The 65,647-nt window shown below is 37.2% G+C and overlaps 2 protein-coding genes across 3 annotated transcripts in view; one reads left to right on the forward strand and one right to left on the reverse strand.

Annotated features, from left to right (window-relative positions):
* Positions 1–6,661, reverse strand: part of LOC110452978 (cholinesterase-like) — a 9,291-nt gene extending 2,630 nt beyond the window's left edge. The window contains exons 1-4 of the mRNA XM_021501761.1: positions 6,546–6,661; positions 3,634–4,962; positions 2,308–2,584; positions 475–653 (exon numbers count right to left, since the gene is read on the reverse strand). Of these exons, the coding sequence (XP_021357436.1) occupies positions 475–653; positions 2,308–2,584; positions 3,634–4,957 (1,780 nt within the window). The 5' untranslated portion in view covers positions 4,958–4,962; positions 6,546–6,661. The remainder of the gene's footprint in view (positions 1–474; positions 654–2,307; positions 2,585–3,633; positions 4,963–6,545) is intronic.
* A 3,140-nt stretch (positions 6,662–9,801) lies between these two features.
* Positions 9,802–60,137, forward strand: LOC110452973 (microtubule-actin cross-linking factor 1-like). Of its 2 annotated transcripts, XM_021501753.1 has the most exons (18): positions 9,802–9,866; positions 13,925–14,068; positions 14,754–14,867; positions 15,469–15,732; positions 16,238–16,390; positions 17,287–18,399; positions 19,143–19,209; positions 20,427–20,578; positions 22,162–22,428; positions 24,135–25,598; positions 40,020–44,717; positions 48,162–54,146; positions 54,494–54,640; positions 55,254–55,429; positions 55,930–56,083; positions 56,559–56,625; positions 57,003–57,057; positions 58,402–60,137. In XM_021501753.1, exons 2-18 carry the CDS (start codon positions 14,066–14,068, stop codon positions 58,532–58,534), a joined length of 15,012 nt encoding a protein of 5,003 aa, XP_021357428.1. In that variant the 5' UTR covers positions 9,802–9,866; positions 13,925–14,065; the 3' UTR covers positions 58,535–60,137. The 2 variants fall into 2 exon arrangements, with proteins under 2 accessions (XP_021357428.1, XP_021357427.1); XM_021501752.1 differs by lacking the exons at positions 9,802–9,866; positions 13,925–14,068; positions 14,754–14,867; ... (5 more) ...; positions 22,162–22,428; positions 24,135–25,598 and adding an exon at positions 25,640–37,184 and having other exon boundaries at positions 48,162–48,325; positions 48,368–54,146.
* Positions 60,138–65,647: the final 5,510 nt, after the last annotated feature.

Consider the following 65,647-nt stretch of genomic DNA (forward strand, 5'->3'; position numbering starts at 1 on the left):
ACTACCTTGTATTTTGAAAAATGAACGTAAGATCGCGCACGCGTGTGGCTGCACTTGAACCACAGAGATCTGCTAATTTGTTACAGCTATATTTAGACCTAAACTAAGATGTTTAGAGTAATTTTACACGTTTGTGGGGTTTAGATCAATTGTCGGTAAAATACCGACTTAAGTTTTAAAGCTGTAACAAATTAGCAGGTCCCTGTGTCTTTAACAGGAGGCACCTAAGCACTGGCGCGTCCTTTTCTTGCTAACATTCAATTTCAGCCTGCAATTTTATTTATTTGTCTTTTTTATTTTTGAAAAATCCAATTTCTATGAATAGACTGGTACCACCTTTAAAGCAGCTAAAATGCCAGCATTTAAAATCGCTCTCCTTTTTGAAATTGAAAAAAAAGTAAATTCGGGTTCGGAGACGGACCAGCTACCCGTTTCTCCGGATCTGTCTGTCCTACGTCATCAGCTGACTCTTACCCGCGCGCTGTAGACACGGATACAGATGGCTCCAGAACCTACACTCATGGCGCCGGAAGTGGGATCCAGTCTTGATTAGGTGACCACAGTCCAAAACAATGTACCGCTCTTCTCCAGCTCGATACTCCGGCCACTCGGACACAGCCACGCCAAGTTCGGGGTTAATCGGATTAGGGTTCCTGCACAAAATATAAAGTTTCGTTAACTTCTCTGCCTAAGGGGGTGGGATGGGGGTTGGGTTAGAGTACTTAAGTTGTAGGTTCTAGCTGGTGTTTCTCTGCTATTAGGTAGTCAAATACGTATACCCTGGCCAAGTTCAAGAGGGACATAAAAACTCCCCTCTTCACGTCTGTAAAGCTATATAAATGTTGTATATTATTATTATTATAAAATTGTTTATTTACCACTCCAAGGTACTGCCACTATATTAAACTACCAAATGATTGGATGGCATTCATGTAGACTGTAAATGTCATGACCCATGTGTTGTCGTCACTATTATTATGACGTCATACTTGCAATGTTATAAACAGCTGACCCTCTCCAAAGCTTTCTGTTCTATGTACTGAACACACACACACGACAAATTAACTAACCCGAAACACGTGCTGAGTTCATCACAGCTTTGAATGCAATTAAATTCGTACGCGCTATGAATTGTTGACTACAAAGGTGTGCCATTCATACAGACTGTGAATGTCATATCAACACAGTTAAACACTTTGATTAGAGATTTGTTTTTGTGAACAAAAACGTGTGTCTCCCCTTTAGCGGCTTAAAAATAACAGTCCGGACAAGATATTCCTGAAAACTTATTTGACTTTTGGCCTCGAGGTCAAGGTCACAGTGACCTAACGACAATGCATTGCACATCGTCTGTCGGTGATACAGATATAATGCAAGTTTTATCAGGATATCGTTAACTTAGCATTTTTTTACCTTATTATTGGAGGACCTGCCTACTGCTGAATTATAAAATAAACAAGTTCTAATTGTAATGGGAACCATTACAGAAGTCCTAAAAACTGACCCCATAATCGCAAATGATGCTTGGATAGAGTACTAAGTTTAAGCAAAATTAGACACCGTGAAGGACCTCGAGGTAAAGGCCACATTGACCTTATGACACTTCATTGCACATCATCTGTAGGTGATGCAGGTATACTGCAAGTTTCATCACAATAACCTCATAACAGTGCATTGCATATCGTCTATGGATGATGCAGGTATACTTCAAATTTCATCAGTACATCTTTAACGGTTTAAAAGTTACGGCAAAGACAAGATCACATTTGAAGAACCAGGAGAACCAGTAATACTATATAATGTCTCCCTTCATTCGAAGGGAGACATAATAACGCAAACACGATAGCCTTCCTATAGTAGAGTAATGCCTACACCCAAATAACATTGCATGTAACACCGTACCTGATCACAACTTTGATTGAGACAACAGCTAAATTTTATCTCTTATTGGGGCAAGAATTTCTAGAAACTTTTAAAAACATTTTCTTCGTTACGTAATCATACGGAAAGCTATACATGTATATGTTTTATTTTAAATTCCATAATATGATATGTATTCATAGTTATATACTGTATAGCTGATAATATTCGCGGGGGATTACATTTTGCCATATTCGTGGTAATTAACGATAGCGTGAAATTAAATACCCAGCGAATATCAATATTTTTGATAAGGCGGTGTTGTGCCAAATTAAACTCCCGTTAATTAGTTCTGATCGGAACAACAACGAAATATCAGCCCTGAGAAATTCAACGACTAATTAACCACAATTATTGTTTACGACACGTGTATATCGATTTGCCTACCCTGTTTTGGCGAATGTTGCCCAATACTCCATCATGCGTTCCGACAGTGTGATCTCGTCGGCTGTGAAGTTCCTACACTGTTTGAGTGGCACTCCGAACACATATTCAATTTCGTCTCCGTGTAGCACACCGGTCCAGAGCGGCCAGGGATTGGACGAGGTTCGGTGTTCGAATGAGTACACGTATACGCCCGGCGTAGGAGGGGGCGTGTCGGTCTCTTGGTGTGATACAGCCGCAGCTACATCCAAAGTGGGGCATTTGAAATAGAAATCTCCGGCTGAAATACGCAACAAATTAGATTCGCATGACAAAATAAAGTGATCGATGGTAATTGATTGAACGAAAGCCCGTTGGTGCAACAGTATAAAAATAGCTAAATGGCCCCCGCCACATATCATACGGTGCCATTGATGGACTTTGACCACAGGGACCTGATAATTTGTTACAGCTATATATGGACCTAAACTGAGGTGTACAGGTTTGAGGGATTTTTACAAACTTTCAGTAAAAATTCCACCCCAAATGATGGTAATGTACGGGTGTTACCATCATTGGGTGGCATTTTACGAAAACCCCTAAAACCAGTAATGTTACTCTGAAAACCTCAATTTAGGTCCAAAAAGCTGTACCAAACCCTTAGGTCTCTACGAGCTTCTCTAAAAAAGATCATTCTTGGATTTGGGATCTAACCATATTGAAAATTGCTCAAGACCACGATCAAAAGAAGCATGACGTCGAATGGTAGAACCATATCTGAATATTTACCATCGTATGCCATTGCCACTTTATAACCCTACAAAATTCAGTTGGCATTCATATAGGCTATGAATGCCATGGACCGATTGTTGACGTCATAATTGTTACGTTGGATACCACTGACCCTCCCTGGGCGATGGTTGTTTTGTTCATTGAAAAAGCATACACGATACATACATTATTTGAACTAAATACTGAATAATAATAAGTGTAATTGAATTTTCTATGAGATTAATAGATTCCAAAAATAGTAAATATAAGTATTGAACTGCTAACGCGCTTCACTGAATTTGCATTTGTCAAGTTGGCATTCATATTGACTATGAATGCCAATTGAAAGCAGTTCAATGCTTAAATTTCTTTGAAATTGTGGAACGGATTAGTACACTTTCTATTTGTTTTCTTTCTTTTCATCTCTTTATTTTGTTCGTTCGCTTGTTTTGCGTTTCCCTCAAACAAAACATCATTTTTAAATTTCTGCTTTGAAGGAAATATCAACATTTGAATATAGCCGTTGGATGATGATATCATTATCCGCAAAGGATTATTTGCGAAATGAGGTACACTTACCTGCCTCATCCAGAAGGTTTACATACGGGGTCTTTCTAGACCGGAAGTCGACGTCATACTCATGCATGATCGATTCGCGTGTCAGGTTATGAAGGCCCAAATCTATAACGCTTGGCAACATATTGACACATTGACCATGGTTGAGCGTGTCCGCGGCGTGGTGAGTGTCCCCGGCAAAGGCGTACTTAAGAAAGTATGAAAATTCGTTTTTATTTACGCCCATCAGCATTGGAACTTTGCCGATGTTCTGAGGAAGTAAAATAGATGGAGTTGCGGTCAAAAAATAGTCGTCGATTGTAGGCCTCAGCATTATGCCGACGATAGTTGAGTTGGCGGGAAGAGTGAATTGCGCCTCAATTAGTTCATCCGAACTTTTACCGCGTAAACATGTGACCATGTTTGTTACGTTACCTCCGTCACAATTCACCACTTTGGCTAACATTCGAGCCGTCGCATTCGCTTCCTCTTTCGAACTGAAAGCCCACGGTGCTAAAGCTGAACCACTTTGCATGATGGCAGATGAAAAATACCCCAAACTTTTCTGTGAAAGTGTGTGATAATGAACACTGGCGGAACCCGCACTTTCACCAAATAGGTTAATCTTGTGTCGATCCCCACCGAACCTTTCAATATTGTCGTACACCCATTTCAGCGCGAGAGTTTGATCCAGCAGTCCCACGTTGCCAGGTGCGTCATCTATCCCGAGATATAGGAATCCCAAAGGACCGAGTCTATAATTCATCGAAACGACAATAACGTTTTGTTTTGCTGCCAGGTATTTTCCATTATATACATCTAATGAGGAACTACCTGAATAAAAACTACCCCCGTAGATCCAAACCATCGTGGCTAGTTTGTCAGGCTTCGATGTTTTCGTTGAAGACGGCATCCAGACATTTAAGTATAGACAATCCTCACTGAGTTCTGTGTTCGGGTTCCACATCGCCTCCCCTGGGTTTCCTGGAAATACATTGGAAGGTATTTGTGGACAGGAAGCGGAAGGAGATTTAGCTTGAACAGTTTCCGTCCAACTTGCGACCGCCACTGGTCGTTTGAAGCGAAGAGCGCCGATAGGTGGAGCCGCGAATGGTATTCCAAGGAAGGTTTGTACTTCCGTTCCATCAATATTTTCAGTAAATCCACGAACTTTTCCGTTCAATGTTCCCACTTCCGGGGAATTATCTTGTTCCTCCGATGAACTTTCTTGTACTCCTGGTACAGCGAACTCACTGCTGCTGACTTCCTTTTCCGGTTCTACCAGTACTGATGTCGACGATAACGAGGCGAATGCAAGAAGACTACAGACCAGCACAAAAATGGCCATGGTATCTGGAAAACGAAAAATAAAGGCTGAATTTTATCATATTTTTTTTTTTTTTTTTAGATTTTATAGTGAAAATTCTTTAGATAAAATCGTTCCGATGATTTTTTGAATTCCCTTCGGTCAGTGGCCTCGCTTTCATCAGGGACGAAGTGGTCACAGACTGTACTCTGGCCAGCTACTCTAAAATTCGGACGCAACTGGACCTGTCATTACCAACAAGCTTACTGGTGAACTCGTCTCCAACTTAAAGGAATCTCGCCTGTGATAACACATACTTATCATTGAATGAATTTGGGCGGTCTCCATTGTAAACAACCTTTATAATGTGTTAACAATTTATGTTTGTGTCAAAGGAACTTCTATCGGATAAATCGACTAAGTCATGATTATGGCTTTTAAAATGAATAAAATTAAACATACTTTAGCAAGATTACATACTTATACCTAGATTTCTGCTTACACAGTAGGGCAATATTAACGCTCGAAGTTAATTTTTTGATCTCCCATTGTGTCCCAGGTATGCTAATTTTCTCTATATCGCAATAACTGATTAAGGATTAGTTTGTACACTTTGTCAAGTATCCATTAAAGTGACCTTACTTAAATGACCTGATTGGCCTCTATAAGTAAGCAGCTTATATAAGACCCTGGCATGCACTGTTTTACACTATAGTATATATGTAACCCTGGTAAATACTAGCCGCAATATCTCGCTCGGCTATAGAGAACTTCTCTTTAGCTCGATCGATTGAGCGTTAGACTAGTAAGCCAGAGGTCCCGGGTTCGATCCCATGCGGAGGTAGTGATTTATATTTAATTAATCATGCGCTCTGTTACATATATATAACAATACAGACCCGACCCTGTGACTCAACTCGTTAATTACTAATAGCACATGTACTATTGCAGTGATTATCAAACTTATGCCAAGTTTCATTACTTTAAAAAAAAAAATCAAATTATGGAGAGAAAAAACGTATTTAATTTAACATTTGAGAGCTATTATTTTATATCCAAGAACAAGGATATGTTTAAATTTTAAATTTAATATATGTGAAAATTATCCTCTGTAACAATGTTGCCATGTTGTGCTACTAAGATTTAAAATATGATAGACTTTAGTCCCCACCGCTGGAGAAGTAGGTCACTCTGATTGTAGCTGTTAATTATCTTATTATATTATGTAATTTGAAACTGACTACTAACTTGTTATTGGTAAACAAAAACATATGTCTCCACTTTGTTACATTATATTTTCTTCTGAAATTCCCTTCATGGTCTTAACCAACCCCTGATTTATTTGGGGGGTTTTTTGAAAGGGAGTAGGGGAAAGGGATTTCCAGTTTTATACAATATGATTTATATATATTATAGAATATCAATGATAAAACTGATGGTTCGATTTACTATTCTTGTGAAGTTACAAAAGTGGCAAGTGTTTCCCCCCAAATTTTTGCGTTCCCCGCAATTCAAATGTATGCCCCCNCGGTAATATAAACTAGCATCATCATTTCACGATTTTCATTACCTTATGGTTTAAATTAATAAAATATGGTTATTATAATAATGTATTATGTATCATACTCACCAATATTTTTCAGTAAAGTTGAATCCAAACTTATCCCAGCAAAGCTTCGCCTTCACTTGAAGAGGCCGTTACCGCCTATTTCAACCAACAGCTGCAATCTGACACACATCCGGGTATTGCTACGAATACCCCCTCGCGCTAGTGAGTTATCATGCATGTTTGAAGGTCACACATATATTCAATTTCTCAACTGCTGGACCTTTTTACGGATAATTTAAACCTATTTCATGCACACACAAAAATAGCACATTATGGAACCATATTCTTACTAAAGGGTGCTCTATATATAGCATTAATGTGTATCATCCCTATCTATACTTGAAAATATTAAAAGTCGATTGCAGCTATAGTGTCAATTCTAGTTTTAAGGTTAACGGTTACACCGCATTAGTTAAACACACGAAGAAGAGTTCCACTGAAGTTTTTTTTTTACATAGAGTCCTCTCCCTTCTATAACCAAAATGAGTTTTTCTGGCTTAGATAAGCTTCCCCATGTCAATTTTATATGCTTTTCGGCCTATAATTTGGACACTTATTTATTGTTTTGACTTTATATTTCCTGCATGATAACATTGATAAAGTGTTGGCTTTATTACGTGAAGGTATCGAGTGGTGTTTTTTTTGCCTATTTTCAAGCATTCAGATGTCGAAGAATTGCAATTCTGCAAAATGCAGGACAACATACGATTTTGGTGGAATATTTCTTATGAAAAGAACTGATACAAATATTACACTATACTGACAATGGTAGTAATGTAGTTAACTGTGTTGGTATAGTTTACCTTCAGTCAAAAGAGAGTAGAAAAATAAACTTCGTGAAACATAGCCATGCAATGTCAATATATATTTGTCTGGAACCCGTACGCATGGGATCAAAGCCCGTTTATTACGAACGAAAATTCTGTTCCCATTGCACGGGGTTCGGTTTAAACAGAATCTATCATTATTCCTCAATATAGAGGTTGTTCATTAAATATTTTAATGCGTGTTTTATTTTCAAAGACTGTCAAGTAATTCCTTAAGTGAAAATAAAGTGTCACAAGTCTTTTAAAAAATATTTTCGGTGGATATTCTCGAAACTAACCAGAGTAGCGGGAGACGGCACCCGCCTGTGAACGCGTCGACAGACCAGAATGTAATGGTTGATTATAGATAGTGAACACGTAATCACAGACAGATGATGAAAACAACTGTGATTTAACATGGTTTCATCAAAACATTGGAAAGTATGAAGATATACACAACGTAAGATGTACGGTATATGTATATACATTTAGCAAGATAAGAATCAAGCCCCTTCAGGTTGTGCAGAATAAATCTATATTTTTGTTGAGGTGCCAACAAAAATCTAGAATTAGAAATTTGTACATCTATCAAGGTCACATAGCACAAATATTACATATCTTTATTTCATCTTTCAACTTTGTAAACAAAAAATCAAAAACAAAAACACATATTATAAGCTATACCGTCGTAAGCAACGAGTTTCTGACCTAATATTCAAAATATGTAAAAATGGTATAAAAAAGGGTTTGCGGTTTAATTAAATCCAGACGTCGTGGTTTTGTGTACATTTTGTATTACATATTTTGATTACTCAGTCTCCGGTAATCCAGGCAGAACATTGAAAGTCTGGACTCAAGCGTTAATCGCGCTACTCCGGAGTCGGATGATCCATGAGTCAACCAAATAATCCGGACTTTGATGATCCAGGCGTGTCCCGATAATCCGGACTTTGATAATACAGGAGGGACTTCGGTATTTGTTACATTGGGAATCCAGACGAAACCTCTGTAATCTGGATTCTTCTAATTCAGGGGGAACATCTATAATACTGACTCTTCTAATTCAGGCAGAAGCTCGGTAATCCGGACTCTTCTAATTCAGACAGAACCTCGGTAATCCGGACTCTTCTCATTCAGGCAGAACCTCGGTAATCCTGACTCTTCTAATTTAGTCAGAACCTCGGTAATCCGGACTCTTCTTATTCAGGCAGAACCTCGGTAATCCGGACTCTTCTAATTCAGACAGAACCTCGGTAATCCGGACTCTTCTAATTCAGATTGAACCTCAGTAACCCGGGCTCTTCTTATTCAGACGGAACCACGGTAATCCTGACTCTTCTCATTCAGGCAGAACCTCGGTAATCCGAACTCTTCTTATTCAGACAGAACCTCGGTAATCCGGACTCTTCTAATTCAGACAGAACCTCGGTAATCCGGACTCTTCTCATTCAGATTGAACCTCAGTAACCCGGGCTCTTCATATTCAGGCGGAACCTCGGTAATCCTGACTCTTCTTATTCAGGCGGAACCTTGGTAATCCTGACTCTTCTCATTCAGATTGAACCTCAGTAACCCGGGCTCTTATTATTCAGGCGGAACCTCGGTAATCCGGACTCTTCTTATTCAGACGGAACCTCTGTAATCCTGACTCTTCTTATTCAGACGGAACCTCGGTAATCCGGACTCTTCTAATTCAGGCAGAACCTCGGTAATCCGGACTCGTCTAATTCATGCGGGACCTCGGTATTCCAGACTCTGAAAACACCGCTGTAAGAAGGACTACATATTATACAGAAATAGTGCAGTCTTTGTATTCCCGATACTGACAACATCATTCCAACCCTTAATTGTCCGTATGTGAAAGAAATGTATGATTTGGTCTCGGATCATTATCAAGACTACGATTTCTTTCCCTGACACTTCTTCGTCAAGCATACTGCGCCATATAACCGGAAAATTCGTTCAGGATTCGTTTACATCACTAGCAATAATTGGTTGAAGGGATTTTGACAATGTTTATAATAAAAAACGATCGGGGCCCAGCTAGAAGCCACGTACGCCGGTTCCCTCAGCTAAGAACATTTCATGCTATTTTTCAGTTTGATTCAAAGTTTAAATTGACATACTTTTCCTGTAATTGGCTGATACGTTAACGGATTCTCGATTCTGGTAAATCAATTCACAAATGTAGCATCGTCCGAATTTCCATCTCGTTTTCCTTGCCTAGGGAGGTGATTTTGATTCTGAAATGGTTACCATAGTCCAGCCTCAAAATGGCGTGACAAATTACGACCCCTTACTTATTTCATATAACAAAAGAAACAAGGTATTCGATTCAGGCCCAGCAGGCCTCTTGTCATGTCATCATTTCATGTCTGGTTTATGTACATGTCACGGTCGATTGCACTCCTGACATTAGGGTTACCCCAAGGCAAAGGGAGGTAATGACGGTCACGTGATTTCCCACAGGTAAATTCCAAGATGGTGGACACATAGCGATAGAGTGCGTGCTTTCGGAGGAGTGTGCAGGTTTTCCGTAAGTCATGTTTGAAGACTTAATATGTAACTTCTCATGGGTTTCTGTGTTTGAGGCACATTGTTTGTGCTTTCATTTGAATGATTTATTTTGTCCGTTGCAAAGAAAGCTGCAGTTTGTGCAGAATATGTGTCCGTCACAATTCAGACACGTCACCAATAGTGCGGTGACGTTTCTAGTTTTTACATCACAATATTGACATTTATCTTCATGTTTACGAAAATGCATAATATACAACAAAATACTGACAGCTATCTTTATTTTGCAAACTTGGTGTCGTGATATAAGAACGCTTCTTCTCGTCATTTTGTTCTAATGTTTCGACTAGGAACCACAAGGCATTGTTGACAATTGGCTATTACTTGCTCAGTGTGCAGACTGCACATATGCAAAGCTGATATTCTGCTTTGCATATGTGCAGTCTGCACGCTGAAAAAGTTTTCAGACTACATTTTTCAAAATTAGACACTAAATTTCTAATGAAACAACAATTGGTTCAATCATAAGGCTTTGTTGACATTATGGTTTATTTTTTTATTCAAATTATTGTCTAAAAATATCTATTCATTTAAAAGCATACATGTAGAGGTCTAGCAAAATGTCGCTCTTCCTTGCCTCACATCACCGGGTACATATCAGATTCCTTATAAAATAGCAGAACAATGGTTATTAATACTGTTTAGAGATTCAGCATCGTGTGTACTCAAACATTGTTAAACCGTTTACAGGACAAGATACTTTTTACAAGCAACTAGCCTTAGTTTCCTCTGGCCCTCACACCAGAGCCAGAGCGCGCTATATGAAAACGTGAAATTCTCCGACACGGTACGTTTGATTTTGGAGAGTTAACTCATTCACCCCTGAAATTTCATAATGGACTATTTCAACCTTTGAATTGGAAGAGTTGAAATTCAACTTCAGGGGTGAATGAGTTAATATGATTTTTCAAAATGTGTAAGTCTGGTGTTAGGGCCAGAGGAAGCTCAGACTAACAAGCAAGTGGGCACAATCAGAGGGGATATTCACGTATTACCGGACATCACATATTACCGGACACTCCCGAATAAAATTAAATTGTGTACAGTTGTCTGATCTCTTTCAATTTATTCAGGAATACAATAAAGCGTTTTTCAAACAACGATTACCTTTAGGAACGCACTCAGATGCCAATTTTAGAACAACAGCGATACTAAAACTTACAGAAATGACGGAAAGTTTCCGGATTTTTATCATCACGTGATCTGAAATGTTTGCTGCAGGGGCCATTTCAAGGTGACTGGAAGATTTGGGACTTGTGAATATAAGGGGCCACTAATATAAGTTATGTTTATTAATAGCTACACCATTTAAAGATATAATATTGTCTATACTTTAATATACATACATTTATCGAAAATAATGAGGAAATGCCTAATAAATGCAAAAATCTCACTGCCCGGTAATACAATGGTCATTGTTACTGGTAGTCGCATTATACCGGACAGTGGAAAAACTAAGCTTGTCATCAAGTTGCAGTCTTTATTTCTTTTTCTCTCTATGTGTAGAATTTTATATTCCTGTAAATAGAGTAAAGTAAGAAATATTGAAAAAAATATGTTTCAGTATTTCCTTGATCATAAAAACCAATAGACAATCTGACATTGATCTATAGTATAGACGTATCAACACATAATTTCTTAAGCGGATCCGCACTAAGTATATGCTTATGAGTATAGACATGTATATCCATGGATATTTTCTCATGGTGTTAATTTTCAAATATATCGATTCATTTCGGTATTCCGTAAGGCTTTATTATTATGAAAAATAACGTCAACCTCATTAATATACAAAGAGTGGCATGATGATTGCGAAACTCTGAAACAGCGTGTTTTTGAAGGAAACAGAGATCATGTCCGCGGAGGGAGAATACGTTTAACGTGCATATAGGACTTTTAAAAGAAAAATTATCCATATGTCCAACGATACGAAGCATTTTTCTGTAGATCAACTAGAAATGTTATTTTTATTACAAGAAAGTTTGGTGTAGGGGGGGGGGGGGGNGGGGGGGGGGGGGCGACTTTTCGACACCAAGAGCTTTACCCAAAGTCGATTTTAACCCCTAAAACTTGCAAAATTACTCTTAACACCTTAGTTTAAGTCCAAATTTATATGCTAAGGTCCCTGTGCATGGGTAAATCAGGTATGAAAAAGTGTCCGGTAATACACTGTACGTGAATATCCCCAATCCGATAAAGTAAAGTCAACCAGCAGCCTCTTATGTTTTAGATGTAATATATCACATGTCCTTTTCTGAGCCTACAAGGTGAAATTTGCAGAATAAGCTAATTATATAAAAAAAAATCAAGCAGCAATATGTTTCACACTGTTTATCAACAAGTTTTAGTCTTAAATTTTATCTGAAAAGTCTATTTGCAATCACTTTCTTTGCGGTGACAACTTATTCAATCCTGCCACGGACATTGAACGATGCCATTATACGTGCCCACTTTCTGTGCCCATATATTTATACCACACATTGTATAAACTCACGTACTGCTATGGTCCAAAATTATGGAAATGTGTCAGGAGAAAATGTTAACAAAATTAGTTTGACATCTGTATCTGCTATATTTTTAATCAAAACCATGTTTTTTGCTTAGAATATGCTTAAATATTCTGGGAACAAAGTAGGAAAATATAGAAAAACACATAAAGACACCATACTTTTTGGCATTGGCTCTAGATCATAGCCAGATAAACTAGACCACATGATAGTCAAAAAGCACTTTTGTTTGGCAGATGATTTTAAGTTATACATGTGGCATATAAAAATTATATAAATTTCCTTTTCCAGATGAATTTCTAAATTGTTTTCATTTTTGTCAACTAAAAGATTAATTGTAGAAAAGTTAAAATTACTTTCTTTCTTCATGTGTTTGAGTATAGTAGTTTGAATTTTCGTGTAAAGGACTTGGGGCGTTATGGGTAATTTTTGGCCTCATAAGAAGTAAAAATTTCAACCTGAATCTACCGGGTATTTGCTTATTTCTGTTATAAATATCATGGATTAATTGGGGCTATCTTTCGTGGTGTAGACTTTTTCCAATGCGCATGCGAAGATACCCTACCATAGCAACGAATCTGCGTTGCTATGCAGAAATAGACAAAATATGGTGTTTTTGGTCAGTAAACATGCAGAAATGAAAGCCTGCGCATCAGACAAACAAAAATTCCTTTCAACGAATGAACACTGGTATAACAATGTTTAAGCATGTCAAATATTTATTTGTTTGTTAAATCGTTGCATGCAGAGGCTTTCAACAAGTGAAGAGTGTTTAGTTAATTTCCTTCAAAATAGTCAATTTTCAACCAAATAGCACATATATTTAACGGACGATATTCACATATTTTATTATGAAAGTGCACCTTTATGTCTCTCTTTGTAATGACATATCTCCGAAACTAGTTGTCGAATGGATTGGAAATTTCATATTTGCGTACTTCATTTATTCCAGAATACGAATATAACAACTAATTCTAAATCGCTGATGAGGCCGGAAATGACCCTTAACGCCCCTGGTCCTTTACAGGCGTACATTGTAGAACAGAAACATTTATTTAACAAATACTGGGAACTTGACCTGGTGGTGTGATGTTGTTTACTCAACACTCATGAATCAGGGTTGGGGGGATATACCTTTAAGACAAGTATTAAAAACAGATTCACCTGGCTTTTTCATGGAAAACATATTTACAGTAAAATTCAAAAGTAATTCTTTAATTTTCACAACTGTCAATGTCATAAATTTTTTCTCTCTCCTTATTTTTCTCCATAACGCATTTAACCCTTAGAGTGCTATATCCACTAGCAGGCACTAGCTAAATATAGCTTCTGAATTAATTTTGTAATTTAAAAGTAGTCCATGATCCTGTATAATTGTCAGGACATGTACATGTACCTGGTAACGAGCAAAACAGGTAAGCGAGCAAAACAGGTACATGTAAGTTATGTGTATTTTTTACATGTTTAACAGGTACATGTAAGTAACATGGGTATTTTGTTTTACATGTTACAGGATCCAGGGAAGTCTTGACAAAATGGGATCTGCATTTTTACAAAACCTGTGATGTTTAAGCTGAGATTGATTGAACCGATGTCATTGTGGGTTAGCCATACTTCTTAATCTTCACCCTGTGACAAAGCACCAGACAATACGATGGTAAGTATAATGGTAAACTTAAAATATTTTACAAAAATTATAAGAAACAAGTTATTTCAACTTATATAAATCACTCTTGTTGGCCCAGATGTTTGCACACGAGGGGTTGTCTTAATGTGAGAGGTGATCAAAGCCAAGTGCGCTATCCACTGCACCACCCGACCACTCAAAGATGAACCATGGAAAGTGAATGTTGAAGTGACAGTGGACTTCACTTACAAGATGCTTTTGTGAAAGCATGCTTTTAAAAGTGTTGAGCTTGTTAATTACCTAGTTTCAATTTCATGTGCAATTTATCATTCAAAGCCATCAATGTATATCAAGATGAAAGATTGTGTTGTTTGATATTGTGCAAAGCCATCTGATCCTTTAACATCAATCTGAAAGAATTGTTTTAAAAGTATTTATTTTCCAGTAGTTCATTAAAAAAAGGTTATCGTCCTCCACCAGGACTATCTGATGTATGTTCTTATTTCTATCTATAATCTAGCTACATGGCAAGATGCTTCACTCTGGGTCAAAGCTCAAGAATCGAAAGACAACTGGATCTTCTTACATAGAAAAACAGCTGTTAGAAGCAGACACAATTCACCTACATTTGTCATTTTAAGTGTTTATATAAAAAGAAAACCCACTATGGTAATTTGATAATTTTATGTGATCGAATGTGAATATCTATTTGTAGGAGACAAATGCAAAGTTTTCTAAGTTGAAGCTGCAAGCTAAGGCTCGAGCAGCCAAGGAAGCTAGGGCTGGCACCGCAAAGAAGTCGTCATCCGAAGCAGCTGCAGAAACAAAGGTATCTCATAGGTTTTCAGGCCTAGGCCTCTTTGAAGGAGATTTAGTCAAATCTGAATACTACAGACTTGGATAGGATATGTTACCTTCTTTTCTTGTAGCTGTTTTAGCAAGACTTTTATTTAAAACCTCTTATTGGCTACAAATTGAAACAGGTTTTGAATATATTGAAATTTAGAATGTACACATCATAGACAATGCATGGCTACATAATATAGATTTCTTATAGACCTACCAAAGTTTTCATAGACCACATGTACACCTTGACTGAGAAACGTGTACAGGTATATAGTGCTTGATATCATGAAATTAAGAAACCATGTGTTATAATAAAAAAGAAGAAATTTTACAGAACAATTTTTCTTCATTACAGTCAAATGCATCATAGGAAATAACGCCAGTCGATTTTGTCTCTGAAGTCAATGATTCCCATAGACCTTTAGTGTTTTTTTATGGTGATGGTCTATGGATCTACCATACAGTTATAACACTGGGTTTGGATGTGCTAGTGGTAGAGTTTCTATAATAGAGTTTATGTGCTGCAGATATATTCAATCTCAATGGCTTTTACACACTGTAGTTATTTTTTTCTTTCTTTCCAGGATGGTGATGGAAAGTCTGAATCAGATTCAAGTGAAAAGGTCCTTAGAGCCAAGATGTTGATGATGACAAAGAGACTGGAGGAACATGAGAAGACTATCGCTGAGAAGGAGGAGATCATAACATTTCGAGATCAACAGCTGGAGTCGAAGGTCCACTTCATACACGAACGGGAGCAGATGTTACAGAGTCTGACAGAACAACTGGAGGAAAGCTCCAAGTTGGCTGGCCAGGCAACAACTTCGGAAGATGGGTCTAGCTCGGAGGTATGGACAAGTTATAAATAAACAGTGTTGAAAGTTTACAATAGGAAAAGAATGTTTTTTTTTCTAATTTTGATTGTTGTATTCTGAAATTTACTATTTTGTAAGTCATAATGACTCATTATTGCAATCCATATATCATGACTGTTTCATAAAGGTTTTCGCTCTTACCAGGTAATAGGACATAAAGCACTAACGAAACAAAACCAAAAGAAAATTATATTAAAAACTATCAAAGTCAAACTCTCAAAATGTCCGATTGTCTGTTGGTCAGAATCTTGTCCAGAAAACTCCAAAACTTTTCATCTGAATTTCTTGACACCCCACTGAAGTAGCCACCACACTCTGGAAAGTTGGCAGTGTACACCTGTGCCACTTACATTTTCAATCTTGCTGTTTTTGTGGGAGTTACCCGCTATGTCCCCTTGAGAAATTTTTAACCTATATCTGATTATTATAAAACCAGAACCTGTGACTTATTTTTCCTCCATCTGTATTGTATAACCAGTCCCAGCAGATGTACGCTCAGATTGTTTACAAGGACAGGAAAATCCTTGACCTCAACAACAAGATTTTGGAGCAAGAACAGAAGACGATGGATATCCAGGAATTTGTGTCGGAAAAGGATGAGGTCATCCGGGGCAGGGATAAGGTTATCAAGGTATGCATAGTGATGACAACTCTTTGTAATTGTTTTCAGTTAAAAGCATAGTAATTATTTTTAATAAAAAAATAATGTAGTATTCAAATATTACCCGTCACATATATGTATCTCTATATATATAATTGCAGGTTGGGAATTAATATAAGAATATACAAGTTTCATCTGGGATATGTTATATTTGAGGTGTTGTCTTCTTGAGTCAAATTTTTAATATTTCTTGAAACGGAAGAGTTATTACAGCTGTTTTGAAGGAAAGTGCCATTGTTTATGAATATTTGATTTCCATCAAATTATATACATTTTCTTGGACTTACCCGAGTTCTACTTACAACTCTGAATATTTTTATATGATGGTCCTAGAATATCATAATTTTCATCCCCTACATTACAAAGAAAATTGGAAATATTGATTTGAGTGTGTACATCTACAGTGGTAAATTTACATGCGAGTCCTGGGTCCTGTACCAATAGAATTTTGATTCGACCCATAGAATATTTGAAAATACTGAAATTTAACATGGTGGGACCCATATGTTTTAACCATACAGTGGAAAAAGACCCATACAAACTAAATGTAGAACTGATCACTGCCATATGTCTGTCCATCAATTTGTCTCGACTCTGTCACTTACGTTTCTGTTCAATAGCTGGGGCTAAAATGGTCAAACTTCAACCAAATTCAGAATACACGTACCCATAATGGTATCCATATTCATATTCTAGAACAGATTTAGAAATCCTACTTTAAGTTTGTCTACACCAAGGTTCAACAAGAGACAACAGCTACAAAATTGTCCTGAATGTGGCGGATATAAATTCTACAAATTTGCTTGTGATTATTTCTAAAGTAAAAAAAATTCTTGCATTGAGTTTTCATTGTTACATGTTTGCAGATCCTTCAGACCACTATTGAAGAAACAGAGCAACGTGCCACAGGGCAGGCTCTGCTGATCGCTAAACTGTCTGCTAAAGTTGAGGACAGTGAGGAGACCCTTTCCCATTACAAGGAGCAGGTCAGCAAAGCCGATCACAACTTAAAGCAGGAGTCGGACAAGTTCAATCTTCGTTTGCAAGAGTCGCACAAATATTTTGAGGAAACTGTCCAAGAGAGGGAAGCAGAGATAAAGAAATTAAGAACAGAAGCATCGAAGAAGGACGAGGACATTCTCATCAGGGAAAATGATCTCAGGGAATTGATATCGAGACATGAGAAAGATGTTCAACGAATTTTGGCTAGGGACGAGGTGAACATTCATGACCATGTGCTTCAAATGCTGGAACAGAAGTTAAAAGATACGAACTCGGTCCTTGATGGAAAAATCAAGGTCATAGAAACACTGCAGCAAGAAATTAGTGAAAAGGACAAACATATCACTGAGAGTTATGATATCCAGAAAAGTTTCAAGGAAAAATTACAAGTGACTTCAGAACAATTAATGTTAGCGCAAGCGGAAAACTTGGATATGGAGGTTCAGTGGCGGGACGAAAAGAGGAAAATGGATGAAAAATTCAGGGACTTACTGGAGAAACAAGAGATGGAGAAGACAGAAAAGGAAATGAATATACAGACAGTACAAAGTCATTTGTCTCAGTATCAGAACGCCTACGCACAGGCGGTGTCTCAATACAATGCACTTCAGAACCGCTACCAGCATTCCGTAAGGCCAGGTGGCGCTGTATCACAGTCTGCCATGCCACCTATGGAACCACTTGTGGATCCTGCCGCGGAATCAAACGCAGCACTTGTGAAGGAACTGAGACAGAGTTTGTCGGAGAAGGAAAAAGAATTATCCCACTTGGCCTTATCACAGTCTCTGCTTGAAGAGACAAAAGGTCTGTTAGCAGAGAGAGAGAAGGAACTAGCTGAAAAGGAGGCAGAGCTGAAGGAGACCAGGAAGTCAGCAGAGGGCGCTGGAGCTAAGACGGACGCCAAGGGTCTCAAGGATAAGGCCAAGCTAACTGCAAAGGTCAAGGCTCTAGAAAAGGAGATAGCACAGCTCAAAAAGGTTTGTTAAACAGGAACCAATTTTTGCTCCCACATATTACAGGTTCTTGCCCATTTAATGAAGGGAAAACAAATTTAAGTTCCAGTGGAAGGGAAAAACAGTTCACAAAGTCTTAAAACATGGTCACTCCACAACAGCTTGCATCTGACACCAAGTATCATAACTTTATGCTGCATTTCCATATCAAAATAATGATAAATTTTGTGTTGCACACATAAATTCGGTAGCAGTATTTTGACATGGCTGCTTTCTTATTAATATATAAAATTTTAGTGAAGGAAAAAGATAGCCAATTATCTCTATGATGCAGACAGGAAAATCTCAACCCTAAGATTAAGGTTTGAACTGTTTAAACCTAGCAGAAGTCTCGGCTCAAACACTCGACATCTTACCCTCGGGTTGAACATTTCTATTCTTCTTCACATAATCATTATAGACTGGTTTATTCATTAATAAGCAATGCTTTCTTTATAATGTGATTCAAAAATCACGATGGACGATCCAATGTATGGAGCCATCGATACCATACCTCAATTTGAGTTGAAAGCAGTACTTGGAGAGACAATATAGAAAAATCATTTTCTCAAAATCCAGTAACATTTTGTATAATTCAATTTATTGATATATATAGCTGATCATGCCAAATTATCATTTTCGTAAAATTTATATCTTTACCATTCTCTGTATTATCTTTCAGAAAAAATGTTTTAGAAAATGTAAATTTTTAATTGTGTATTTTCCAGGGTGGTGATGTGTCCCCAGAACTGGATGCCCTGAAGAAGAAGGTAGCAGAACTTGAGGATGAAAAAGGTGAGAAAAATGTTCTGTTGCTAAAACTTATGGACAGCTGTATATGCGGAAACTTTTGCACAGTAAAATATTTGCCCTTCACTGTGAAAATCTGTATTGGCCCAGTGCTAATTCTGCCCTTCATATGTACTTACTATGTATTGTATGCTATGCACTAATTTTACTCTCAGGATGAATTCACGGAAGGAAAAGGGTGAAATGTTTGATACTAGATTTTGATGAGAAGTTAGAAAAAAAAGACAGGTCATGAGTTGATACAAACTCGATGAATATTACTTGCAAACGAATGTGTGACCAATTTTTTATGCTTAATGGACTCTATCATGAAAAGACATTTTCACGGTTAAAACTATGAAGGATCACAAATGCGAAATTGTGTAGAAAGGGTAAACGGTTAACGATTGGGACCAAACTTTCACTATTGGGTGTGTCATTGCAAAGCCTCAAAGGGTAAAGGTGAAAGTGCTTTAAACAATTTAGTTTCGGGAGATTATCTTGGAAACCAAAAGACAAATCTTTCTGAAATTTGCACATAGTGATACACAGTGAAATTTAGATGTACAATAGGCTTTAAAAAGATTTCTAAGGTCAAGGTCAAGGTCACTGTTACTTAAAATAGACTAGGGGGATACAGTCCTAATCTTGAAATTCAAAAGTCCAGTCTTTTTGAAATTTGATATTGTGATACACTGTGAAGTATCACCATGTGCAAAACAGGTTTACAAGTATTTAAGGTCAAGGTCAAAGTCAAGGTTACTGTTACTAATAATAGACTGGGGATGGAGGTCATCAGGCACATGGCAGGAACACTGCTGACCTGGCAGTGTTCTAATTTATCTGATTATCTGATATAAAAAAAAAGATATTATTGATATTAAAACAAATTTTAAGAGATCAGATTAATGAGAACAAAAATAAGTTCATGTTTGTATTGTATATCCTATGTACACAAATCGGCACATATACCAGTATTTTGCATTGTTTGATAAGAGCTTTCCTATAATTCCAATATGTTTTTAAGTACTGTGTCTAATATAGAAAGCATTGTTATATGACCGTCCGGCTGCTTCCAGGCTTTCATAACAGAGACAAGAGTTAACCAGAGAAAATATGCCTTTCCTTTCCCCACGCTTCCCCATTACAGAGATAGGGATGAACCTACCTCACTTACTGCAGTTCAGGTGAAACCTTGTCATAATCATTGTTTGTGTTCTCAGTGACTGTGGAGAAAGAGCTACAGGAGACCAGAGCTGCGATGGAAGGCCTGAAGACTGAGATGTCGGAACTTTCTGTCCAATTGTCTACCGTGACGGAGGAGAAGGACAGCATCAACCTGGTGAACCGAGATCTCCAGGCAACATCCCAACAGGTAGGTGTGAGATGTGGTTCTTAGCTACCTAACGCATCTGACAGGCCCAGTTGCACAAAGGTTTTCAAATTGGTGGTCTTTCTAGAATATTGATCTTCTGATGGTGATTCTAGACATGCAGTTTTGGTGTTCTTACTATATTTGAAAATGTTTTACATAAATTGAATTTTGTCCACTTGTTGAGAGATCGGACAAGCTAGGCCCAGGATCAGATAAACAGTTCTACTGCTGATAGACAATTCAGATTCAAAGACAGGTCTTGAATTTGACTTGCACATCATGTTTTTAGCAGTATGTACTTAGAAACGGGAAAACAAGTCTGTACTGTTAGTCAGTCTGTCAGTGCATCTTGAGAATTTCTCAAATATTCTATTGGCTACAATTACCAAATTTTGTATTTCAGTATGTCTTAAGATAGCAGAGTGTTGCAAACTGAAATTGTGATAAAGCCTTGTTTTAAATAGAGTCAGATGTTAACTAAGTATCACTTCGTCTGGGGCATACCTCACATACTCTTGACCTGCAATAGCCAATTTTTGTATGTTAGTATGTCTAGGGATGGCAGAGTGTTGCATACTTAAGTTATGACACAACCTCATTTTATACAGAGCAAGGCCCTTTGCTAACTGGTAGTCACTTTGACTGGGGCATATCTTGCATACTCTTCACCTGCAGTAGCCAAATTTTGTATGTTAGTATGTCTTGGATGGGAGAGTGTTTCATTCTGAAATTGTTATACAGCTTTTCTTTGGGGATTGTTTAGTTTTGTGTGACAAAATCAGGTTGTCCTCCCTACTTTATACAGAGTTATTGCCCTTTGTTAATTTTTTAAATTGTAGTTGGATAGATATGGATTGCTAAAAGACTTCGTTCGGTTTTTATACGCCTGTCAAATTTTGTATTGTGGTATGGGGTTGTCCGGCCGACGTAAACTTTTGTTTGTGCGGCAATCTCCTCCTACATTTTTCGACCGATCTCTTTGAAACTTGGTATACATTATAATCATGATATAAGTTATGTCTCCCTTATAAGAATTTTGATTCAACAATTTTTCCAAAAGTGATTGCCCTTTGTTTATTTCAGTATTTGATTTTTTGTCCGGAGATCTCCTCCTACATTTTTTGATAGATTTCTTTGAAACTTAGTAAGCTAAATAATCATGGTATGTTGTTGTGTTTCCTTGATAAGAATTTTGATTCAACAATTTTTGCAAAAGTTATTGCCTCCTACATTTTTCAACAGATCTCTTTGAAACTTGGCATACATTATAATCACAATATGAAATTGTGTCCCCCTTAAAAGAATTTTGATTCAACGATATTTGCAAAAGTGATTGCCCTTTATTCATTTCAGTAACAATAACACTATATGGCATTCAACAGGCGTATATTGTTCCGCCCCGTGGTACTCTTGTTACTAGTTGTTCTTGGCTTCTCAGCTGTGTAATTAGAGAAGTAGTTGTATGGAAGCCTTTTGCTTGCATCAATCATCCTTATTGGAATGTAGTTGATTAATAGAACCAATATGTCACATCAAAGTGAATGTACAGAAAACAATAACACTGCATTTGGTTTTTGGTACAGATTTCGGAATTGGAAGAAACTCTGGAAGCTGAAAGAGGGACAAGCAAACAGCTGAAGGAGGAGCTAAACAGCCTTCGAGCACAATGTTCAGAAGCAGAGAGCAAAGCTGGCCAGCTAGAGCAGATGACCCAGAGCTTGACTGCAGAACTACAGGCCACTCAGCAGGCTGGAAATGAGAAGGAACAGGACTGGACGTCAAAAATAGCAGAACTGGAGGAGCAACTAAAAAGAAATCAGGAATGTCTGAAATCAGAAATACAGAAGAAGGTACATCAACACAACTCTTTTTTGCTATTTTACACTATAAAAAAACAAGTATTTACATAGCCATCTTGGATTTTGATAGTAAAGGTTTGTTATCACTATTTCTCAGGAAGTACGAGAGGGATCTTTCTCAAATTTTATATGGAGGTTCCCCTTGGTCTGTTGCTGTGCATATTCACTTTTGAGACTGATCAGATAAACAAAATGGCCTACAGTACAGGCAGCCATTTTGAAAGTGAAGGTGTGTTATCACTTTTCCTCAGGAAGTGGGAAAGGGATCTTTTACAAATTTTATATGTAGGTTCCCCTTGGTCTGTAGTTGTGCATATTCAATTTTGAGCCTGAGGGGATAAAGAAAATGGCCGACCGGCAGCTAACTTTGATTTTGACTGTGAAGGTTTGTTATCCCTATTTCCCAGGAAGTACTGGAGGGTTCTTTCTCAAATTTTATATGTAGGTTCCCCCTAGTCCTTTATTGTTCATGTTTACCTTTGAGACTGATCAGATAAACGACATCGTTGACATTGAAGTTTTGTTAATGCTATTTCTCAGGAATAAATTGAGGGATCTTTCTCAAATTATATAGGCAAGTTCCCCTTTGCCCCTTGTTGTGCAGATTTATTTTGAGATTGAACAGATAAACAAAATGGCCGACAGGCAGCCATCTTGAATTTTGACAGTGAAGGTTTGTAATCGCTGTTTCTCAATAAGGACTGGAGAGATCTTTCTCAAATTTGACATGTAGGTTCCCCTTGGTCTGTAGTTAAGCATGTTTTCTTATAAGACTGATCGGATGAACAAATCTTTGATTTTGACAGTTAAAGTTTGTTAGTGCTTTTTCCAAGGAAGTACTAGAGGGTTCTTTCTCAAATTTGATGTGTAGGTTCCCCTTGATCCCTAGTTGTGCATGTTATATTTTGAGAGTGACCATAAAAGCAAAATGGCCGAAGGAAGAACTAAACAGATCTTTCCCATATTGCAATGATCGGTTCTATTTCTTTCACATTAAGTACTGTACTAGTAGTTATGTGAAATGACAAATTATCTTCGATGGTTGTCTTTTATACACAGCAGTATTAAGTTTAGATCAAAAGTTGCATTTACTGTTCACATGACTTGATCAAACAGATAAGACAAAAGAAGAGAAAAGATCAAACTGACAAAGAACTAATGAAGATGGTACAATGGTGGGCGCCAAGATCCCTCTGGGATCTCTTGTTTTTTACCATGATCACATAGTGCCTATATAAATACTATCGGATAAAATAACATTCATAGTGCTATGAACCGAGTTTGATAAATGTCATTTTGATGCTTTGACTCCAACCTCACATAGTGTGAGTCATTGTAGGTAGCAAACATTCAGGTGATGCTAGGCTTTTACAGGAATATTGGTTGTACTGACAATACAAAACTTTTAATGACACCCAGTTGACAATATTTTGAAGTATACTTGCATTATCAACAGGTGTGCAGTGCACTGTCATCAGGTTAAAAAGAAACAGCAGGAACATGCTTTTTTCTGTTTCCTCCTTCCCCCCCCACCCCCACCACCATATATATGATTCATATGTAATGTTTCAGTCCAAAGGAAGGTAACATTGTGATTTAGTTAAAAACATTTGCTTTGTTTTGTTTTTATGTTCTCAAAGAAATGTTTTGTCTGTGATTGAATGTTTTGGCTTAATGACTACTTTCTAATTTTACAGGAGGAAGCAGAAACACTGATACAGAACATGCAACAGGAGGCTCTCAATGTTCACCAACAACAGCAAGTTGTCCAGGAAAGTCTACAGCAGTCTATGGGCGACACTGGGACCTTGAAACTCACAGTGGCCTCGCTGACAGCTGATCTAGATACTAAGACAGAACAGGTGCAAAGACTTGAGCAGCAAGCTTCAGCAATGGACTCTGTGGTCCAGGAACTTTCTTCCAAGCTGGATTTGGAGGTGAAGTCCAAGGATGAAATAAAAAGCCAGATGGAGGACAGTGTGAAAAAGCTTGAAAGTGAAGTGGCGGATCTAAAAAAGTCTGCTGCCGAAAAAGATTCAGAGATAAGTGAATTGGATTCTCAAATGTTAAAACAGTCTCAAAATTTAGAGGAAAAGTCTAGAGAATTTTCTGAACAGTTGAAACATGAGAATGAAATAAAAGTTCGATTAGAATCAGATTTAGAAGAAAACCAAAAGATTTTAGTGGAGAGGAGTCAATCTTTTTCGAATGAATTAGAAAGTCTTTCGTCCAAACTTTGTCAACAAGAAGCTGCATGTCAGCAGAGTGAATCTGAAGCCAACACACTCAGAGAGACTGTTCGTATTGGAGAAAGTGAGAAAGCAACACTCCAGGAGCAGTTTTCCAAATTAATTAATGAGAGTGAGGAACTGAAAAGGGGTCTTTCAGAAAGGAATGAAAAGTGTGAAAATTTGGAAAAAGAAAAAGAAATTCTTAAAGGGGATTTAGTTCATGCTACAACTTCAGTGGCTGAGTTATCTAGTCAAAATGCTTCTCTAGAACGTAGTTTAGAAGAATCTGCAATTCTTTGTCAGGAAAAGGATAAGACACTACAGCTTTTAAATTCCAATGCAGAGGATAGTAAAAGTGAGTTGCAGAGTCTCACTCAGCAGAAAGAGGAACGGATGCAAAATCTTATAGAAGAGATGAACTGTGCTGAAAGCCAGATAAGAGAACGGACATTGGAACTGCAGTCCGTGAAATCCGAGTTAGAAATGAGGAATTCATTATTAAGTGAAAACGAAAGTGATTTAGAAAAATATAAGGAAAGAACTAAGGAATTGGATGAAAAGCTAGCTTCTGTGTCAAGTGAATTGTCAAATGCTCAAAAAAGTGCTTCACAAACTATTGATAGCTTATCACAAGACAAAGTTTCATTACAACACACTGTGAGTCTTCTTGAAGAAAGCTCCTCAAAGTTAGAGGAAGAGAATGTGACTTTCAAACAAAAATTAGAACAACTTTCCAAGGAATTTACTACTCTTCAAACCAAAGTGCAATCTCAAAATGATGAACTAGAACTGGTAAACGTTCAGTTGAAAGAATCCACCAGTAAGTGTTGTTTGATTGAAGAAGATCTACGTACTTCAGTTGCAGAACGAGACACGTTACAGGACAAATTGCAGTGCTTTCAACAGGAGAAGGACGATCTGACGAGCCAGGTTAGTGAATTAAAGCATGATTGTGATGAGAGACAGAAAGAAGTGTGCACTATATCCAGTTCTGTTACAAACTTAAACGCTCGTTTAGAATCCCTTCAAATTCAGAAAGCCAGTGACATGGCAGCATGGAATGAGCATGTGAAGTCCCTTGAAGCTGATGTAGAATCAGCCTCGTCCCAGTGTTCTAGACTTGAATGTCAGCTTGAGCATGCCAAATCTGAATTAAACGACTCACTCCTGTTGCATGAATCTTCTGTGAAACTGCATGAAGAAAATATGGAAGTTGTCAATCAGCAATCGGAGAAGAATAAGTTATCAAATGAAATGCTAGAAGATCTTGCCCAAAAGACATCAAGTGAACTTACAGAATTGTCTGAAAAGTTGAAAAAGTCTGAAGAAACTGTTTCTGAGTTAGAAAGGCAGTTACATGAATCAACGAAATCTTGTTTAGAGAAGGATAATGAAAATTTTAACATCAGTCAGAAGTTTTCTGAAGCTTCCTCGGAAATCAGTGAACTGCAGTTAAAACTTGAAAAAGTAGCGACAGATTATGACTCTTTGAGTAGGAGTACGAGTGCTTTAAACCAGTCAGCATTAGAAAAGAACAAAATTATTGTGGAGAAGGATGAGAGAGTCACAGCACTTGAAACTAGTGTCACAAATATGGAGGAACTGAAAACTGCCAATGAAAAAGAAATCAGTTCTCTACAAGAGACAAGAGATCAGCTAGAAAAGGATATCAGTGTTTCAAAGAAAAAACAGTGTGAAAGCACCAAGATGATAGAAGACTTGAGTTCCCTCCTCAAGGAACGGTCAAGGGCTGTAGAAGAGATTTTGGCTTGTGTTCAAGAGAAAAATCAACACCTTTGTGTAGAAACATTTAATGTGCCACCACAGGATTCAAATTTAGAGAAACAGAAAGAATTTATCATGGACACTTTTACCTCATTTAGTGATCAAATTAGTCAATTAAGGTCATCTGAAAATGAATTGACATCAAGCGGCATTGAAAAAGACAATCAAATAGTGATATTAGCTAGTCAAGTTGAACAGTCGGTCCACAATGTTCATTCTGTTGAATCCAAATTTGCAGCTCTCCAAAAGGATACAGTTGAAAAGGAAAAGACTATCAAGGAATTGAGAGAGAGTGTTGATAGGCTAACAGAAACCATTCATAGGACTGAGAAGGCAATGGAAGAACAGCGTTTGGCTGGAGACCTAAAGGCCCAGGAATTAGGTAACCAGATCAAAGTCGTGAATGATGGGAAGCTAGCATTGGAACAACACTTGTCAGGGCAAATTAATGATCTTCAGATGGAGAAAGAAAACCTTGCCAAGGAAATGAATGAAAACGTGCAGACTTTAACAGTGCAGAAAGAGGAGATGCTTGAATCTTTTTCGAAAAAGATATCTGCTTTGGAGGAAGGAAAGAATGAGATCACAGTTCAGCTTTCGGACAGAATCCAAGACTTGACCACTGAAAAGGATGAATATGCTAGTGATCTGGAGAAAAAAACAAAAGAGAAAGAAATTTTGGAATCAGACATGAACAAATTGAAACAAGAGAAAGATGAGATTGTAAGTATGAACAAGGAGCACAAACATCAGTTATCTGGGGAAATGGAATCACTGAAATTAGAAAAAGCAAACACAATCAGGTCATCAGAGGAAAGAATAAAACTTCTGGAAAAAGAACTTCAGAAAATGAAACTAGATTATAATGCCCAGATTCAAACTTTGGAACAAGAAAAAGAGGAATGCAGTACTCGTCTTGAACGAGAATTGATGGAAATGAAACAGGAGAGTGAACAGACTATTAGGCAGCTGAAAGAAACCACTCTGCAGATAGAGGAGGAAAAAAAGTGTGTCACACAGCAATTCTCAGATCAGATTGAAAATCTTTCAAAGGAGAAAGAGACACTAACACAGTTCAGCAAGGAGCTGGAGTCCTCTTATGCTTCACAGGAACAAACTATACAAGCTCTAAAGGGTCAAGTCCAAGAGTTGACAACTGCGATGGAAGAAACTTCAAAGCATTCGAAAGCTTTTGCACAAGACAAAGAGGAAGACATTGAAAAACTCAACAATGAAATACATCTTGTATTGAAGGAAAAAGAATTGCTTGAAGAGAAACTTTCAACTAATGAAAGAGTGAATGAGGAAAAATCAAGCCAACAAACCAATGAAATAAAGTGCCTTACAGAGGAAAACGAGTCAACAAAGTTACGTCTGAATGATGAGATTCAGCGCACGAATCAAATTGTACAAGAGCTGAAGGAGAAGCTACAGAAGCTTCAAACAGATATGTTGGATAAAGATCAACACACTAAAACAGCATATGAGGATTTTGAAAAAATCAGAGCTGAAAAAGACGAAATGGTTTCTTCTGTTCAACAGCATGCTAGTTCATTGGAGGAAGAGAAGGTGCAACTCCAGATCCTTCTCAAAGATGCCATGTCAAATCAGGAGAAAAGTACAAAGAGACATCTTGCAGAGTTTGAAGACTTCAGGATTGAAAAGGAAGACATTTTCAATAACCTACAGGAGAAAATAGCAGGACTTGAGGTAGAGAAAAACAACCTTTCAGTTCAGATATCTGATAAAATACAGTTATACGAATCCGAGAAGAGGGAATGCATTCAGCAATTTACCTTAGAGATGGAAGAAAAACAGAAAGAGCTAGACACCGTTGTTGAAAAACTCCAAGGAAATATAAATATTATGGAAAAGGAAAAAGAACAGCAGTCTCTTGAGAATAAAAAGACTGTTGAGCAGATGTGCTTAGAATATGAATCTCTGCAGACTGGAAAGGAAAAGGCAATCATGTCTCTTGAAGAGAAACTCAAGTTTCTCCGGGCTGAGAAAGAGAAGATAATATTGGAATCATCAGCAACTATAAAAGAGAGAGATGAAACAGCGAGAACACTTGGAGAGAGTTTAGTCACACTTGAGGAAGACAAAGAGAAGATTTCTCTGGAAATGGAGAGGAACATGCAAGTACTGAAGGAGGAAAGAGACAATATTCAAAAGAAATTATGTACAGATTTGGAAACGCTCAGAAATGAAAGAGATCAACTTCAGAAGGATTTGAGAGATAAGACTGAACAATTAGAACGTGAAAAGGAAGAACTCTCTGAATACTTAGAGAGCAAACTGAAAGAGGTTTCTACAGAAAAGGAGGACATATCAAGTAACCTTCACAATACAATTTGCTTACTGAAGAAAGAGAAAGAGGATCTTGTTTTGCAGTTAACTCGGCAGATGGAAGTGTCAGAAAATGAAAAGGACAACTCAAAACAACTTCTTCGTGAGATTGATGATATTAAATCAAACATGGGGAAAACAACAACTTCAATGCAAAATGAAATTGAGGATAATCAGTCTATCATTCAACAACTGCAAGGAAACATTGAAATGTTGGAACAAGAGAAGCAGGAACTGGTTCAGTCAACATCTCATCAGCTGGAGACATTTTCAAATGAAAAAGAGAAAGAGATCAATGAACTGAAATCGTCACTGGCATTAGAAATTGAAAGAGGAATCGAAGTGACTGAGAGTTTATCATTGGAGATGATGAAAACTACGGAATTGGAGGAAAAGGTTCAAGCAGAACATGCAAAGTGTGACGAAATAACATCTAAAATCAGTGCTCTAACAGAAGAATTGCAGTCATTAGGAAAACAAAAGTCAGCACTTGAAGACATGCATACTGCAGATGAGACAATAATAACACTATTGAAAGAAACTGAGCTCAAACTGGAAAGAGAGGTTGAATCGTATCGGTGCAAACTATGTGAAGTAGAGTCTGAGTTAACCACATCAAGAAGTGCAGAGGAGGATCTTAAAGACCATTTGAGAAAAGCTCTTTGCAAGCAGGAGTTAACAGATGCAGAACTTTTATCAGCAGCTTCCACCTTGTCACAGTCCCAAAAGGAATGTGAGGAGTTGATTCACACTGTTGAGACTTCGAAATCTGATTTGGACAAGACCAAATGCCAGTTTGAGGAAGTTGAGGAAACCTTGAGGAAAACGTGTTCTGAAGTAACCAAGGAAAGAGATGTACTTCTTCATCAAGTTGATGAATTGTTAAAAACTGCAAAAGCAGATACTGAAGATAGGAATTCTCTGTCTGCAAATGTGGAAAACCTGTCTGCTAACTTGACTGAAATCAAAAAGGAAAGAGATGAGGTTTCTCATAAGTTGCAAAAGACAACTGAATTGATGAATGACATGTGCCATGAAAAGGAGGGTCTGTCTCAAGACTATGCAGCATTGACCAAGGACAACGTGAATTTGTCTCAGAAAATGGAAGAATTGCAAACTAAGTTGATGAAAGATACAGAAAACATTGAGTCTTTAACGGGTGATAACACTTCACTCCAGTCACTTATTGAGGATTTGGAAACCAGATTGGAAAATCTTCAACAAGAAAAAGATCATACAGTGTCGACAATGAAACAAGAAAACACAACATTACAACAGAAACTAGTTACCTCTGACGAGAAAGCAAGTGAGCTGGAAAAATCTCTTGACTCTTTGGAGGTGGAGATGAACAAACTCACTACTTCCCATAACACATTGAACACAGAGTTCCAACAAGTCACAGAACAATACATGCAAGCTGAGACAGCCTGTCTTCATGCCAGCCAGGAAAAGGAGGAGACATTTCAGAGGAATGAAGCTACACTGAGAGAATTGCAGATGATCTCTGAAGAACACAGACAGGCTAAAGATAAAAACAATGACCTTCAAAATCAACTTGAGAAGGTCAGAGCTAACTATGAGACCACTGCAGAAGATTTGAAGTCTTTAAACATTGAACTTGAAGATAAAGAGTCTAAAATGTCTGTATTGCAGAAAGATATGGCCAGTATGGTCGCCTCTCTAGAATTAGTGAAAACAGAAAAAGAGGACTTATCACGAAGGTTACAGAAGAAGGCTGATGATTTGAAGGCAGTGAATGACGACAAGGAGGAGCTTGCTGAAGCTTTAGAGAAAATGGGGACAAGACTTCATAAAAAGAGGGAAAAATTTGAGAAGGTTACAGCTTCTCTTACCAAAGAAAAAGAGGACCTCAAGATTAATCTGGAATCTGCTGAAAAGGATAAGAACAGTCTGACTAAAAAACTAGAGGCTGTTCAAAAGGATCTTACTAGAATTACTGAAGAGAAACAAGCCATTGCAGGAACATTAAAAAGTCTAAATAATGAACTTGTAGGTATATCAGAAAAACTTGCAAAGGCAGAGATACTTCTTGACGCAGCAAACCAAGAAAAAGACGAACTGATAAGTGAATTGAGCAGTGCCAAAACAGAAAAGGAAGAAAGTGTCAAAATGTTGGAAGAACAAAGCAATGTGTCCGAATACATGAAGAGGGAAAGAGCAACACTTACAGAAGACGTGGCTAAAGTAAAACAGGAACTGAAAAGAACAAGTCACTCATTTGAACAAGCAAGCACTCAGCTTGAAGAGCTGGAACGTTTGGTGCAACAGAAGGATGGTCTCCTAGAAAACTTCAAAAAAGATTCGCAAAAGGCCGCAGAAGAAAAAATACTTCTGCATCAACAATTAATTGAAGCAAACACCAACACAGATCAATTAAAGAAAACTTGTATGGAGAAGCAAGAGCAACTAGATGGCCTCTGCATTGTGCATGAACAATTAAAAGAATCAAAAACAAACTTATTAAAAGATTTGGAGGAAAACAAGAAGGTAGTTAATGCGTTAGAGTCCAACAAAGAGGAATTAATTACCCAGGTAGCTAGTTTGCAGGAAGATATTTCATCTCTGACTGACAAACTTAATCAAATGGACCTGGAGCTTAGGGAAGGGCTTCAAGAAAAGGATGGATTGACATTGAAGTTGGAAGTAGCAACTGATGAGAAGCAGACGTTGATGGCCTCATTGCAGACTGAGCAAGAAAATTGTGCAAAGTTTGAGCAGGATGTTTCAGCTATTTCCCAGCAATTAACAACACTGGAAACTACTGTATCTAGTTTACAAGAGGAAAAGGAATGTCTGATAAAGGACTACCGCCAAAGTGCTAATATGGTACAGGAAACTTCTGAAAAATGTGATCAACTTCAAGAAAATATTTGTGAAATGGAATCCGAACATTTAACACTGAAAACGGCTAATGGTAAGTTGGACAATGAGTTAGCAAATGTGACCGCACAGTTATGCCAGATGAAACTAGACAAAGAAAAAGTAGAAGAAAGTCTAAGAGAGTCGGTAGAAAACCATGATGAAGTAACTGAAGTGCTACGACAGGCACAGGAGACAGTACAACAGAAACTTGACCATATTATCAAGCTGGAAAGTTTGGCATCTGAGAAACAGAATGAACTTGCAATGATGAAGGAAAATGAAAGGAAGCAATCTGACCATTTATCGCAGCTTAACGATCAAGTGAATATGCTTACAGAACAAATTAAACAGAATGAAATGGAAATCCATTCAGAAAGGATTAACGCCAGGAAAGTTGTTAAGGAAACAAAACATCAGGCAAAAATTCACCGTGAGGAAAATCAGAATCTTCTAACCACACACAAGTCAAAGGAACAACATTTGAATCAACAACTGGATGATTGTTCAGCCAAAATATCAACGCTTTTGACAGAAATAGAAAACATAAAGGATTCCAAACATGACACAGACACTAAACTCTCTTGTGTCCAGATGGAAAAAGAACAGCTCACTCAGCAATGTGAAGCAATTCAAACTCGAGTCACAGCACTAGAGGCAAAACAGAGGGATTCTACAACTATGATTGAAGACTCATTTCAGCAGAATAGTTTTATTGAGAAGGAAAAGGAAGGGCTCACTCAACAACTAGCTGCACTAGAAGTTGAATTAACAAAACTGCAATCAGATTCCACTTGTCAAATCAAGTCACTTCAGGAGGAAAAACTTAAATTGTTTGAACAACTGGATGCAACCCAAACTCAAATTTCAACAATGAAGGCAGAAAAGAAGCACCTTGAGTCTTTGAAAGAGGATATTTCCCTACAACTCAATCAGGAACAATCTAACTTGATGGAGGCCAGGGCAGAAAATGATGACTTTAAATTTCAAATCAACAAACTGAAGGTAATTCAGGCCGATCATCTAGCGCAGATCAGTATTCTAACATCACAGTGTGATGACTTAGATTCTTCTATGTATGAGGAAAGGACAGCTTTGAAGAATCAGTTCATGGAAAAAGAAAGACAGATGGCTGAGGCGAGAGCATCATACAATGTTGTAAAGACCAAAGCAGAAGAAACTGAAAAACAGAGACTTAGTTTGGAAAAGGCTCTTACTACAGTGGAGGCAGACAAAAGGAAGCTGGAGTTATTGCTTGAGGAGAAAAGTCATCATCTGAACTGTGTTGAAAGGGAAAGAGATGAAATGTGTACGCATTTAGAAGCTGTTAAAACTGAAGTCACAGCACTCGAAGCAGAAAAGAAGACCTCTTCAAGTTTGCTAGAAGACACTTGTCAGCAAAAGAGTTCTATTGAGGAGGAAAAAGAACAGTTCTGTCAACAACTAGCTTCGATACAAGTTGAATTCACAAAATTGCAATCAGATTCCTCATCACTTCATGAAGAAATGCTTCAATTGTCTGAGCAACTAGCAGAATCCCATTCCCAAATTACAACACTGGAGGCAGAAAAGAAACATTTGTTTGAGCAACTGGATACATTCAAAACTCAAATAACAACAGAAGAGGCAGAAAAGGAGAAATTGTTTGAGCAACTTGTAGCGTCTAAAACTCAAATTACAACACTTGAAGAAGAAAAGAAAAGCTCTGAGTCTGTGAAACGGGATCTTTCCAAACAACTCAATTGTCTTCAGGATAATCTTCATCGAGAACAATCTGATATGGTGGAAGCAAGGAAAGAAAATGAGGAACATAATGTTCTAATCAACAAACTGAAGGAAATTCAGGCCGATCAACTAGTGCAGATCAGTATTTTAACATCACAGTGTGATGACTTAGATTCTTCTATGTATGAGGAAAGGACAGCTTTGAAGAATCAGTTGATGGAAAAAGACAAACAGTTGGCTGAGGCGACAGCTTCGTTCAATTTACTGAAGACAAAATCAGATGTAAGTGAACAACAGCTACTTGAAAAGGGAAAGGCTCTTACTACAGTGGAGGAAGAAAAAAGAAAGCTGGAATTATTGCTTGAGGAAAATTGTCATCAACTGAATTGTGTTGAAAGGGAAAGAGATGAAATGTCTGAACAAATAGTATCAGTTCAAACTCATGTTGCAGCATTGGAAGCAGAACAGAAGACCTCTTCAAGTTTGCTAGAAGACTCTTTTCATCAAAAGAGTTCTATTAAGGAGGAAAAAGAAGAGCTCTCTCAACAAATAAATTTGATGCAAGTTGAATTTTCAAAACTACAATCAGATGCCTCTTGTCAAATCAAGACACTTCATGAAGAAGTACTTCAATTGTCTGAGCAACTTACAGGATCCAAAACTCAAATAACAACTTTAGGGTCAGAAAAGGAGGAAATGTCTGAACAACTGGCAGCATCTAAAACTCAAATAACAACACTTGAAGAACAAAGGAAAGACTCTGAGTCTGTGAAACAGGATCTTTCAGCACAACTTAATTGCCTTCAGGAAAATTTTCATCAGGAACAATCTAACTTGGTGGTAGCTAGGAAAGAAAATGAGGAACAGAATGTTCAAATCAACAAACTGAAGGAACTTCAGGCTGATCATCTAGCACAGATCAGTATTCTAGGATCACAGTGTGAGGACTTAAATTCAATTATGTATGGGGAAAGGAAAGTATTCAAAAATCAGTTGATGGAAAAAGAAAGACATATGGCCGAGGTGAGAGCTTCATACAATGTTCTGAAGACAAAATCAGATGAAACCAAACAACAGCTACTTAATTCTGAAAAGGCTCTCAGTACAATTGAGGAAGAAAAAAGGAAGTTGGAATCGTCTCTTGAGGAGAATTGTCATCAACTGAATTGTGTTGAAAGGGAAAGAGATGAAATGTCTCAACAAGTAGTATCAGTTAAAACTCAGGTTGTAGCACTGGAAGCAGAACAGAAGACCTCTTCAAGTTTGCTGGAAGACTCTATTCATCAGAAGAGTTCCATTGAGGAGGAAAAAGAAGAGCTTTCTCAACAGTTAGCTTTGATACAAGTTCAATTTTCAAAACTGCAATCAGATTCCTCTTGTCAAATCAAGACACTTCATGAAGAAGTGCTTCAATTGTCGGAGCAACTTACAGGATCCAAAACTCAAATAACAACAATAGGGTCAGAAAAGGAGGACATGTCTGAACAACTAGCAGCATCCCAGACTCAAATAACAACTCTTGAGGAAGAAATAAAGCAGTTGTCAGAAACCCTTCATCAGGAACAATCTTACTTGGCGGTAGCCACGACTGAAAATGATGACTTGAATGTTCAAATCAACAAACTAAAAGAAATTCAGGCCGACCATCTAGGGCAGATCAGTATTCTAGCATCCCAGTGTGGGGAGTTGGATTCCTGTATGTATGAGGTAAGGAAAGCATTGAAGAATCAGTTGATGGAAAAAGAAAAACAGATGACTGAGGCGAGAGCTTCATACAATTTACTGAAGACAAAATCAGATGAAAGTGAACAACAGCTACTTGAAAAGGGAGACGTTTTCATTACAGTCGAGACTGAAAAGAGGAAGTTGGAATCATTGCTTGAGGAAAACTGCAGTCAAATGGCATTTGTTCAGAAGGAAAAAGTTGAATTGACTGAACAATTAACAGATGTTCGCATGCAAGTCATTTCACTAGAAACAGAAAAAAGGAACATGGAAACTGTAGTCAGTAATTATACTTGTCAACTGAACTCTGTGGTGGAGGAAAAAGAGGAGTTTTGTCGGCAGCTAGCAGCTCTTCAGGTAAAACTTACATCACTGGAGACAGAAAAGAAGATTGCTGATGACTTGGTTAAAGATTACGACTATTCACAAAAATCTGCTCAGGAGGAAAAGATTCAAATGTCTCAGCAGCTGGAAACTGTTCAATCAGACAAGGAATCACAAATAAGTAAGCTTTCAATGGAACTGGAGAAAGTCATCAAGGAAAAGAAACAAGCTGAAATGATGTTGGTTCAAATGGAAAGCGAGTCCAATTCTCAGTTTAGTGTTCTTCAAGCTGAAACATGTTCCCTACAGGAGCGTCATGATGAACTCCAGAGTGTGTGCAAAAACATTGTTTCAAATAACAAAACAACGGCAAAAGATTTGGATCAGGCCAAATGTCTCCTCGCAGAGAAATCTCAACAGATGCAGGACATGGATACGTATCTGGTTGAAGCGAAAGTTGATTTTCAACATAAGTTTGACGCCCTGCAAAAAGAAAAGGAGGAATTGCAAGAAAGGACGGAGCAGCTGCAAGAGGAATTTACAGAGAATTTAAAAGTATTGGAACTAGAAAATGTCAAACTTCAAGACGAATTTGCTAGCACAAGAGAGCAGTGGAGGGATTATGAAACCCAGGTAAAAGATGAAAGAACTGCAGAAGAAGAAACACGTCGTACACAATTTAAAGAATCAGTTATCTTGAAAGAAAGATTGGCCAATCTAGAGGATGAAATTTTGAGCAAAGAAAAGGAAATGACTTCCCTTATGGATAGCTTGAGAGAGAAAGAGAGTACACTCATTGATGTACATGATTTAAATATGAAAAATAATCTTCTAACAACAAAGCTTGAAAAAAGTCAACAGAAACTGATGGAGAAAGAGGCTCAAAACAGTATTCTTGTTCAAGAGACAATGGAATTGCAAAATGCTAGATATTCATTTGAAATCTCATCTGCAATCATGATAAGGAAATTGATTCAAGAAAAGACGTACTGTGCTAAAGAGAGGGACATTGTGGTCATGGAACTGGCAACGAGCAATGAACAGAACACACTGCTGCAAGACCAACTGTCAGAGGTAGAGCGTTTGAAGAATACTTTTGATGAGGATAAGAAAAATATCCAATATGACATTGAGGCAATGTCTGAGAAATGTGACAGGCTCATGAAGGATTTAGAACAGAAGAATTCTGAACACGCTCTTGTTCTAGAAGAACGAGACAATCTACGCAAGCTACATCAGGAAGCTGAGGAGGTTATGAAATTACTGCAAACAACACATTCAGAGAATAGCAAGAGAATGGAAGAACTCCAAATTCTTCTTAATGGAAAAGAGGAGGAAGTTATTTCACTTAGGACTGCTTGCAATGATTCCCAGGCACAAGTTGAAGATCTTCTACTCAAACTAGAGGATACTGCTAAGCAAACAGACAGTCATTTGGAAGATAAGAAACATTTAAAGAGTGAGATTGACTCCATGAGAGACAACAAAAACCTAGAATTGAAAGAGATGGAATCGGAGAAAGCAATGATTAACAAACAGCTGCAAGAAACATTGACAAGGGTCCAGATTTTGGAGGAAGAAAACCGGAGCTTGACCGACAATGTGGTAGAATTGGATCACAAGGTGAGATCTGCAGGTGACGAAATCAAGGTCGTCCTTGACAACAAGAACATTCTGGAAGGACAACTAGAACAATATATGGTTGATAATGAACAGCTGACAAAACAGGTAACTATACATATTCTATGTGGCTTGAGAGACAACTTTATTAAGAAAAAATATGTATAATTTGAAATGTTTTCATTTCTTGAAATCAAAATTTTAAATGTTTCTCTCAAATTACATAGAAATATGGTTATGTAGATGACTTCACATGCTCCTTCAGTGCTCAATTCATTGATAAATACTTGACTCAAAGTTTCCCATAGTTCAATTCCTAGTTTTAAAATTACATAGCCATGCTAAGGATAGATTTTTTTGGAATGATTAGAGAAGTCTTTTGCGATAAAAGGTGTTATTTGAGATATCCAGTTAAGATAAAATCCTGTTTGACTAAGTGATGACTTTGAGTAAGGGTGTTACGATTTTACAGTTATGTGTTTTGTTCCATACATTGTTCACAGCATGTTTTAAAGTTGTTAATAATATTTCAAATTGTTTGTTGAAAGTTTTGAAAATACACTCCCTATAATTTGAAACAAATGTTACTACCACGATACCACACCAAGGGAAGACACTTAAGGTTGAAAGTGGGCTAGGATAGGATTTTTTATTAAAGAATCAAAATTGAAATAAAAATAATCAGAATACCAAGGTACAGTAGTTTAGCCTTGCCTAAAGAGATATTCTTGTGAAACAAGATTTATTTTGGTCGTTTCAATAAATAGTTTACAATTATATCCATGTATCCTGATAGAAAACAAAGTATGGACTTTTAATAGTGAAATGAACATAAAAAATAAGTTTATCAAGGAAATCTCAAAGAGTCTGCTGTGACCAAAATTTGTCGCACCTTGTTTACTATAAGTAGCACTCATGTTGTTAAACTTATTTTAAATACATGTGTATAGTGGAGAAAGAGAATTAGTTCATTTTTCTGATCGTATAATTGTCAATGCTGAACATCAAATTTTGTATTTAATTAATGGAATAGATAAAAAGAAGCATGCTTGATATGCTTGGAATGGAAAAAAATGTCAGATTCCAAAAAAAAAGGGGAATAAATGACGTTTGAATCCTTGAGACTCAAATTTGCTATGTCAAACACAGATGACGAACAGTTCCCAGGTCTTCAGATATACCGTCTTTACTTTAAATTTTGTTATGTATTTGTGCAGATTGATATCCATGGATATCATTAAAAGGTCATAAGTTTAATTTTGATCTATCAAAAAAAAAACCACTACAGTTTAATGAAAAACACTTCTTTTTGTAAATATTACAGGTCTATGTCAGTTGAAAATGTAGCTTAAAATGACAAAGGTCAAGAGATCAGATGAAGGTCACAAGGTAGTTAAAAGGTCAAAGGTCACAAGATTAGGTTTAAGATTATCAGACTGAGGTCTTGTGAAAGTTCATGTTGTAAATGTTCAAGCATGCATGTTTGTAAATCAAGCATGAATTTGTGTTAATTCTAACTGAGAATGACTTGGTTGAAATGTTAGAAAACTTACACATGTATAAAGCCTCAACATGAGCGATAGGTTTAATAATTATTCACATTTACCCGGATATATAGATGTAAAATATGACGTAAAAATAGACACACATTAATTGGTCAAATTGATTTGGCTCCCTTGTGACATCCTGGTTGATTAAAACAATTTCATGGCATTAGACGAAAACATTTTTTTATTTATTTTTAATAGAATGATACTTTTGCAGTGTAAAAGGACATTGTTTCAAGGATTGTATTGTTTAATAATGAACATGTTTAGTATGTTTTTCAGTAGTGTATACAAGAAGTCTGATCTCAAAGTACACTGTGGGCTTTTCAAAATTTATCATTCCCCAATCTAGGAATAAGCTGCTACATAACATGTAATTTAGTGGTGGTAACAGTTTATATTCAAACAGATGTGGAAAAAAAGTTACTCGATAACTAAATCCCTTTAAATTATAGTTATCATTCACAGAAAAATTGTATGACAGTGTTAATCTTGTGTCAGGGCAGTGAGAAGTGTTCAGTATACGTATAAAGCATATTATTAAGCTCCCTTTTCTATTTCTCAAAAATTGATAATCTTTTAGGAATTTTAATGATGATTGGAAGATAGTTTGAATATGGTAGTTAATATGAAATTTTCTGAACTATAGAGCTCTATCTGTCAAATGTTGACTAACATTATATAAACACTTCTACTGTAAACAGTTAATAGTTTAATAATGTAATTTACTAAATGAAAATGGAAATTTTAATTATAATAATTATTTTGTTTAAAAAGATGTAATCATAGTATAAGACCAAGATTAATCATGTAAATTGTTTTCCCACTCAGATAGGGGATGTAATAAGAAATGCACCAAATTATAATGGTGTGGGCTTTTTCTTCAATGTATAAAAATGTGCACTGGAGTCTTGTTAATCTGGACAGTTTGGTCATTGAGAAAAATTATGGTTCAATAATAAAGTAGATTTTATCATTTTCTTTTAATTCTATTATATGTTAATGAATATTCTAAACTATTTCATTTTCATTTGTACTTAGTTTTATGAACTACGCCTGTAGTTTATTTTGCAAAACACTTTAGTTCGGGATCAAGCGGACGCTATTTCATTATTGGTAGTATCTATATCTGTGTTTTTAAAATTCAAGAAAAATTTAAATTTGGAAATCTCCTCAAGACTTTATGTTGAGATTAATGTTCACAAAAAGAGAGTGATTTACTGTATCTAAACATTATGTGTTTTAGTTAATATCAGACCAGTTTAGCAGGATTCCATGGTACAGTTAGGATAGGTTATTTTATAGTTACAAAAGTATAAGATGTTATTGATAGGTCATGACAAAAAAAACACCAAAAAAACGTATTTATCAATAGGATTGTATTGCCAAATTACAGCAGGAACAACTGACGATAGAAATAGAACAACTGCACCAGACCAGCAATGAGACAGAGACTAGCGGGATACAGGATGTGGAGGAAAAGGACAGGGTCCTTTCTTCTAAAGACGAAGAACTTTGCAACATCTCACTGAGGTTGCAGGAAACCGAACAAAAATTCTTCGAGCTGGAAGGAGTTTTACAAGCTGAGAGGATCGAGAAAGAGGCTCTTCAAACACAGCAGCTTGAGACAAGTGCAAGAGCTGAAACATCAGATGAGAAGGACAATCTTGTAACGGAGTTAAAGAAATTGAAGAAATTATGTAAAGGCAAAGATGCAAAGATCAGCAAAATTATGAAAGAACAGGAAGAAAAGTTGGCTTCTGTCACAAGAGACTTTGAGGAAAAGATGGTTGGTCAAAAAGCAGATGGAGAGAAGTACAATACAGTGTTGGAAGAGAAAGAGGGCTTGGAAGCAGAACTGCTGAAACTCCAAAAGCTTGCAAAGAGTAGAAGTGTAAAAACAAAGAAGTTTGAGGAAGTTGTTGCTGAACAGGAGAAGATTATTGCCTCAAAAGACACAGAGCTCTTTATCATGCAGGAAAGAATTAAAGAACTCACAGAAAAAGTTGAAGATGCTCAGTACGAAGAGGATGCACTCCGAAGCCATCTGGAGCATGAAAGCAAAGTTCAGGAAGAGTTCAAAGTCAAGTGTAAAAGTCTACAAAACCAGATTGATGTGATGAAACGTGAGTCAGAGATTGAGAAAGTGCAAGTGTCCAGCACAATGTCTAATTTGGAACAGAGCCAGGTCGATTCGGATGATGTGAACGCTAGATTGATCGCAGAGAAGCAAGCTTTGGATCTATCCCTGGCAGAGAAATCATCAACCGTCAATGATTTGCAAGAGAACTTGGCATCTGCTTTGCAAGAGAAAGAGAGAATAACAGTTGAACTGAAGAAGATGCAGATGATCGTGAAAGGAAAAGAAGCAAAGCTGCGGAAAATGGATCTAGTTGTTTCGGAAAAAGAGAACCTGCTGAAGGTGAAAGAGGACGCGGTTAAACACCTACAAGTTATCTGTGAGGAGATGAAAGAAAAGTATGAAGAGACCATAGATGAACGAGAAAAACTGGCAAGTGAGAATGAAAAACTGCAAAAAGTTGGAAAAGGTAGGCAAAAGAAGGCCCAGAAGTTTGAGGAGGTTGTAGAGGCACAGGAAAGGGTACTAGCAAACAAAGACACTGATGTCCTCATACTACAGGAGAGAGTGAAAGATCTTACACTAAAACTGGAGGAGTTTGAGGAAGACAACGAGGAAGCCCATTACCGTTTGAACGACAGTCAACAGGCCATAAAAAGCTGGGAGGATAAGAGTATGGATTATGAATCATATGTGACCCGACTAAACAGCACCGTATCACAAAAGGAAAGTGAAATCATACTGTTACGTGAAGACATTGCCATTTTGAACAATGAAAAAGAAATGCTGGTGAAAGAAATTCAGGATACAAGGGAACATGTACAGAGTAGGGAGCAGACAATGTCAGAAATCATTCTGCAGTTAGACTCTGCTAAAGCCGAAAAAGAGCAACTGGTGAATGAAATTGATGAACTGAAAGGAGGAGGGAACGATCCTTTGAAAAAGGAAAAGGAACAACTGACAAATGAAATTGATCGCCTCAAGAAAGTTGTGAAAGGAAAAGCTGCAAAGGTGCAAAAGTTTGAGGAGATTGTGACCAAACAGGACCAGATACTAGCTGAGAAGGACACAGATGTATTGATGCTCAAAGAACGTGTCAAGGAACTCTCAGAGAGTCTTCATCACGAATCTCAAATTGTAGACGAGCTGGAAGCAGAGGCTGAAAAGTCTGGATACTGGGAAAACAGGTTTACTGAAGTGGACAGGAAAAACCAGGAACTTCACAAACTAATAGAGGAAAATCAGACCTTGTACAAGTCAGATGGTGTTACGATGAATGATACTTTTACCACAGCCGTTCAGCGAGTAGAGTCGGAGGTAATCGAACCAGTGTTTGCTGCTCAGTCTATGCAATCGTTGATGACTAGCACACCGAAGCGACCAGAAGGAAACATGGAGGAGGAGCAAATGGAACAACGGTATGAACAAGATCTGCAAAAATTAAAACACCAGGCTGAACAAGAGAAACATGAACTAGAAACCTCATTGAACAAACTCAAAACCCTTTGCAAAGCAAAGGATGCAAAGATATCCAAACTGACCAAGGGAGGGAAAGGTAAAGGAAAAGGGGCTGATTCAGCTAACGTTTCTGCACTAGAGGCAGAAGTGTCCAGTCTGACGTACGAGTTAGAGAAGAGCAAGGAGGAATTGTCAGTAAAATGTTGTGAAGTAGAATCTCTAGAAAAGTCGTATAGAGAGGACCAAGACAGGCTGGAATCTTTACAACAGAGCTTGAACACTACCCAAGCCAATGCTGATGCTAGGGATGTAGAAATTCTCCAGTTGAAGGAACAGCTTCAAGGCTATGGTGATTGGCATCAGAATGCAGTGTCTGGATTGCAGGATTCGGTAGCAAACCTGCAGAAAACTTGTGAGGAAAAGGAAACTTTGTTGGCACAGTGGCAACAATATGGAGACAATACACAAAGCCAGATTGCCTACCTCATGCAGTTTGAAGCCCAATGCGAACAAGTGCAGGCTGAACTGGCCAGTGCTAAGGAAACTATTGAGAACATGGAAGCAACCAAACAAGAAAGTGTGCACAAGGTGACTTTGCTGGAAAGTGAAATCGAGGACATGAAGAGTGAATTAGACAAGAGTTCAGGGAATGATGAAATGTATCGCCAGCTGGAAGTGCAGCACATGGAGCTTCAGAATCTTGACAAATCACGCGTCGATGACCTCGCATACAAAGACCAGGAGATCATGTCCATCAGAGAGGACATGGAAAACTTGCGGGCGACACAAACTGACGTAGTAAAGGGGTTACATATCCAACTACAGGAAAAAGACACTGAATTATCAAATCTGCAATGTGCCCTGCAACTATCTCAGGACAATCAGCTGGGAAATCAATCCAAACTTGAGCACATCAGTACAACATTATTACAGATGGTGGAAGATTTCGATAGAAACCAAGGATCATCATCTCCAAAGATGGAAGGTGTTGGGGAAGCTGAGATGGATGCTGTTGAAAAATGTTTACCTCTCACAAGGAAGTTAGTTTCTTATTTGAAAACGGCAGTTGAGGAACTGACAGAAAAGTGTCGGGAGAAAGACGAGTGTCTGTCCATTCTCAATAGTGAGAACCAAAATTATTCAGAAAGATCTAGGAATTTGGAGCATAGTCTTCACAATTTGGAGCAATCCTACAGGGAAATTCTGTTTGATGTTGAGATGAAGGATTCCAAGATTTCCTCTCTGGAGGAGGGTATCCACGTAATTCAATCAACGGGGCAGAGTAGTGAACAGTCTTTACATGACAAGGATTTAGAAGTGCAAGATCTACACAATCAGATTCAACGACTGAGGGACAACCTGTCTCACCAAGGTGGTGAGATGCAGAATTTACAGGAGCTGTACTCCAGTCAGTGTGAAAAACTGGAAGAAACTTTGGAGTCTTTGGAGGAGGCTGGTCAACTGTATGGTCAGCGCCTCCAGGAAAAGTTGACCACTATCGCAGATTTAGAAGGGGATGTCAGGCAACAGCAACAAGCTACTCAAGAGGCACTGCACAAAGTGGAAGAGAAAGAATCCCTGATTAGTGAGCTCCAGAACATCGTTCAAACCCTGCAGGAGACTAATACAAAGCTTCACGTTGATGCTGAGGAAAAGGACACAATGATCAGAGGTCATGAAATGAAGATGGTACATATGGAGAATCAACTCGAGAAACAGATTGCTTCCACACGCGACCTTCAGCACCAGTACAATGACCAAATGGAAAAACAAAATCAGATGATACGGGACATAGAGGAGTTCAATGATGCCAGCTCTAAAAGGCTACAGGAAAAGGAGACTGCTGTTTTGGAAACCATGCAATTGTTGAATAAGGCGCAAGCATCTCAGGTTGAGTTGGAAACATCAAACCAATCTTTGAGGGATATGTTGGAAGGCAAAGATACAGAGTTATCGGGAGTAAAACATGCGTTGGTTCAACTTGAGGAATCCGTGGAAACAAAAAAGAAGTGTTTGAGTGAGTGTGATGGTGTGATTGCTGACCTCCAGGGAAATTTGATCAAATCTGAGGGACTAGTACGAAGTCAAGCAGCCAGTATTCTGGAAATGGAAAACAAACTGAAATCTGTGACACAGCAACTGCAGTCTTCACAGGAAACATCTGGCGGTTATCAGGAATCCCAAATGGAAAAAGATGCTGCTCTACAGGCACAACTTCAAATATGTGCTGATCAATATGAAAAATTGCAAAATTTAAACTACAGCATAACACAACTACAAAATCAACTGAAATCTGTTGAAGCAGATTTGCACAAGTCAGAGGAACACGGCCGAAATCAAAGCAAGGAACTGCTGGAGCTGGGGCAGGAATATCAACGTCTACTGGTAGAGTACAACACTAGGAATGGAGGTCAAACATCTGTTGAAGGTCAAATGCAGATGGAAACCACACAGCCTTTGAGGTCAGCACCTTCACGTCAAGAGGAAGTCATGCCAGAAGTCGTAGAAGACATGGTCAAGGAATCAGCTCTGTCCTTGGAAACTGTTTCTAATGATGTAAGCTTTCTCTGTTGCTCCTTGAGGATGTTCCAACACTGTATCACTCCAATACTCTCGTGTAATCCCTTACTGTCTCTAATGCATGCTTCTGGCTCGCTTGCCTGACTACTGAGGTATGTTCTTGTGGTGGCTAATGTAGTTCACTAATATACACAATTCACGGCTCACTTTGTACCAATATATGTTATGTGACAATTCTGAAAGCTTGTATTTAGTAGCTCTGCCAATCAATAGCTAGTTTTGATTTTTAGCTACTTTGTGTATTTTTTTAGTATTTGATTCACATTGCTGTGATGTTTTTTTATTTGAGGTAACCAAATGTGATAGTTGACAGATCTGAATAACCTAAACAAATGATATTCAACAATTTTTCCCCTGGTCTTCAATTCTATGAATTATTATAACAAAAATGGTAGAAATTGCATCCAGTGTATTGAACTAAATACAGTGTATTGTCCAAAATCCTGTGTCTCTGGGTGAAATATATTAAATAACACCATTTTATTGGCCAATCACTTTGATAGAGGTCAGGATTGTGTCAAGGTCACAAGCTATCAAAATAATTCTTTTACTATAACAAACCAAACCTTTCACCAGAAACAATGGTTTATTGCCTTAGAATAGCCTAACGTTTTTGAAATCATTATGATTACTGCTAGTTTGATACTTTTGTAGTTGAAAAAAAAGTTCCCAAAATTGAAAAATCTAAATGGAAAAGTCAAACTATAAAAAAGGTGTTTAAAAAAAGGGGATTTTAAAGAAACAGATTGATCAAAAAGCATTTATACAGATAAATGAAGGATATTTCTTAACACCCAATTATTTTGTGAATTGTTTTAGAATGAATTGTCACATCCTGTAAAGAGTAACACGTGTATCCCTACTAACCCTAATGGTGGAAAGAAAGCAACACAACCACATATACAAATTAATATTTGAATATGTTATATATGCCAAGTGGACTATTTTTGTACTGTAAACAGGACTTTTCCCCCCTCATCCCATCTTTTTTTGCATCCTTGAACAAAAGATTAGCTATGGTTTAAGGTAGACTATTTGTAAGATACAGTAAAATTTCAGAAAGTAAAATCTCGTACAAAATGAAGAATACCCCTTCGAGATATTTTGTTTTGAAAGACTAGATAGAAGCAATAATTAACTGTTGTTCTTCAGTAAGTCAGATAGGACTTTGATGATAAATAGAACTAGAGTGCTCAATCCATGAGAAAGGTACAACAGATAGTTATGTAAAATAGTGGTCCTGTGTTCAGGAGAACGAGTTCTGTAGGTTTGAGTTTCTTCTTTGGTAGCCCCATTTATCAGTTAACTAGATATTGTACTAACAGAGTAATTTATAACTTAGATTGTAGTTGTGATCTTAGAAAAGCTGTTGTAATATCAGAAAAGAACATTATTTAAGTCTCAGCTTGCTTGATAGTAAGAGGGCATGATCACAGTCTAAAAAGGAAACGAGATACAGAGCTTTGATTAGTATATAGTTTTCACTTTGTATTTCAATTCATTTGAAAAATTCACAATTCTAGTTTTAAAGATAAGAAATTTTACTTTTCCTTTTAATAATGAGATTTTTCATGTTAGTAGGTAAAATAATTGGTTAGTTTTTAAAAAACACATGTGTGAAGACCTAAAATAACTACTGGTCAATTTGTTACCATGGAAATATCTACTTGTAAAAAAAGTTACAGTGGAAATATTTCTAATGGTAAAGCTGTTACCATGGAAATAACTATGGTTAAATTCCATTTAAATGTTAACGTGTTACCATGGAGATATACTACTAATAAATCTATTACAAATAGTATCAGAATAGGAAATAAATATAGGTAAGTAATGTCCTACAGCATGTAACATGGACAAAAATGATAATGTTATAAATGGGATATATATGGTTTATCCGAGAGCTATGGGATATATGTGCATGATATTGTAAACTTCATGCATGACTTATTCAGTAAAACCTTGTTATACTGCCACCTCTTGATCTGGTGAAATGTTGGCATTATAGAGGGGTTTGGTGATGTAAGGAAGAATAGCTTTCCATTGAAATTGTTGGTAAAAAATGTGTCAGATTAAATGAGGGCACTATATTGAGGTTTTACTGTACAAAGTTATATAACATTATGTTTTTGTATATAATTATTTTCCAACAATATAAGGATGTTACAAAATCAACACGTCATATATGATATTTCTTTGTCATGTCACACACTTATTCAGAAGGAGGCTGGTAGCATGCAGCTGAAACATGACTTATTGTTTATGTTCTTGTCTGCTAGAGTTCGTATATACCCGTACATGTAGTGTACCTGCTGATGTGCTAGACTGTAGTTCAATACTTTTAGCATTGAAAACAACTGTAATTAAGTATACATTTAATCTTTGCCAGCATATGCAAGTCAGCATTTTCTGACTCAGATGAATTATTTTAATCTAAATCGTTGTAGCTGTTACTTGGGCCTATTGTTGCTAGAATTTGTGTACACATATTGAAATTGGACACTAGAGTTTCACACTAACATGTTTGTTCTTACTAATCGTGATGGTGGGTTAAAGGCAATAGATCATATATACAACCACTGGAATTTGTTATATATGACGAATGTAGAAAGAGTTTCTATCCAGATATGATCCTCATCTGCAAAATCTATTTAACTCATTCACCCCTAAAATTTCATTATGAACTATTCCAACCTATGCATTGGAAGAGTTCAAATGTGTCTTCAGGGGTGAATGAGTTAACAAGGGGGTGGGCTTATTATTGAATATGGGCTTATCAGAGATTAAATAAAGTAATGTTTTAATGTAGGACTTATTTCTGTAGGACTAGTTGAACTAGTTGAATGCTATTGCTAGTACTAAAACATATATATATATATATATAAATACAATATATATCCTTATATCAATTAGAGATATTACCATATATATTTATATATACTAAATACATGTATAGGTAGTCTGGATGTATGTGAGTGTATTTCTCCTAACCATGTTAACATAATATCATGTCATGCTTGCTAATACATTGTTATGCATGCCATTGGCTTGTTCTGTATGAAGCCTAGTGTTTTGTTCTGGTTTCTGAGTGAGGATTGTTAATCAATCTATTTGATGACATTTTAGTATTGTGTAATTGTAATTTACAAACATTGCTTCTGTCTGAAAAGTGAAAATACATACTCAAATGTTATTATTTAGAATTTGCAATAAATTCTATAATTAAAGACATTAAATTATGAATAAAAAGGACAATAATTGCTTTTCATCGAAAATCCTGATAATAAATATTTAATTCTTTTTCAAACTCTATCAATTTTATCAATGATCAGTAGTAGTTTATAGAACTAACAAATATAATAATTGATTAAGATTGTAGCTGATTTATACTTTTTATTAAAGCAGATATTTTCTCAATTTCAGAACTCACACCTGGAGGAGTTGAACGTTCAGATCCAGACATATGCAGAAGCTGCAAGCCGGCTGCAGACAGACATGGATAAAATGGAGGAAGATCTGGATAAATCAAGGTCAGAATTGGAGAAGTCAAACTCAGAATCCCAGAAATTACGGTCAGAGTTGGAAAGGTCACACACAGAACTGGAGGAGTCAAGGTCAGAGTTAGAAAGGTCACACACAGAATTGGAGGAGTCAAGGTCAGAGTTAGAAAGGTCACACACAGGATTGAAGGAGTCAAGGTCAGAGTTAGAAAGGTCACACAAAGAATTGGAGGAGTCAAGGTCAGAGTTAGAAAGGTCACACACAGAATTGGAGGAGTCAAGGTCAGAGTTAGAAAGGTCACACAAAGAGTTGGAGGAGTCAAGGTCGGAGTTGGAAAGGTCAAAATCAGAGCAGGAAAAATCACAATCAGAACTAGAAAGATCTCAAGGTGATTTACTGAGCAACTTATCTAAAGTAACAGACTTAGAAAAGGTCAGCGCAGAACAACACACAGCTCTGGCTCAAGCACAAGAGGAAGGTCGTTACTGGAACACTGAGGCTGATCGTCTGAAGGGTTCTCTAGAAACTGTCACTGCAACTTTGGAAAGTTTAAAAGCTGGAGCTTCAGATACCGAGACAGAATTAGTCCAGACTGTTGAAAGACTCAACACTGATCTGACATCTCAAAGTCAGGAACTTGACAGAATGAGAGACATCGAGAGAGAATTGAGGTCAGATCTGGAAATTCTTCAGCAGCAGACAGAGAGTGAATCTCAAATCAAAAGACTGCTGCAGGAACAGTTACAACAGACAGGACTCGAACTGGAGAGTTCCAAACAAGAGTTAGGAAAGTTACAGGAGGAATTCTCCAAGGAGAGAGAGAATCTGAGTCTTCAGCTGGAACACACAACGCAACAGTGGCAGGAAAAGCAGCTAAAAATAGAATCGCTTTTGGGTAATCTACAGGAAATGGAAGAAAGATTGACACTAATGGAGAGCATGGAAGAAAAGTTATCTCAAATGACAAGCTTGGAAGAAAAGTGGGAAGACCTGCAAGCTCGGGTTGTTGCCAAAGAGGGTGAGTTGGAGGACATGAAGAAAACCGCAGCAGATAAGGAACTCCAGTTCAAGAAAGCCCTAGCAACAGCCAAGAAACTCAAGTACCAACTCCAACAGGCTAACAAGGCCAAGGACGAATTAACAGCAAAACTAGAAGCTGCAGGTAAACAGGTTGAAGGTACAAGTGAAGAGGGATCCAGTGTTGTTGAGGGCTCTGTAAATACAGGGGATCAGGAACGTATCGGTGAACTCGAAAGTCAGCTAACGGCGCATGCAGAATTCTCCCACCAGTTACAGGAGAAGATTCAAAGCCTTACAGAGTCGACTGCTGCAGGGGAGAGAGAGCTGAAAACAAAAGATGACCAAATTGTTATGATGCAAGATGAATTCACTGCTATGCAGGAGGAACTTTCAAAGTATGTTCTAGAGAATGAGCAATTACAACGGAGCAGAAAGGATCTGGATAGGACAGTAAGTGAATATTCTAATTCATACGAACAAAAGGAAAGCTTGTGTTCAGAACTACAAGAGAAGCTTGATGGTGCTGTGGATCAGTGTGTCCAGGCAGAGGCAAAGAGGAAAGACTTGGAGGCAGAGCTTGTTTCTGTACAGGACATGGCGAGGACTTACGGCAACGCCCTGGAGGAAAAGGAAAGCCTTTGTGAAATGCTTCAGACCCAGGTGCTAGAATTCTCATCTAAGCTACAGGAAGTCGCCCATGACAATGACACTCAATCAGCAACCGTTGTGCAGAATCTTCAGGATATGATTAATGATCAGAAACAAACAATAGAAAACATTTCACAGAAACTTCAACACTGTGAGGAATTTTTGGAAGAACGGGATGCAAAGCTGAACGAACAGAATTCTCATGTGACGAATCTCGAGTCACTACTACAGTCACTACAAGATGAAATCCGTGAGAAATGTGAGTCAGTGAAAACACTGGAAAGCAGGGTCGTGGAACTAGGTCAGGAGAAGGGACAATTGGAGGAGGAAAGACAGACATTCGTTAAGGAGGAAGGACAGACAAAAGAGGATCTGGACCGAATATCACAGGAACTGGAAATGGCGAGTCAGAAAATAGTGCAGTTATCAACAGATTTGGAAAACAAGGACCAAGCAATGACATCTGTTTACACTAATGTTAAAAGTGTCCACCCAATAGTCACAGACAGAGCAAGCAGTGCTTCTACCATGGAGGATGTTCTGGCGTGTATCAGGGCCGTCATAGACACACAGGCTGCAGAGGTTGTCCAACTACAGACCCAGCACCAGATGTTAGCTCAGCAGATCACTTCTCAGCAAGACACTCTGGAAACACAGAATGCTTCTCTACAGGAGTTCACAGTGCAACAAGATGTACTGGAACAGCAGAACACTTGTCTACAGGATGAACTTAGATCAAAATTAGGACAACAAACCGAAAAACTTGAAACTGAGCACACAGACCTGACAAACAGAATCGCATCCTTGGACAAGGACAACTTACAGTTAACCAATCAGTTGTCTCTGCTTCAAGAAGAAAACTCGCAACTGACCAATCAGCTGACAGCAATACAAGGAGATTGTACCAAAATGGAAACTCAGTTGAGAAATCTTCAATCTGTGGAGAAAGAAAAGGAACATTTAGAGAATCAAATGAAGTCTGTAGAGCTAGAAATGGGAAGTCTGTCAAAACAAGTTGATAATCTTCACATTGAAAAGGAGTCCTTGATGAAAGAACTTTCTATGTTATCAGATTTAGGTAATGAATCCCAGCAAGTTAGATCATCATTACAAGAATTAGAACTTGAGAAATCTCAACTTTCGTCAGAGCTTCAAATTCTGAAGGACAATTTGCTGGAGCAGAAGGAAAGTTATGAAAAGTTGGAGCTAGAGTTTAACCAAATCAATGAGGACGCCATGCAGCAAAGGAAAGCAAAAGACCGACTTGGCAAAGAATTGTCAGAAAAGTCTGATGAATTGGATGAAACTCAAAGCAGATTTGCACAAATTTTGACAAAATTGGAGTCAGTCAGCGATGAGAACAACCAGTTACAAGAGAAACTGTCATGTTTGTCAACTATCCAGAAAGATCCTAATGCTGAAGTCCAAATCAGTGACTCCCCAGATAACGAGGATGGATGGGGCGACTGGGGGGATACTATTGAGAAAGAGCATGTACAACCATTAAAACAGTCGGCTCCACTGGAGACAAGTTCCACTGGTGACGAAGGCATTAAGGAACTAGCGGACTTGAAGGAGAAATATGCTGAACTGCAGAAAAACCATGACAGGATAACAAATAATCTCCAAGTTATGGAATCAAAGAGCGAGAAGATGCTGCTGAAATTAAAGGCTTTCAAAACTAAAAATGACACTCTGCAGACAGAAGTGAGTCAACTGAGGGAAGAACTATCACAATCGAAACTGTCGTCGGAGAAAGATGAGGAAATGACGAAGCTGCAGCAGGACTTGGCTAGATTGTCACATAGTTTACATGAGGAAGTGGAAAAGAACCAGACACATCAGCTGGATAAGGAAAACATGGAGAAGGCCATGAGTGACCTTCAAATGTCCTTGACACAGGAGCGAACTAGGAGTCAAGACACTGTCATGTCTTTGGAGTCTTTGACCAAGGAAAACCAGTCTGTCATGCTGGAGCTCGACAATGTCAGGACACAGATGGCTACAGTCCAGACAGAGAAGGATGAAATGTATAGAACTTCAGAGAAGGAAAAAGAGAAATATCTAACGGAACTCAAATCATTGGAGAACATCAATGAAAGGCTGCAGACAGAAGGCGATGAATTACAGAAAAACAGTGAGTCTTTGCAGTCTGCATTGACAGCAATGGAATCAAACTTCGAAACAACGCAGCAAAAGGCGAGCGATGCTGAGAGACAGTTAAGAGATAGCGTGTCACTGTGTGATTCTTTGGAAAGTGAGAACAAGACATATCAGGAAATCCTCGAGAACATGAAAGAAACCAACCAAAAGTTAGCTCGGGAGAAGGAAAAGGCTACCATCGCGTTACGGCAGTCCGAGGAGAAAAGTCAGAATTCTGCCCAACCCTCTGACAGTTCAGTTAAAGAGATTCAAACTCTGAAAGAGAAAATTGAAGATCTGAAAATAGAAGTGGAAGAGGTTCCAAGCCTGAAAGAGAAAGTTAAATCACTGGAAACAGAAAAGGATGAAATAGCAGAAGAAATGGATGGACTACAGGAGGACTTAATAGCAGAGAGGAAGGAAAAGAAGACCCTGAAGGAAGAGATAGAATCAGTAAAACAACAACAGGTTCAACATTCTGGAGTGTCGGAGGATGAGGTGATGAGCTTGAGAGAAAAAGTCAAACTTCTGAGCGACAAGAACGATGGCCTGAACTGGAAAATTGAGGAGCTCACAGCAGCAGAGGAAGAGTTAAGCAGCATCCAGACAGAGCTGGACCTGACCAAGGCAGAGCTGAACAAAGTGACCAGAGAGAGAGACAGTCTGTCAGAACAGGCTAGTCAGATGTCTCTACAAGCTCAATCAATGGGAGAGAACCAGAACAATGCCTCCAGCGAGTGGCGAATCAAGGATGAAGACTATGACAATAAACTGAAGAGGAAGATTGAGGAGTGTGAGGATCTGGAGGAGAAGTACGATTCCCTGATGGAGGATCTCAACGAGGCCAATACAGAAAACGACGAACTGAAGCTCAACGTGGCACAGTGGAAACTGAAAGTAGAATTGTACGACGCAATGGAGGAGGAATATAAATCTATGAAGGACAAATATAACAAGGTATTATCAGAGAAACCCCATTCTGGTGCAGAAGAGTTAGATCAATCTCAGTCTGATAATGTGAAAGCCTTGGAAGAGAAGTGCAGCAAGTTGGAGCAACAGGTTCTCGAACTAGCGTCTGTCGGCCATGACAATACCGACGGGGAGGACCTTAGGCAAAGACTAGAGGAAATGGAGGAGAAATATGACTCGGTGATGGAAGAATTAAATGAGGCCATGTCTGAGAACGATAATGTTACACAAAAGATGCTGGCTTCAAAATTCAAAGCAGATTTGTACGATGCCATGGAAGATGACTACAAGGCAATGAAAGCTAACTACACCAAAGCTCTGACTGAGAAACAGAAGTTAGACACAGAACTGTATGACTTGAAGCAGTCGGGTAGCCTGGTAAAGGAGGTTCCCAGAGCTATCCATGAACCTATGGTTGTCCAGGAGGTTCTGGTGCAAGCAGAGCATTCCCAAGGAACAATGGCTGCAAGGCCACAGGATAGTGCAGAGGAGCTGGGAAAACTGAAGGAGGCATTCAAAGAGTTGGAGGAGAGAGAGGAGTCACTACTTGAGGACCTAAATGAGGTGGCTGCTGAAAACAACAGCCTGCAGGAGAAGTTGCTACAGATGACACCCAAAGCACAGATGTTTGATAAATTGGAGGCCGAATACCAAAGCAACATCGACAAGTACAACAAGGTCTTGTCCGACAACAGTAACATGGCTCGGCAGATCGAGGAGCTACACCAACGACTGCAAACAAGCTCGGAGGCTGACAAGGACCTCAGCTACGTCCGGGAGGAGCGGGACCACTATGGACGGGAGAGGGAAAGTCTCACAAAACGCATACAGCAGCTGGAAAGCCAGTGTCAGGGTCTGTCTGACGAGAGCGCTGGACTGAACCAAGAGGTCCTGAAACTGGAAGGCGACAACCAAACCTTAGTCTTCGACAACAACACAATCAGAGCACAGCTCGGCATTTCTAAGGGAAGTGGGGAGAACACCAACAAGTTCCAGAACGAGTACAAGAAACTGCAGGAGCAGTTCAACATCGCCATCACACAGAAAAACCAGGCTCAGAAAGAGGTCAACCAGTTTGTGCATCGGCTGCAACAGAGGGACAGTCGCTGTCAACAGCTTGCTATGCAGGTCAGTATATAAAGTCACGGTCTTGTACACCTTTGTTGAAAGTAACTGATTCTCTTGTGAGCTACAGATTTCTTTTTCAACCATCGAGACATTTTTCAGCATTTTCATGCTTCACATGATGTTTGTTTTGAATTCCAGAATTATTTTTTTTCATATCATAAATGTGTAGATATTTATTTCCTACTAATGGGAGGCTACTAGTATACCTCAAGGAATTAATAGTGATTTTCCTGGTTTTGTGAAGCAAGGTTGACAAGACTAAAAGTAGAATACTCTGATTTACATGAAACTTTCTACGCATGCCTATAATTTCAATTACCAACTCAAGTTGAATTATTGACCAACAGGTTAGCCAGTTAGCGGAGGATCGTGGCTACCTAAACAAACAGTTGGGCCACCTGTCCAAGGGTCTGAGGGAGCGTGAGACACAACTAAAGGGACTTCAAGAGGAATACCGTGTCCTTTACCAGGCCCACATGGTGACACAGGCTAAGGTTAGTACAAAACCTTATAGGGGAGGGTGTAGAGGATGGAGAATGTTTAAAAGGCCTCGTTATTAAAGATTTAAGGATATAAGCTACCTTAGATTATAAGCACCTTCTATACATAATGTTCCACTCAAGAAACCTGTTAAATATTTTTTGATGAATAGTAAATATTTATTGATCAGATATTTCAAAATTTACACAACATTGCATGTGTAAGTAACACTCAAGTTATTCTTGATAATAGATATTTGAGGGAGATAACTCTTTTAAACAAAAGCACAGGTAAATTGTGGGAGGAAGCACACCTCCTTAAGGTCTTAAGGATTTTTTGAAAGTGCAAAAAACTGATGTTGGTGTTTTTTACAAGTGTCTTAAAAAATGTTTGATTCAGTTTTGTGATTTTAATAGTGATGTAAAATTTATATTGATGGTTTTTTGAATTGTTTAAAAAATGTTTTATATTCATTGGTGATTTTTAGAAATGTCTAAAAACGATTTTAGAAGCTTCTAAAAGATATGTAACACAGTCTTGCTGATGATGATTTGATACATTACTTACAAGATTTACTTCAATGTATTATGATGTATTTCATTGTTATCTTTAACTGTCTTAATTCAGTTAATGGAGACGGAAAAGAAGAATGTTTCGGAGGCCATTCACAAAGCTTCAACCCCTCAGCCTCCAGAGGCCGAGGTCAAATCAGAGGTCAACGACACTGTAGAGGTCAAGATTGTTGATGATGAAAAACCAATGGTCACCATTGAAGCGGGTGAATTGTCAAGGATAAAGAACAGGTAATTGGACTCTTAGAGATCAAGGAACAGCAATATATATATTTATCCATTAATAATAATGTATTGTGAATTCTGATGGTTCTAGCTAGATCATACAGACACAATGGAAATCTGTAAAACTTGATCTGGCAGCATGCTTGTAAACTTTAACCATAGCTCCATGCCAATTAAGTCTGACCTTTAACATTAGTTTATAGATGCTTTTGACAAGGAAAAGTGCAGTTTAAAATTAAAACGCAGTTTGAATAGCAGCATGGAAATGAAACTAGTAAATCTATTTGCGTAAAATCTGCTGATACCTTCAAATTTTTGTTGGAAAAATATTTTTAAAAATAACGAAAAAAACAGTTCCGTTGAAGGTTTGAGGTTCCCTGAAAGATATGATTATGAAACTGCATACTACTGTAATACTATATCTGCCTCAATTGCAGAGTTTTGAGTTTATACTTTTAAAACTGTACTAAGGGGAGACAAATATCATGTTTGTTTGTGTGTTGTAGACTTGGTGAGGTTGAACTGGCCTGTGTCCAGTATCAGGAGCTGACCGGTCGGCTGGAGAGGACACTGACTGGTGAGCGAGACACTCGGATACAAATGGAGGAGGCTTTGGCGGCTAGCCAGGAGCTGTTACGGAAGGCTGGAGACCCTAAGGAGGTACTGTTTCAAGGGACATTCAGGATTTAATTTTCTTTATAGGGTGAAACTTGTCTAATCTGACCACTGAATATTCTGACATCCTGTCTAATCCATCATAATGCTGTTATCCTATTTCTGATGAAAACTATTATATAAGACTGAGGTATTCCAAATTCCTGTCCAATCTCACCTACATGTTGTGCCCCGTAGGTTGTCAGAAAAGGCAGGTTTCATTGCAAGTTGAAATATTGGCATAATCCAGCGGCATAACCACAAATACTTTGAATTGGTGGAATATAGAAGTATTTGTCTGTTCTTTTAGCCCCTAGATTCCGTGATTGCTAATAACGAGCATTTCAAAATTGTGTGAGCCTCTATTTGTGAGATACTATTCCTAAATAGATCTTAATGATTATACCTGTTTCAGCATGTCAGCCATAGAGTTACATATCCTTTTCACTGTACTATTTGTAACAGTCACTGTCTGTTTCAGTTCCAGCTGGACATCGGTGACGAGGACGAGGACCTGGCCAGGATTAGGGAACACAGTCCCATGCTGAGTAAATCACTCAATATTCAAAATCTCAAAAATTTAGAAATCATTATAAGTGGGTTAGACTAGATATATGTGAGACCAAGCTGTTATATCTTAATCATTATTAATTCACATGTATGTGAAAAGGTCATCTTGATATTTTAAATGTCACAATTTTCTTTAAAATAAAAAAAGTGGTAAGAATAATAAAAAAAGTGGTAAGAATATTTATGGTTTGTAATAAAAAAAATAAAAAAAAAACTCACCTACCAGATGAAGAACTGGTAACTGGTGACTTTGGAAAAACTGTCAAAGGGCACCTCATTTCTCAGCTATGGTTTAAACTGTTATAGTGTATTTGCTGATCTCCAGTTTTGACGTGTTTGGATTTCTTTGCTTCAGTGCGGCATGGGTCCGGTTACTTTAGCAGGGTGCAGCGTTGGTTACGAGTACAACGGTAAGTGTTGTTTTCTGACAGACTCAGAGGGATAAAAGATGAACACTGCAGGGCAGAAGATTTAGATGGTAGATAGAAATAGCAATTACCTGTCATCATACTTATCTTTTAATTTGCCTTTTTGGTGGACATTTTCAAAGTTTTGTTTGTTTTCAACTTTTCGAAGTTTAAACATGAACTTTCAAAACTAATTTCACATATGAAAATTTTTCATTTCAAAATTATGCTCTCTTCACTTTCTGTTTTGATTTACTTTATTTAAGAAAAAGAGGTTTAAGCTGCAAAAACAAGAATGCTTGCACAAATGGGTTTAAGAGAATATTTGATGTGAAAGTTAGTCATATACGTACCGAGATCATTGATGAAAGGTTAAAGGTCAGAGTTTACTGGCATGCTACTAGGGTCAAAACTTAAAGTTCACATGCATGCTGCTAGCTTCTCAGCCTTTTAACTTTGTCCATGGGTTGCACATTAGCTCAGGTCAAGGCTATAGCTGCTGGTAAACATTCCCTAGATCTTCTGTGTGCTGCTTGAGGTTGTAGAGAGTAGAATGTCAATGTTTTTATCTGTAGCTTCATCAATGTCTGTTTTCTGTAAAGCAGGCGTTAATCAAACACAACCCTAGCATTGATAACGTTTCCAAATAGTTCCCCTTTCTGGTACATGTATCATCTTCTTTTTCATTCAATTAAACCATTCACCCCTGAAGACACAATTTGAACTCTTCCAATTCAAAGGTTGGAATAGTTCATTATGAAATATCAGGAGTGAAGGAATTAACATATCTCAGACAGTGAGAAATGCAGGCCCTTTGCACCATTTGATATTTATATACGATAAACAACCTCAGTACCTGGTAGGTAATTACCTGTGTCTGCTATATTGATAATCTTCCTTTGTTTGATATAATAATTTTGTTTATAAACACAACTGGCTTTAGAGTAAAAAATATTTATAACTATTAAGAAGCATAATTGAATATCGTCGATAAATTTACGTTGGTTTTCTCCGGTTACTCTGATTTTCATTCCAAATTAAGGACCCTCCGCACGCTAACATCCTGGCCAGCAAGAGTGATTAATATAATTTGAAATAACTTGTTTCATAATTGTGGTAAAATAAATAAAGTTTACAACCCTTGTCCCATAAAATTTTGCGTGTTGAAATTGGATTTGGCGATGAATCGAGGGGATGCCCCTGTTAGGAAAGGTAGAAAAGGAAGAAAAGGGGTATTATATCAATGTTCGGCTGTAGAGTGTAAGGCCTTTTTGCTGTGCTAACAAGACTCGAGCTGCATGGTGCACGCTGTATGTATACCCTTCCCTACATTTACTCTTACTACAGGGAATACTTATGCCTTTCCAGCCGCCAGCTGAACCGCGCCATGAGGATACGACCGGGGATACGCACGATGATTTGGGGTTACTTCATTCTCATCCACGTCTTCATGCTCGCCTGTGTCTTTGGATTTTTGTAAGGCTGACAACGTCGTCCGTCAACCCTGAGAGGCTGACAACGTTGTTCGTCAACCCCGAGAGGCTGACAACATCGTCCATCAACCCTGAGAGGCTGACAACATCGTCCGTCAACCCCGAGAGGCTGACAACATCGTCCGTCAACCCTGAGAGGCTGACAACATCGTCCGTCAACCCTGAGAGGCTGACAACATCGTCCATCAACCTAGAGAGGCTGACAACATCCACCAACCACCTCAACAAGTGGATGGATACTGTACAAAAATGAATATGTTCTATATTTATTTGGTTCATATAATGTAAAACTACATGTTTTTGCGTGTAAGCATTTTTGATGATAGATATTTTAAATATTTTCCTATGGGGAATATTTTTTTCATCCAAACCTTCACTTAAAGTAATATCAGATTATCATGTTATTTATTTAATGTTTATTTGTATATATTTGCTGGTGTCAATATTAACGTTAAAAATGAAGAGATCCTGTCACAAAATAAATCGAATTTTATTCAGCTCATTTCATCCTGTTAAAGAATCTCTGTAATCTTTTGACGATATTGTGCATGGGCACAATTGTAGATTTATTTTGTTGTTATAGAATGAATATTTTCATTATTGATCAATCGTGATGGTTCTGAAATAGCTTAGACAGCAAAAACTAGTGTAAATATTAAACTACAGTGGGATTATAATCTATACTGTTATCTTGGTCTCCGCTGAATCTGCCAGCAATTTTGGGGACGTATTTGTCTTTTTGTGCGTAAAGTGTCGCAGCAGCGTACAGACCTCATTATTATAGGACAATGCAGTGTGTTAATTCAAAACTCTATGCATTCCATATCAGAAATCATTTTTAAAAAAGCGTCTTATAGTTCATTTCATTGTAATGTAATATGTATAAATTTATGAAGTACTATTAAGTAGTATTTCCCAATTAAGTCTGGTTTGCCATATTGGAAGACTTGTGAATGTGATATCTCTATGAAATTAGAATTTCCTTGTGATGTTACATGTACAGTCATGTAAACATATATAGTTGTATTTATGGTATGTCCAATTTTTGTCCTGTGACTGGGATCCATGTCTAGTTGAATCTCCGCGAGAGACCACGTACACGCACACCCTTATAAAGCAATCCTCTCCCTCTAAAGAGACCATTGTTGTCATATCCCCATTAAGCAGTGTACTGTATATTTACATTAAGAGACCACCTCTGTTCAGAGACCTCTTTCGAGGTGTACATAATTTATTTAAGAAAGGTCACAGCCTCAAGTTGCTTGTGTTGTGTACTTTCTTGTTTTTCTGTTGAAGATGTTTTTTGTTGAAGATGTTACGATTGTCCAATATTTGATGTAAATATAATTGATTTTTCTGTTGAGTTAAACTGTTTAAGAATTATTGGATTACTGTACATAGTATTGGATTGTTAAAAAAGAAAAAGAAATGGTTACAAAAGTATCGGTGCACATTAGTATTTTATTTGAAGCACTTGTTGAAGATTCTTACCACTGTGTTATTCACATTGTTTTATTTCATTGAAAAAGACGCCAAGAAAAAAGACGCCAAGAAATTTCAATAGGTGTGAAGTTCCATTTTTTTTTTTAGTTTACTGTTCCTTTAGTAAATCCTGGCCATTTAATAGATGATAATTATTTGGTGCTTAGAGATGTATAATAAGTATGCATTGTGTTTGAATGAGCATCGTTGTGATCGAGTGACGAGGATATTGTATTTCTATTAGTTGTCTTGTCAGGTTAAAGAATGTTCATTCTAAAATACTTGACAGGTATTCTTATATTAATTTTAAATTAGAATTATTGGTTTCTTTTGTTTTATTATCTAACAAGTATTATAGATTATGGAATGTATCATTCAAGAATCCAGGAATTCAAACGTGGAGTAGATCAATCCATCATTGAATAAATTTTCCATTTTTACTTTGAAATAGATATCAGATTCAAGGTTAACAAAATGTTTGAAATAAAATTCTAAGTTACCAAATTGCTTGAAAATAATGGAGCAGATTGACATTTGAAAGTTTGTGATATAATGTCCTGTTATTGTTTTAATGAAGTGAATAATCTAAATATTTGGTCAAAATATGAGATTATTCTTTTCTAATTTGATGAAAATTAGTTGTAATGATAATGATAAAGTATTAATATTATACAAACCTGTAATTCAAATGAGCTGCACTTTATAAGCCCACATTTTTGTTGCAGTGTTTCATGTGTGTTATATGTATCATGCATAAGGTGTAATGCTTGATTCTTGAGTATGATTTTTTTTTGTAATGAATAAAGAAAATAAAAATTTAGTGAATGTATGAGATACATTGCCTTACCTCCATGTACAGTGGATCCTAAATAGTTCATCTAATTATCCTAACTAGGATTTTTCCCTCAGCTTAAATTTCTTCATAGATTAACTTTAACTTAAGCTAGGGAACTTTCGTGAAACCGGGGCCTTTTTTCCCCCCTGCAATACTGTGTAGATAATGTGACATCCGAGTTACTGAGGATCAACCGTGATCGGTTTTCAGACAATAATTTATCGTGTGGATATTGTGAAATGTGACATATCAAATAATGTGAATTGATTTAAGTATTATTGGGTCTTAAAGGGTCAATCACATTTGGGACGGTCATTGAGTGTAATTCATTGTTCATGAATGTGTGCATGTATTTGTTCTCTGTGCACGCCATACCGACAGTTTCAAATTTGTTAAATGCGGAAAAAATATGGCGTTGACTTGGCAAGATTATAGGGTGCACCAGGTCAACAATGTTGTTGTGTTATTTATTGATGAATGAAGTCTTTGTTATTCTATCTATGCAAAATATTGGGGTTATACAATAGTGATATAAGTAAGTGTTACCACTGACAAGCTCATGCCTGGTAATAAGCCCACCCCAACATTTAAACAAATTTTACAGATAAAGTATCTTTATCTGACAATAAGCCTTAAAAGCAGCCTGCAGATATATTCTGACATAGATCTAGTATAAATTTAAAAAAAAAAACTATCGTAAGGACCAGGTCCCATGTTAGGGGCAGGCTGGGCCTTCTTGACTTTGTTAAAGGTAAAATTAAGACACAGTCGTGGCAAATTCAAAGAATGTATTTATTATCAATGATGTACAATGGCAGTATCACAAGGGAAAATCTTCCCACGACAATATACCTCTTTATCTATGCACTTGTACGAAGGATTGGAAAGCTTTTCCTGGTTTGTGTGATGAAACTTTTGATTATTGTTTTTTCTTTATAATTTCGGTACAGAATCAAATAGCTGTGAAGGTACAAAAGTACAGGAGTTGTTTGGACTTTTGTTTACCTAAATCATGAACTTAAAATAGATCAACATTTCAACTAATTAGATCACTTGATTATACATTTGACTAAATAAATGTTGAAATGCCTTGAAATACTATCTATGTCCATCAAAATCACTGTTAAATGTTTAGGATAAAAATGTATTTATCCCCAAAATTTAATTTTCCTTTTTTTTCTCTTTTTCTTTCTTCATCTGTAGTGTGTATATGTGATTTAGTAGTGTTACTGTACTCATTCCCGAACTAATTCTTCTGCCATTCCAGGTATCGTTAGCTGGCGTATCACCAGTGGTGTCATGCATTTTCGTTTTATTTAATGTTTACATGCTTTATATCACGTACAGACGTCATATGCATTTTCGTTTTATTTAATTGCATCTGACATCAATGTTTACGTGCCTATCACGTACAGACCATTCCTCATACCAAATATTTCACCAAAACTAGATTTGGTATTATACTGTGCATTTCTCTTAATGTCATGTATCATTTGTTGGAGGGAAATGTGATATTAAGCAAACTGTGACATTAAGTGGAATCTACTGTTTATTACCAGTAGATGCCTATATCTGTTCACTGTGTTGTTCTCTGCATTAAGTATTAAAAACAGAAAATGACAGATGAAGATAAAATATAAAGGATAATAGGAATATATGGGTGAAAAAATATATATATTTATTTGGTTTGTGAAGAAATTATTTCAGAAGATTTCTTATTTTTTGTAAAGTTTATTATTTAACATATCAATCATTATTTACATTGAGACAAGGAAATAAAAAATTCTGTCCATAAATATTGATATACATAATATTTTGCGAGTAGATATCAACAATGTACCTTTGCAGGTATTCAATTTACTTACATTTTAATTACATATATTTTTGTCAAAGTTTGTTTTGATTAAAGTAAATGCTTCTGTCATGATCATGTCATGCATTTACTCTTCAAACTGCCATTTACTGAATTGCATTGCTTCATAAAGACAGAAACAGTAAATTACTTGTATTTGAGCACTATGTAAATCATCATGATCTTTACTTAGAACTTTTCCATTTCAAATTATTCCCACCTCATGGAAGGCACCATAAAGAAAAATATTTATAACATTGGACAGAGATAGTATGTTGTCCCTTATAAGTGCCCTGTATCCCTTATCTGGTCTGCAGCGTCTTATCCCTTAACTCTGATATAACGATTCCTTTCAAAAATACTCTTGTTATGGATATTTTTGAGAATTTTGGAAGGTTCAGCGATCGTTCTTATATTTTGCAAATTGATATTTGCCCAGAGTGTTTATCCCTAGTATTGGGTTGAACCTGGCATGCAATATTTGCCTTAAAACACCCACCTACCACAGAGTTATCATTATTTGTCTTCCATGTGTGTTGGGATAGTTTTAACTGGAAAAGGTCCTACATTTAAACATCATTTTATAGTGTATCTTTTAACATAAAATCTTCTTGATTTATGTGATGTTTAACTTCATCAAGCTGTGTATAGCTAAATAATTATATACAACATCAATAAAGTGATGTATATAATTTGTGAAATTACTTTAAGTTCCTTTAGTAAATTACAGTGAATTTGGTATTGTGTGGTGTGTGACCAGTAGACCATTTGAACACATACATGTAGCATCATACACAGCCTGACAAAAATACTGAAAGTATGGAAATTATCATTTGTAAATGATTCACAGGTATGCGGGATATGAGACAAAAATATAATATAGTGAATCGCTGAAACCAAGAAATCTTATTAAGGATGTTTATTTATAGATTTATGTTCCATTTTTTGTGAAGGGGTAGGGCTAGTGATTTCAGCTCAGTTTGATCGTTTTTAGAATTGTGTAAGAAAGGATTTTGATAAACTTGACCTGTGAGCATATAATTGTGATTATCAGGTTGAGTTTTCAGTTCAACAGGATCAGGGAATAAATTTGGAGGTCAGACAGTTTCTCCGTTCTGATTGGCTGTTAACCTAGATAGGATACCTGATTAAAATGAACATATTTTTGTTCAGATTTTTTTACTGGGAGATAACATTATGATTAATATATATATACCCGGTAACAAAACTGAAGTTTGAATATCTCCTCAAGGGAGATAACTCTATAACAAATCTGAGCTATAACGTGTAATATACACAGTAATATAGTAATGGTGATTAAATAGAAAATATTTGTACAAATAAGCCTGTCCTGGGAAAGCTTATATGTTATCTTGATCAGGACGGAAGTGATTTTGTCTGCCATACATGATGGTAGATGGTTGTTATGGGTTGTGATAGTTAGGGTGAGCGTGTGTGATGTTGATTATAAATCATGTGAGTGAAGAAAAATTAAGATGTTTGTAAAATAAATAAATGACAAGTGTATGATCGAATAACATTGTGTTAAGTTTTATTGTTATGAAACATTATTATGGGAGAAATTGACTGGTTCATAGCATCAAGACATCAGAAACAAGAGTACCGCGGGGCAGAACAATATACGCCCGTCGAATGCCATATAGTGTTATATACTTTCTTACATTAAAATAAGATCTGCATCATTCTAAGAGTGGTTAGATGCTATAAAAAATGTAGGAGAAAATTTCCGGACAAAAAATCAAATACTGAAATGAATAAATTAAAGGGCAAGAACTTTTGCAAAAGTTGTTGAATCAAAATTCTTGTAAGGGAGACACAACTTCATATCATGATTATAATGTATACCAAGTTCCAAAGAGATCTGTCGAAAAATGTAGGAGGAGATTGCCAGACAAACAAAAGTTTACGCCGGCCCGACGATACCATACAATAATACTCCCGTCAAATTTGACGGGCGTATAAAAATTGAATAACTAAACATATATAAATTGAGAACAACATGACGCTGGAACACTTAGAAATTAAATAGAAAGGAAAGACATTAACTCGTACAAAATACTAGAGCACTGGCAGGTCGGCAAGGGCCCCGTCACACGGGAGTTACCACCAAGTATGAACAAAATCGGACCTACAGATCAAAGTCATAAGCTGGAATGTCTTGGCCAGTCAGAAGTCATGGTGACCATCTCGTATTACGGTTATCAAGATAATATGTTCTTATTTGCCATATAGAGTATCCACTATGTAGAATTTACCACAAAGCATGAACGAGAATGTATCAATCGGCTAAATGCAACAGCCTGTACATTTCTGCCAATGAGAAGAAACAGATGGTGGCCATCTTGAGTTTTGGTAATATTGATTTACAAGGCATTGATGTAGGATATTTACTAAGTATCAATTACAATCAAAATGAACACTGACAAGTTGGAAAGGAGTGGTATAAACTACTTATTAAATGTCCAATTATTAACAGACTTCTACATAATTCAATATACTGGTATAAGGTAAATTCAATCTGGTAAAAATAGGGTACCTCTAACATTTTCGTTATTAGCTTTCAAATAATTTATAAATTATTGGACTGTTAGAAGTGAGATATCAATATAGAAAATATTGCTGTCATCACAAAAAAAAGACCATGATTCCTTTGTTTCTTAACTTCATTTATTGGATAAAAAAAAGAGATAAACTTCTTTGCATATATAATGCTTGTATATATAGGCAAAAGGCGAACAACAAAAGGTAAATAATTGCTGTAAAACCTATATAATATAATGCCCTTGTTTCATATGCTACCTCACTTCTAAAAACAATCTCTGTATGACTTGTATATAGTGTAGAAACAAAACGTGTAAATATAGTTTGCTGGACAAACGACAAAACAAGTATATATAGTTTGCTGGACAA

Source organism: Mizuhopecten yessoensis, unplaced genomic scaffold (genome assembly GCF_002113885.1).
Source record: "Mizuhopecten yessoensis strain PY_sf001 unplaced genomic scaffold, ASM211388v2 scaffold7021, whole genome shotgun sequence".
Lineage (NCBI taxonomy): Eukaryota > Metazoa > Mollusca > Bivalvia > Pectinida > Pectinidae > Mizuhopecten > Mizuhopecten yessoensis.

Bases quoted from the DNA above. Each gene is read 5' to 3' on its own strand.
- LOC110452973 (XM_021501752.1), top strand. From the start codon at position 25,716: ATGGCAGCATGGAATGAGCATGTGAAGTCCCTTGAAGCTGATGTAGAA. The intron at 54,147-54,493 runs GTCAGTATATAA...ATTGACCAACAG, and splicing joins GTCAACAGCTTGCTATGCAG to GTTAGCCAGTTAGCGGAGGA. The intron at 56,626-57,002 runs GTAAATCACTCA...TCTTTGCTTCAG, and splicing joins GGAACACAGTCCCATGCTGA to TGCGGCATGGGTCCGGTTAC.